Source organism: Magnolia sinica, chromosome 6, assembly GCF_029962835.1.
Source record: "Magnolia sinica isolate HGM2019 chromosome 6, MsV1, whole genome shotgun sequence".
Classification (NCBI taxonomy): domain Eukaryota; kingdom Viridiplantae; phylum Streptophyta; class Magnoliopsida; order Magnoliales; family Magnoliaceae; genus Magnolia; species Magnolia sinica.
This window is the reverse complement of record NC_080578.1, coordinates 104,285,776-104,349,169: the sequence shown is the minus strand read 5'-3', so window position 1 is coordinate 104,349,169 and position 63,394 is coordinate 104,285,776. Positions and strand designations below refer to the sequence as shown.

At 41.8% G+C, this 63,394-nt stretch overlaps 4 protein-coding genes and 1 non-coding gene across 7 annotated transcripts; 1 reads left to right on the top strand and 4 right to left on the bottom strand.

The window, feature by feature from the left end:
* Positions 1-4,448: 4,448 nt before the first annotated feature.
* LOC131249394 (E3 ubiquitin-protein ligase SGR9, amyloplastic-like) lies at positions 4,449-7,632 on the bottom strand. The gene is made up of 2 exons (XM_058250148.1): positions 7,189-7,632; positions 4,449-4,902 (listed from the first exon to the last, which is right to left on the bottom strand). Exons 1-2 carry the CDS (start codon positions 7,374-7,376, stop codon positions 4,638-4,640), a joined length of 453 nt encoding a protein of 150 aa, XP_058106131.1. The 5' UTR covers positions 7,377-7,632; the 3' UTR covers positions 4,449-4,637.
* A 10,505-nt stretch (positions 7,633-18,137) lies between these two features.
* Positions 18,138-21,474, bottom strand: LOC131249393 (E3 ubiquitin-protein ligase SGR9, amyloplastic-like). Its single transcript, XM_058250147.1, has 2 exons — positions 21,078-21,474; positions 18,138-18,524 (listed from the first exon to the last, which is right to left on the bottom strand). Exons 1-2 carry the CDS (start codon positions 21,263-21,265, stop codon positions 18,251-18,253), a joined length of 462 nt encoding a protein of 153 aa, XP_058106130.1. The 5' UTR covers positions 21,266-21,474; the 3' UTR covers positions 18,138-18,250.
* A 10,773-nt stretch (positions 21,475-32,247) lies between these two features.
* Positions 32,248-46,577, bottom strand: LOC131249389 (E3 ubiquitin-protein ligase SIRP1-like). 3 transcript variants are annotated; one of them, XM_058250141.1, is made up of 2 exons: positions 46,054-46,508; positions 32,248-32,593 (listed from the first exon to the last, which is right to left on the bottom strand). In XM_058250141.1, exons 1-2 carry the CDS (start codon positions 46,242-46,244, stop codon positions 32,320-32,322), a joined length of 465 nt encoding a protein of 154 aa, XP_058106124.1. In that variant the 5' UTR covers positions 46,245-46,508; the 3' UTR covers positions 32,248-32,319. The 3 variants fall into 3 exon arrangements, with proteins under 3 accessions (XP_058106124.1, XP_058106125.1, XP_058106123.1); XM_058250142.1 differs by lacking the exon at positions 46,054-46,508 and adding an exon at positions 34,516-34,788; XM_058250140.1 differs by lacking the exon at positions 32,248-32,593 and adding an exon at positions 43,768-44,172 and having other exon boundaries at positions 46,054-46,577.
* On the top strand, positions 39,841-39,912 carry TRNAW-CCA (transfer RNA tryptophan (anticodon CCA)). The gene has a single exon. It is a non-coding gene; the product is annotated as a tRNA-Trp (tRNA).
* Positions 46,578-60,123: 13,546 nt separating the features above from the next.
* On the bottom strand, positions 60,124-62,217 carry LOC131249390 (E3 ubiquitin-protein ligase SIRP1-like). Its single transcript, XM_058250143.1, has 2 exons — positions 61,858-62,217; positions 60,124-60,408 (listed from the first exon to the last, which is right to left on the bottom strand). Exons 1-2 carry the CDS (start codon positions 62,043-62,045, stop codon positions 60,135-60,137), a joined length of 462 nt encoding a protein of 153 aa, XP_058106126.1. The 5' UTR covers positions 62,046-62,217; the 3' UTR covers positions 60,124-60,134.
* Between the last annotated feature and the right edge of the window lie 1,177 nt (positions 62,218-63,394).

The following is a 63,394-nucleotide window of genomic DNA, read 5'->3' as shown; positions in this document are numbered from 1 at the left end:
TTCAAATTGTATTTGGAGCCTACTGTGTTTTGCATATTCCATCTAATCCATTGGGAGAATGCATCCATTCATGATAAATGAATAATTTAAAAAATTCAGGCCATTCCAGAAATCAGGTGGGCCACGTACAAAATGTGATTTTAGAGTTTTTAGGCATTATTTTACAAGATTAGGCCCAGTAGAGTTTTGGACCAACCTGAATTTCAGAAGCACGAGATTAGGTTGGGGCATGAATGAAGAATGGATTAGATGTCGCTAAAACATCAAGATATGGGACACACTGTCTTAGGATAGGCCAAGGCCACACCTAATCTGCTCCCTTCCGTGTCGGAAGTGGAATGGATGGCGTGCCACACGCCACCGAACTTGGTAGTGCGTTGCCGTCACCAAGTTATGTGGCCCCACCATGATCTAACTATTATATCCACATCATCCAGCCATTTGCCAAAATCATTGTTGGGCATCACCACAAAAATTAATCAGATCCAAAGCTCAACTGGACCATAACACATACAGTAGTAGGGATTGAACACCTACCACTGAAAACTTCTTAGGGTCACAAAAGTTTTGGATCAAGATGATATTTGTTTGGTCCCTTCATCCAGTTCTATGTGACATTATCGACAGTTTGGATGGAAAATAAACATCATGATGGGTCATAGAAAGGTTTCAACGGTGAGCATTATTATCTCCACAACTTTTGTGTTGTGGTCCACTTAATTAAGCTTTAGATCTACCTCAGTTTTGCACTCTTGCCCTAAAATGATCTCTTAAAACAGATAGACGGTGTGGGTATAATACATATATCATGGAGGCCCCCACAAAATTTGTGATGGCAACACCGCGAAGATTGTATAATGCCAATTTAACCGATTTTGCCCTATTTTTCCTTGCGATGGCATCTCCACACTATATTTTGGAAATTTATTATCCAATGGCTCATGCCAAGACATGACTTGACCTTATGTTTAGGTTTCATGCGCTTGACCTCATGGCTAGAGCTATACATGAGTCGAACCGAGTCGAACTTGGCACAACTCGACTCGACTCGGCCAGTAGCTTACCTTAGCTTGAACTCGGGCCAGGTCGGTCCTCGAGCCAAATTGGCTAGCTCAGCTCGGTTCGGTCAACAGCTCGGGCCATTCGAGCCGAGTTCGAGCATGTGCGACATTTTCCCAAACACTTAGAAACATCTTCAATTTATCATAAAATGAAAAATAGTTACAATATTTTACATGTACTTCATCAAACATTCAGAGAGCAGCTTCAAAATCAAACAGTACCCAACATATCCATTCCTTCCTCTCCAACACTTCATTGAGTCATTTCATTAAACACTAGGTGAGTGGCATCCATATTAAAATAACCAAGTCACCGAGCTGGTTCGATCCGAGTCGGTTTGAGTTGAGGCTCAATCTGAGTTGACTCGCCCGGGATCGACTCAAAAAAATTTTCAACTTTCAAAAACAAACTTATATATATATATATATATATATATATATATATTATGAGGTCGACCTCATGGGAACTTCCCATGAGGTCAAGCCGTGTAGGCCCCACCATGTTGTGTGTTGAACATTAATACCGTGCATTTGATGGGTCCCCTTTAGATTATGTGATATCCCAAAAATCAGGCATATACGGAACTTAGGTGGGCTATACCATCTAAAACCATGTGAAGACATCCCTAAAACATATCAAAGCACTTGGTGGGGCCCACCTGAATTTGGATGCAGCTGAAACTTGGTCTGACCCCTCATCCAAGTGGGACACGGATGGTCTAGATTTGTGAACCACATCTTGGTGGGCCCAATAAATGATTATGAATGTTTTAATGGGAGGATAACCCTTTCAATTGTTATATGTGGTGTGGCCCACCCAAGTCATGGATTTACTTGATTTTTAAGCCTATGGCCCACCATATAATGGTGCATTTGACTGATGGGATAGATGTGTGTTGTGTATTGCAATTTGGGTATCAAAATCTTATTGACTCTATAACCAGTTGCACTAAGCCTGAGAGACATTAGCATTTAGGACCCAACTATCATTTATAATAGCTAGCTTCTTCCTGAATGGGCCTCATCAATTCTTTTGATCTGCCGGGTCTGACTAATCAAACCCAATCCCAATCTATTTAATTTTATATTGGCGAAACACTACCAAACCCCATCCATTTTGGAAATGGGTCAACCTAATCCTTGACATCCCACATTGAGTTCAATCAGTTTGGCAGGTCAGGTCAAGTTTTTGCTGACCCTACCTCTATGGTGTTGAGGACTCTAACCATCCTTAGTACTCCAACATCTCATTTTAATAAATATGTGAAAGCCAACAAGTCCTATGCTTTAAGACCTGTTTCCACAAAAGCACTTTCAATCAACTCAACAAAAACGAATCCAATTAGCTTTCTTAAATCAGCTTTTTAGCACCTATTGAGAGGATAAGATAGGGTTGAAGAACCTACATCCAAAACAAAACACAAAGTGGGTTTTGGCCCTTTTGATTTGAGGGTGCATCCAAATCGGCCATAATGTCGAAAGTCACGTTTTAAGATGGGTTTAACATCTAAAGAAACTCTTTTAGGCCTAGCTGTAAAAGGACCTTAACTTCAAAAGTTACGTAGACTGGTTGTATGGGATTGAAGTTGGGCTCAAATGACTGAAGCCCAAACCTAGCCCGAAATCTATCGGGCAACACATTCCAGCCCTACCCCAACCCAAGCCTGACACAGGTTTTATTGGGTTGGTATTTGTATAGCTCAAGCCCGAGACCGAACCTAATACATCCTGCCCAAGCCCAACCCAATGTTGGGTCAGTCACGGGTCATTCGGGTTGAAGTGGCCCGACTTTCATCCCTAATGCCACCAAGCTTTAGAACTATGATTGGACTGGCCTTATTTTTACACCAGATCATCTTTAAGGCGCGACCCATCTAATGTACGGCTCATGGGTGCAACGTGTAATGGTGCAGTTGAAGAGGGTGCTATGAAACCAAGTTCGAAATCTATTAGGCAACACATTCCAGGCCCAAGCCCAACCCATGGAAAGGTGGCTCGGGTGGGGTAGGGTTCAACTCAAGCCCAACCCATTTACTTAAAGAGGTCAAATTTCCATATTGAGCCTGACCCCACTACCCATTAAGCTTGCCTCAACCCCACCTCAAAAATGGGTCAGATTAATTGACCCACAGGCCGACTTGACCGTTGGCCATCCCTAATAAAGTCACACTCACCATCGAGTTTTGAGTTTCAAGTAGACTCAACTTACAATCCTGTCGGGTCAAGTTGACTCAGCCAAGTTTCAAGGCATGCCACTTAGGGCTGAAAGTCAGGTGGGTTGGGTTGAGTTGGTGCTCAACCCTAACCCAACCCTCAGGTTGGGGATTCTCAACCCAAGTGGATTTACATTAGACAAGTCACGCCGTAAAAATGATCTGGTGTAAAAATAAGGGCAGTCCAATCAGAGTTCTAAAACTTGGTGGCACAAGGGCTGAAAGTCGGTGATGTAGAGTGGGTCACGAACACTTTCATGTCTAAGATGGATTAGAAAAGGCTCGAACAAAGGCAGAAGTCATCAAGACCATCAGAACCTTAAAACAGGCATATCTCGCAAACTAGCATGAGTTACTCGATGTACCATATATGATTTTGGGTGTAGGACGGGCTACTTTAACCAACCAACCCAGATATGCCGGGTTGCCCATGCCACCGAATTTCATGTTTAACTCCATTTTTACTATAAATAATAAGTTTTAGTTTGAGTATAACTCTTCATCTATGCGGCTTTAGGAGTTGCGCCAATATGAAAACTGTTTAGAAAATTTAGTAGAATAACGTGGTTAAGCCACATAGGACACTATAAGTTATAGTTTAATTACTAAACTTCTTCCTAGTATTGGTATCCTTATTTAAAGGGTTGTAAACTCATTTATTTCAGCTATCAATCAATGAACAAGTTTTTTCATATATTCTAAAATTATTTCTATTAATTTTTTTTCTCGTGGATTCGAGAAGTCACTGTGAGGAGTTTAGAGAAGCTCAGTAAATTTGGAGTAGTTATCCTTGATGAAGACCATGATCGACGTCATCATGTTCATCCCTTCGTCAGTCGGACAGGTGGGTTTGGGCAGGATGTATTGGGTTTGATGTCAAGCTTGGGCTATACAAATTCCAACCGAATAAAACTTGGGTTGGGGTCCCGGGTTGCCTAACCCACCCCAACCCAAACTTGATTGATATATAAGTTTCTTATAAACTATAGTTGAGTGTGGATTGTCTATGTTGAAGTAACAATAAATTTCAATGCCATCGGGTTTCATTGGTCCACATCATATCTTGTGGCTCAAGCTAATAAGATATGTAGAATTTCTCCCTCCCAAATAGATTATGTCCTATACAACATGACTTTTAAAGGAGCAGTTGTGCTGTATTTTAGCTAGCTTGTTTAGAAAAAATGAACTTCTTTATAGTAAATAATCACATATATAATTAATAAAATCAAAGGTACACAAAATAAGATATGTATTGAAAATATAATAAACTAAGGGTGCAATAAAAGAGGGTGCCATGAAACCTCGACGGTCGACTAATAAAATCAACCCATCAAAAGAAATGGACCAACACATTAAGGAAATATCAAGATTGAACATTGGTCCTACAGTAAGGGCAATGTGAATGAACATTGAGCCATGGTAGAAGGCAATGACAGTGGTAGGTGTGGGAACATGGTAGGTTTATCACCATCTGTCCGGCTCGGATCTCATCCAGGCAAACAGCACACACCACTTTCTCTGAATTCCTTCTGTCCACATGAAACGCCATTTCCATTCTCACACCAGCTTTGCTTGTACCGGCTGCATGGTCCGACTCTCCATCTCTGCTAGGCTGGTTTTTACTCCATCTGCCATTCAGATAGCAATGCAAGGTCAGTATGCTAGTAGAGCTGGCATATATGTTAAGAGTAAAGCGAAATGCAAGTTGTAAGCCAAGGGCATGTTTGGGTGTCATTGATAATGGGTTAAAAACACATTTTCTTCTGATCAGAAGCATACCAACGGCTGGATTTGAACTTATGATCATTGCCAGCTTGGTACGATTGTGGCCCACTCAAGTGTCCAATTCGCTTGAAATTTCAGCAGAATGGGATTTCTGTGATGATGAATTTGATAAGCAGTTTGGATTTTCAAAAACATGGAACATATGAACATGCGTGTGATCGATGGTCAATTCCAACCTCCCTGTAAACTCAATTTTCGAGAAGAAGGACACAATAGCTCTTTTCTGAGGAATGAGAAGTGATTGCAACAAACACACTTGATCTGTTCACGTCGTCTACCCAACCTCTTCGCCTATATGCAATCCTAAATGGTCTGGAAAAATGGATAGACGGCGTGTATGTTTCATCCATGCTGTCCATCCGTTTTACAAGCTCATTTTATGATCTAGGCCCAAAATTCAAATATATTCAAAGCTCAAATGGACTACATCACAGGAAACAGTGTGAATTGAACTCCTACTGTTAAAAACTTCGTGGGGGCACAAAAGTTGTAGATGAAACTGATATTTGTTTTTTCCCATAATCCACGCGTTTATGACCTAGTGAGCAGGTTGGATGACATATAAATATCACTGTGGGCCCTAGGAAGATTTCAACGGTGGAGACGTCATTATCCTCACTCTCTTTCTGGTGATGTGTTTCAATCCAGGTGTTAGGCTTCAATTTGGGGCTCATATCATATAATGATCTGAAAAAAACGGATGGACGGCATGGATAAGACAAGCATCCACGGTGGGCCCCACATAGTTTACTCAGTACGCTGCAACGTACTGAGTTTAGTACAGATTCCGCTTCCGTCCAAACTGATCCCACCACCCGTCGCTCGTTTACGTGCGCTGCGCTAAACGTGGGCGCGAGTTACGTGTTAGCCCGGCTACGAGGAGAGCATGTAATCCAAAGCTCTGTGGGCCCCACCTAGTTGTCTGTGTAAAATCTATACCGTCCATCAGTTTCGCCATGGCCGAAAAAAAATGAGGCAGATCCAAAAATAATGTCAGCCCCACCACAGGAAACAGTGGGGATTGAAAGCTCACCATCAAAACCTTACTTCTACCCATATAGGTTTCGGATCAGTATGATATTTCTCTATTCCGTACATCCTCGTGGGAATCCCCTTATCAATGGATTGGATGGCATATATAGATCAAGGTGGGCCTTATGAAGGTTTCAACGGTCAGTATTTCCATCCCCACTGTTTATATGGCGTGGCTGGTTTAACTTTTGGATCCACCTCATTTTTGAGATCACATCCTGATATCACCCCACAAAACTGGTGAACGGACTAGATGTAATACGGATATCACGGTAGGCCCCACATATCTAAAGTAACAAGGGTTACAAGCAACTCGCGCGAGAGTTACAGAGTTCGAACGGATCACTAAATCACCGTGCCACGTTTCGTGTCCTGTGGAGAAATCTTCCTTATCGTCTACACGTGGCACGCGGATTGTCTAGTGACCCCACCACCAGCCAATGGCTAGTTTTTGGTGTCTGTTGGCCCCACCATGATGTATGTGTTTCATCCACGCCGTCCATCCATTTTTCCAGATCATTTCATAGAATGAGGCCAAAATGGATAGACGGTGTAGATAAAACATAAACATCATGGTGGGGCCCGCATAGCACCGACCACTAGCCAAACAACTGGTGTATGCACTCACCATCTTCCGAGGGCCTTACAAGCTGCCCAGCGCATGCACGAATCCTTCAGGGCCGGTTTGGCCGGGCAGATTGGATGGGATTGGAAAGGATTAGAAGATAGATCCGGGATTGGCCAGGCCAAACAGACACGGGATCCGGGATATAGCAATCCCATGGATATTAAGACAATCCACTAACATCACCATCATTACCTTTAAATCCCATCCAATCCACCCTAATCTCTTTAAAATTATTGGAAGGTTTAATCCCGGGATTGGCCGGGCGTGCCAAACAGACCCGATATGGCAATCCCGGGATATAGCAATCCTTGCACCAATCCACTTATCATTACCTTGAAATCCGTGCAATCCACTCTAATACCATCCAATCCCATCCAATATGCCCGGCCAAACAGGCCCAAATAATCGGAACCGTCGGATCGTAATCAAAATAAAAGGCTACAATTAAGAGATGAGAGAGACGATGGACCTGTAACCAATGCCTCGAAGCTTTTCTTCGAGCCTTGTACGGGCTTTGAGGGCAGTTTCGTCCATGGCCGTCGTTGTCGACGGTGCGATACGTGAACGCAGAAAAGAAAGCTCGCGCGTGTTATCGAGATGGTGATGGTGGATCCTTCTCTTTCGGGCCACCTCCACTCTAGGTAGCATTCCCGCCATCGTTTTGCTAACTTGCGCACCTGATTCTCTTCTTGCGGGAATCAATTAAAGATAGAAAAGAAGATCTGAGAACTGGTTTTTCTTCGGTGTACAGTAGAGTTCTCTTCTAACGTACGCAGGTGGCGCGGCTGATCATCAACAACGCGCTTTTTCACTATTTTCTTCATGAAATGAGCTTCTCTCTCTCACCTAATAAGGTGCGCTAGTAGCGGATTTAACCCTAGACGTTGAAAATATTAAGAAAATGCCATTTTCTTACTAGAAACAAAAAGGTTAAGGCCCGCAGTCCTTGTCTACCCCTGGAAGTATCGCGGAAATTCGTAAAACGATATTTATAGCGATAATATCTTGATATTTTTAATGTTTGGTGTTTTTATTTTCTCACGATTTTTTCAAGATAAATGTCTAAAATTTTAATTAAATTCACTTTTTACCCAAATTTTAAATTTCAAAATCATTTATTATTTTATAATAAATATTTTGATATTTTGTTTTAAGAAGGAATTTCCTGATATTATCGCAAGTAAAAAGTAAAAATCTGAAAATATCCCGAGAAATTGCCATGAACGAGAATTCTACCATGAGAGCCCGCTTGTACGGGAAATGATTCAGTGAAACGGTCTGCATCTAAACCCCGTACAACCTACCTTCGTCAGTGGCTGTGACAGGGGAGATGATCGATGCAGTGCCGTCCATCTAGTGTCCCCCACTGTGTATGGCCCACAATTTAAAGACTACACTGTTGTAGCATCTTACCTGTCACTACCTGGAGTGCCGAAAACGTTCACCATTTTTTCAGCGTCAATTTCATGTCCTTAAAATGGATGTATATCCGATTGGTATGATTTTCTTTCAAAATTGGACCGCCCACAAAAAGATCACCAGACAAGCTTCCTGATTTTTATCTTCTCAATTAGTTGTATGGTGGAAGGTGCGTTGCATGGAAGCTCAGTGGAGTTGGCTGCATTGGATCGTTTATGTGGTTCAGAATATTTAGTGGCCAAAAACTTGTTCACACCTCAAGTATAGGGTTGTGATGTAGTAATAATATCAGTAAGACTGAGGTCGAATCGACAGAGATTAAACCTTGTATGTAATCTGAAAATAACCAGAACCAGAATTAGAACTAGACGAAGATGTAATCTAAATCAGAGGAATTTAAAAGAAGAATTGTGATGTATTTAAACTATAAGTTGTAAAATTCAAAGGTGAAAATCTAAGGATTCCAAGGATCCACTTGTAGAGATCAGGGAGATCTTTGCTTGATTCACGAACACAACTAAAATCAGAGTCATATCTTTATCTAGTTGGAAGATATTTAATTAAAAATCAATTTGAATTTCCTTTAATCCAGTTTTCAAGAGATGAGAGGTATGAGAATTAGAATTGATTTTATCACAAAACCATGCCCATGAGATAAAGTAAACAACAGAATTTAACCAATCCACATCCAATCTAAGGAAGTTATGAACATTAGGAAGGGTTCCATCATCCAACCATGCCCATGAGACGATGGCGAACAACATGGCTCCCACGTTCACAATCCTTATAAGGCAAAGAACATGCTCATAGCTATCACAGATTCATTGTAATTTAAGTCACAACAAACCATTAAAAACTGAAAGCATTCCTTAATATCAAACTATAATAAAAGAAAATCCATAAAACATTAATCAAAGCCATAGAAATCTACCCATCACGCTACAAGCTTCACCTCTTAGCCCTAGCTGAGAGGTTTAGCCTGACATGGTCATGCTAAAGTCTCAGAAAAACATAAGGGAAAAGGAAAAATAACTGAAGAGAAAGAATAGGAAGAACGATGGATGGCTGGCCGTGCACATCTCTTTCCCTTTCTCCATGCTTTCACGTCCCTAAGAGGCCTCCACGACTGATCTGATTCCCCCTTCACGTCCTTCTCTCCCTCTCTTTTATAGGTGTTGAAAGGTTAGGTCAGCTAGAGTGGAGAACTGACTCCACTTTCGCAACTCTCTTGCACAGCGAAACACAAGGAACAACCTACGTTTGGATGGGATTTTGGGATGGTACACGGCCAAGAAATCTGTTTTGACTCTATGGTTAGGGTAAAGAACCCCCTCTGAAGGTTCCGAACGGTTTGGATCACCCATCCGACTACAAATGGTGAGCCACAACTCCCCGCAACGTCCGAAAAAATTGAACATGCATTGAATGCGAAAAATCCTGCGCTGTGATGCTCGGTGGGCCCCACAGTGATGTTTTCGGCGAAATTCATGCCGTTCATTGGATTCCTGATAAAATTTCAGTTGAAAAGGAGTCGTATTGGTCAAGTTTTGGTGCGGTCCACTATATCAAATTAACTCGCCGTCCGCGACCTTCTAACCACCTTCCTTTTTTCTACCCGAACAAAACCTACTTTATCAATATAGACTTCTACCTGTATGGACGAACCAATAAAGATGAAAATACCTCTACTTTTTCAGTTACTTTTACCTGAGAATCAGGGGTATTTTTGTCCAAAACCCTATTTCCGTACTTGAAAAATCTACTTTCTATCGTGCTAATTTTTTCATATTCAGCTGGCGCGAAGCGTAAGCTGCATATCGCATACTAACCCAACTAGAACCTAGCTAGAGACGGAAGGTGCTGTAAGGGGCTCTGTGGGCCCACCATTTTATCCAAGCCGTCCATCCATTTTGAAAGATCATTTTAGGGCATGAATTTAAAAAAGAGGGAGATCCAAGGTTTGTGTTGGCTACACCGTAGGAAGCAGCAGTGACAATGACGTCCACCGTTAAAACCTTCCTAGGACCACTATTGTTTTTATTTTCCATCCAATCTGTTCATAATATCACATAGACATGGATGAATGGACGACATAAATATCAGCTTGATTGGAAACTTCGGTGGTCCCTAAGAGGCTTTCAGCGGTAGGCATTGAATCCCCATTGTTTCCTTTTTTGTGGATCAATCAATACTTCGATCTGCCTATTTTTTGGCCTCACGCCATAAAATAATCTTTCAAAATGGAAGGATTGATTAGATATAACACATATATCACAGTGGCCCCACAAATCCCCTAACAGGACCATCCATCTCTAGCGAGGTCCCAGTGGGTAGTACCCAAACCGGCAGCCTAAGGCGTGACACATGCCACACTTGTCGTATGTTGGATTCGACTTACTTCCGTAGATTTCGCTATGCCCACACGCACATGGAGTCTTGTTCACCGACCCTCACACGTGCAACATCATGGTATTCGATTAGGTTGGCCACAATGTGTAGATCTTCCAGCTTAATAATCAAGCAAAACTCCCCAGGTGGACCATAATTGTCCAAACAAATAGATGGCCAGAAGAAATTCCTTTGGCCTTCTATATGTTTTGTGGCCCATATTGTGTAAAACGGTCAAAGTTTTAGGACAATATCCAAATAACGAACGGTCGGATTCTGGAGATGTGAGCTATATTGGCATGTGTGCCTGCATGAGGATGGTAGGACTCCAATACACCCGCCTTTTCTGTCCTTTTTTTTTACACACGCACAAACAACCCCACACACTCACGCCGTGGTGGCATTCCACCACCTATGGATACTCCGAAACACCCCCTTTGAATCTTGATCATCTTTCCAATGATCCAAGCCGTTGATAAGATGAATTTTACTGTGTACGGTGGATAGTCAACTAATGAAATCTAACCATTTATATTATTACAATGCATGGGTAATTTTGATAGTTATTCGAACATGAATGGAGACATAATCCCACAGAGTCATAAAACCACGATATTAAATGAGTAAAAAAGCACATTTAAAAACAAACAAAGCATAGTGTCAGGTTGTTTTTTATTTTAATGAGCACGCTTGGCACTAAATACATACCAAGACATAATCATAAGGTCTCATTGGGAAAAGAAAGAAAGAACAAAATAAGTATGTGCTTGGATTGACTCAGTTTAAGTTCTGCAGTAATATGAACGCTGGGGAGCTGAGAAGATGTTACCCAGGAGGGTGCGTGTTACAATCACCATGGGGCCCACCTTGGTAGACGTTCAATCCACCGCTGCTTGTTTCAGTGTGGTCCACTTGATCTAAAGCTTCCGTGAGCCCCCATAAGAAATTCTTTCGGCCTTCTTTATGTTTTTTGAAACATTGTGGCTCACCTTGAGTAAAACGGTCAAAATTTTTAGGCCAGAAGATAGAAAAATAGTATAGCCTACCTGTGGAACGGTCAGATTCTGCATATGTGAGCTATATTGGCATGTGTGTCTGCGTGAGTATGGTAGGGCTACAATACACCCGCCTTTGAATTTTGATCATCTTTCCAATTATCCAAAGCCGTTTATAAGATGAATCTCAGTGTGTACGGTGGATATAGTCAACTAATAAAATCTATCCATTTAGGGCCTGTTTGGCTGATCCCACAGTATTAGGAGGGATGGAATCCTGATATCCCAGGATATGCATGACGAGCCAAACAGACCCGGTGATCTTGTCCCGGGGTATAAGCAATCCCATGGATCTTAAAACAATCCTCTGACATCACCATCATTATGTTAAAATTGATCCCATCCCTTGGATGGACGGATTGGAAGCTAAAATCCTGGGATATGCTGGGTGTACCAAACAGACCCAGTGAACTTGTCCCGGGATATAACAATCTCATGGATTTTATACCGATCCACTGACACCACCATCATTACCTTAAAATCCATCCCATCCCTTCGAATCTCATGGGATTCGCCCGGCCAAACAGGCCCTTATATTATTACAATGCATGGGTAATTTTGATCATTATTTGGCCATGAATGGAAGTATATCTATGTAATGAAAGGGTTTGAAATATTTAATCCGTTGTTTTATAAGGCATTACATCTAAGAATATTTAACGGGTGAGAGAAGACTAAAATCCAATGATTAGAGTTTCGACGTATCTTGCCACAACACGTAGTAATACAGCCCAATTTTTTATGGATTTGGAAAACCATCGAGGTCGTTATATCTACAGCAGTGGGACCCACGTGGGAAATGGTACGATGAGGTCGACTTGACTGGAACTTTCCATGAGGTTGAGCTGTGTGGGCCCCACCGTGTTGTGTATCAAACATCTACTCCATCAATCAGATGCAACATTCCATAGTGGACCACAAGCTTAAAAATTAATTCAATTCATGACTTGGGTGGGCCACACCACATACAAAAGTTGAGAGGGGTTATCCTCCATTAAAATATTCATAATCATTTATTGGGACTATTGAGATGTGATTCACAAATCCAGCCCATCCATTGTGTGTGTCCCACACTGAATGAGGTGTCATATCAAGTTTCATCGGCATCCAAAATTCATGTGCGCCCAACCAAGTACTTTTATAGGTATCAAATGTAATACATTGATGTTTGACACACATCACAGTAAGGCCCACACAGCTCAACCTCATGAGAAGTTCCCATGAGGATAGTAACATTTCCATTCTTTATTTCGTAGTTAATTGAGAAAGCAGAGGTTATTTCGTAACTGAAAAACTTCATGGTGCTTGCCCCGCGAATGCGGGGGAACTAGGTAACTCCAAACGTTGAAGCGATTGGCGCGAGTGTAGATAAATGTCACCTTTCGCAGCCAGTTTAATGTTCCATTCAGAGCGTTTGAAGCGGGACCACCTGAAGAATGGTCCGGATCTCTGTCTAATCTGCCACGTAGACAGTGCTTCCAGTGGTCTCTTTGAAATCTTACTCGCGCAAATCCCATACTATTTTTTCAGAATCACCGCTTTATTTAATTTTGGGACGCGAATGGTGTTTATTTGATATATTGACCGAGTATAACGCTTGATACGCATGCACTTAAAAGTAATACACGTGGCATGTATCAACCTAAATTAAACCGACTAAATTGTGGTAGAGATATTTCTAAATAAAATTCCAAAACAAAAATTGGTGAGAAATTACTATCATCTGATTCGTGGACACTTGTTTTTTGAAATAAATACCATTGGATATTTTTCATTTTAACTATCCAATAAATGATCAAAACTTACCAATAGAAGTAATTTTCAGTTCATGATATATCTAAAATTTTATCTATAATTTGGATAGTTTAGATTATATTAATTATTAGTCAAATATGCACTTGCTTGGTAATTTCTAAGTGCCTGCGTATCATATATTACACTATGCCGGAGTATCAGACAATTTCTCTTTAAATTTGACCGCCGAGTGGAATTTTGTGAACGCGGTTCGAACGCGGCGTACTGCTTTGCTGACGCAGATTAGCGAGTGAGGGGTTGAATATCGAGGCCGGCTAACGAAGTGACGTCACCAAGTTGTGCGGGACGTATCACTGTGTGTGTGTTGTATCCACACTGTTCATTTGGATATATCACTTTAGGACATGAACGAAATAATGAGTTAAATCCAAAGCTGGAGTGGACCCCACCAAAAACAGTGGGGAGAATGACGCCCCACCGTTGAAACATTCGTGAGAGTGAGTCCATGCGATGTTTATTTGAGATCTAACTTATGAGTTCACATTGATATGAAATAAAGGAAACACAAATTTCTGCGTTGGATTTGACTATTTCTATCCACTATTTTATGTGGTGGGTTCACTGGAACTTTAGATCTGGCTCATTTTTTGACTTATGCGATAGAATGATCGCTCCCAATAAATGAACAGTGTAGATACAAAACATAGATCATGATTGAACCCACGGAACTTAGTGACATCACTTCCGTAGCGAGTGTGGCCACTCAAGTCCTTTTCTATGTAGGAGCGGATTCAGTCAAGCCTGGGTAAGGCTAAGTTCGGTCAGGCAGCCAACGTGGGGCTCACCTTGATGAATTTTTTGTATATCCACACCATTCATCCATTATTCTAGATCATTTTGCAGCATGATTCCGAGAAATAGGCAGATTCAAATATTAATGGGCTACACTACTGAAAATAGTGGTGACTGAATGTCCACCATTAAAAACTTTGTAGGGCCATTATAAGGCTTATGTTTCAATCCAATCTATTGGCACGGTCACACAAACCTAGATGAATGAAACGAAATATAATCTTGGTTTAAAAACTTTTGTGGCTCACAAGAAGTTTTTAATGGTTAATTAACGCTGTTTCATGTGGTGTGATCCACTTGAGATTTGGATCCACTTATGATATGGAAAAATGGATCCACGACTTTGATATGCAACAAATATATTAATGTGGGCTCCGTGTTCTTTGACTGACTGAATCCGCTGCCATTTGGGATGGTGTAAAAGTAAGGCCCGTTTGATAATCATAGTTCTAAAGCTTGGTGGCACTAGGGCTGAACCTAACTAGGGCTTGGGCAGGATGTATTGGGTTCGGTGTCGGGCTTGGGCTATACAAATATCAACCCAATAAAACTTGGGTCAGGCACCGGTCGAGGTCTTAGGTTGCTCGAACCAACCCGAACCTAATTGATATATAAGTTCTTTATAAATTATAATTGAGTGTGGATCATTTGTGTTGAAGGCATAGAAAATTCCAATGCCGTCGGTAGGGGTGTACACAAACAGAGCTAGCTTGGATAGCTCGCTTGACTGGACTCGAAAAAGCTTGATTCGACTGGGTTCGAAGTTGAGCTCGAGCTGAGTTGAGCTAATTTTTTGAGCTCGAAAATGAGTTCGAACCGAGTTCGAGCAAGCCCTAGCTCGACTATTTTGGCTTCGTAACCTTCTACAGGAGCATGGTTATTTTCTATTAGGTCCTATTCCATTGTATTGTAACAATCAAGTTGTCATTCACATCACTAGCAATCCAATATTTCAGGAGCGTATGAAGCATATTGAGATTGATTGCCATTTTATTTGTGAAAAAGTCGCTAACAAGCAAATTATAACCCCTTTTGTTTGCTTTAGCGAGTAGTTAACAGATGTTCTCACTAAATCTCTCAGTTGAGATGCTCTTCATTGTAATGCCAGCAAGTTCAGCATGATTAACATCTATGCTCCAACTTGAGGGGCGAGAGTAGAGAGTTGGTAGGGTATTTTATATGTATGGGTTTTTGAGTGTGTGCATGTGCACAATGCTTTGTTCTCCTGAGGAATATGTATTTGTGCTATAACATGATAATAAAATAGTGTTAGGGTTTTGAGACCCAAGACATATAAGACACTTTCTCTTTAAAACTCTCTCTCTCTCTCTCTCTCTCTCTCTCCCCTCATCTCTTCTCTCTTTTCCTATTGACTCATAAGATCATCCAACATCAACTAAATATTATAATCATGGGCCCTACAATCTTAATTTAAAAGAAAATGACTAAAATACCCCTATTTAAGTGAGGTATAAGCAAAGAAAAAATAAAACAAAATTCGTCCAAAAATAAGATAAAATTCATAACTTTAAGTAAATACCACCAAAAGACCTAGATCCAAAAGTGAAACACGGCCATGGGTGCCGCAATGCATGGTCCATTGATGGATTTATAGATTTAGCCCATTATGAAAGGTTTTTAGGTCCCTTTCCATGCTCCAATCCCTCCAGAAACTCCTTAACAAGTATATCGGCCCAATTTATCAACATTTGGTTGTCCACATCCTCGTCAATACTGTAGCCTTTGATGGAATACCTTTTTGGGTCAAGGTTTGATGATTCAAGTCACCTTGGTATCAATTACCTTTTCAGCAAGGTGTTAATAATACATTTACTTGCTCTTGATTATGTTGGTTCAGTAATCGCTAGCTGACTAATAGAGTCGAATCCAGCTCGTGTCGAACTCAGATCGAACCAGTTCGGTGACTCGGTTACCTTGCCATTGATGTTGCTCACCAAGCATTTGATAAAATGACTCAACGAAGTGTGGCTGGTGGCAAGGTTTTACTTGGTTTTTATGTTGTTCGCAATCTTTGGGGGAATCCACCTAGTGAGTACTGGTGCATGACGTGCACCAAGTATATTTGAGTGTTGGATTGAATACTTAATCAGGCTTAATGCGTTTGCAAGCTTATGCAAGGTTTTTAAGGGCCCGAAAAGTGAATGACTGTCAATACAGCATGCAGTTCCTCTAGTTTGCATGTGATGCATGCCCTTACAGATCTTATATGTTTCATATTTCTGATTGGATTTCTTTTGCTCTTTTGTTCAAGTTGAAGGTTGGATTGGAATAGGGTCTCGAGATGCTTAACATCTTCAAGAACTACGAACCTGACATGTCAATCCTTAATGACTTCAACTTCCACGAGGATTGGCAAAAAGCGATGCAAGAGAGGAAGGCAGACAACAAGCAAACCTGGTGGCTGCCCCAGCAACCGCTAGCATCGAGCACAGGAATCCAGTACCTTTCTCTGGAGATTTAATGAAGCAGATGTCAAAGAGCTTTGCACAGGTGGTCCGACTGGACAGGGGCAGCTGTAAGGGGTAAGCAGGTGAGGCAATCGCCTAAGGCCCCCTAATTATGAAGGCCCTATATTATAGCAAAATTAAAATTTCTTAATTATGAAGGTCCTATATTATAGCAAAATTAAAATTAAGAAGAAGAAAAAAAAAGCTTAAATTTTTTGAAATAAAACTTATTAAAAGGCCTACAAAATAAGAACATCTAAAAATTAGTTTAAAAAATTGAAATTGAAAATAAAAAATAAATCCTAGAAACTAGCACTATCAATAATAACAGTCTAACTCTATTGTATCTTTTCAAAATAATAGCATCATTCCCAATAAATTCTTCTCCTAAAACCTAGGACCACAATTACCTACTTTATTGCTAATTAAGTTCTCAAAAAATTAAATTCCAACGTCATTTTTCTAAATTAAATTCTAACTTTATTTTTCTAATGGTACAGTGGCACACTAATGTCTAATTAGATTATTAGTAGTGGAATGTTCTTTTTGCTAAACAACAAAACAATCGCACAACACAACCAACCTTTTTTCTAAGCAAAGCAGCTTCTCAATCTCAAATTATTTCTTAGTGTTTTGCTAAACAATATCTGCAAAACAACTTCTCAAATAATCGGCAAACCAGCTTCTCAAAGTCTTAATCCGTTGGTTGTTGCTGCTTCAACAAATCTAGGATTCGTTAGTTCTATTGTTCAAGAATTTATATTTCAAATTATTATTTATATCAATTAGCTTTTATTTATCTATTATTATTATTATTCCTTATTTGTGTCAACTTGTTAATATTTAAAATGACTAGTAGAAAATATGCATCTGAAAAGGTAAGAAGCAAATTTATGGTTTAATTTTAAATTTATTAATTTTTTTTATTTTTTAAACTAAAAAGCCTCATTTTTACGACTTGCCTAAGGCCCCCAAAAATGTTGAGCCGCCCCTGCAATTGGAAGACAGCTACAAAGAAGACACATTGGAAAAACATTGCTTTTGTTTCACATACATGGGGATTTTGAAGGTGTAGTCTAGGTGTTTGTGGAAATGCCTCAATGGCAAACTTGGCTCAATCTTGGATCGAACTCGGCCCGAGCTGGCCCGAGCTCCTGACTGAACCAAGCCAAGCTGGCGAGTCAAGCTCGGCGAGTTCGAGCTAAGGTCAGTCGATGGCTGAGTCGAGTCGAGCTGAGGCTAGCTCGACTTTGTTCGGCTCGATGTACACCCCTAGCCTCCGGGTTTCATTAGTTCATGTCATTTCCAGTGGCTCAAGCTAATAAAATATACCAGATTTCTCTCCCAAATAGATTGAGTGTTACACAACATGACTTATAAGGTAGTAGTTGTCCTATATTTTAGCTTGTTTGTTTAGAAAAAATAAATTTCTTTATAATTAATAAAATCATAGGTACAAAAAAAGGAAGAAAAAAGACATGTATTGAAAATATAATAGAATAAGGGTACAGTCAAAGAGGGTGCCATGAAACCTCGATGGTCGACTAATAAAATCAACCCATCAAAAGAAATGGACCAGCACATTAACGAAATATCAAGATTGAACATTGGTCCTACAGTAAGGGCAATGTGAATGAACATTGAGCCATGGTAGAAGGCAATGAGAGTGGTAGGTGTGGGAACATGGGAGGTTTATCACCATCTGTCTGGCCCGGATCTCATCCAGGCAAACAGCACACACCACTTTCACTGAATTCCTTCTGTCCACATGAAACGCCATTTCCATTCTCCCCACGCCCACTCCGGCTTTGCTTGCACCGGCTTCATGGTCCGACTCTCCATCTTTGCTAGGCTGGTTTTTACTCCATCTGCCATTCAGATAGCAATGCAAGGTCAGTATGCTCGTAGTAGAGCTGGCATAAATGATAAGTGTAATACGAAATGCAATTTGTAAGCTAAGGGCGTGTTTGGGTGTCATTGATAATGGGTTACAAACACATTTTCTCCTGATCAGAAGCATACCATGGCTGGATTTATGCTTAAGATCATTGCCAGCTTGATAAGATTGTGGCCCACTCAAGTATCCAATTCACTTGAAATTTCAGTAGAATGGGATTTCTGTGATGATGAATTTGACAAGCGGTTTGGATTTTCAAATACATGGAACACATGAACATATGTGTGATAGATGGTCAATTCCAACCTCCCAGGGAGACAACAGCTTTTCTGAAGAATGAGAAAGCGGCTGGAATAAACACACTTGATCTGATCACCTCTTCTACCCAGCCTCCTTGACTATCCGTAATCCTCTCGCAAAATGGCTAGACGGCGTGTATGTTTTATCCATGCCGTCCATCCGTTTTACAAGCTTATTTTATGGGATGGGCCCAAAAGTGAAGCATGTTCAATGATCAAGTGGACCACACCACACGAAACAGTGTGAATTGAACACCTACACTTGAAAAGTTCGCGGGGGCCGCAGAAGTTTTGGACGAAGCTTATATTTGTTTTTTCCCATCATCAACGCGTTTGTGACCTATATAGAAGGTTGGATGACATATAAATATCACTGTGAGGCCTAGGAAGATTTCAACGGTGGAGACGTCATTATCCTCACTCTCTTTCTTGTGATATGTTTCAATCGAGGTGTCATACTTCAATTTTGGGCTCATACCCAAAAATGATCTGAAAAAAAAAAAAAAACGGATGGACGGCAGGATAAGACATGCATCCACGGTGGGCCTCACAGAGTTTACTCGGTACGCTGCAACGTATTGGAGTTAGTACCGATTCCCCTTGATCCCACCCCCCGTCGATCGTTTACGTACGCTGCGCTAAACCTGGGCGCGAGTTGCGTGTAAGCCCGGCTACGAGAGGATAGCATTAGGGCTGAAAGTTGGGCGGGTTCAACCGGACCGCCCCTTGACCGACCCGACATTGGGTTGGGCTTGGGCAGGATATACCGTGTTCGATCACGGGCTTGGATTATACAAACACCAACCCTATAAAACTTGGGTTAGGCTCAGGTTGAGGTCTGTGCCGAAGGCATAGAAAATTTCAGTGCTATCGAGTCCCATTGGTCCACATCATTTCCAATGACTCAAGCTAATAAGATATGCCGGATTTCTCTCTCCCAAATAGATTGTGTTCTACACAACACGACTTTTAAAGGAATAGTTTTCTTATATTTTAGCTTGTTTGTTTAAGAGAAATGAAGTTTTTTTTTTATAATAAGTAACTACGTATATAATTAATAAAATTATAGATACAAAAAATGAGATGTGTATTGAAATATGATTGACTGATGTAATAATGAAAATATTAGCATGTATCTACATCAACAACTCGACTAACCCGACCGAGCTCGCCTGGGTTGGGCTTGGGTTGAGAATTCCCAACCCGATGTTGGGTTAACGTTGAGGTATAGTAACCTTGGGTTGGGCTAGGGTTGAGCACCAACCCAACCCAACCGACTTTCAGCCTGAGATAGCATGTAATCCAAAGCGCTGTGGGTCCCACCTAGATGTTTGTGTGAAATCCATACCGTCCATCAGTTTCGCCATGGCCGAAAAAAAATGAGGCAGATCCAAAAATAACGTGAGCCCCTCTACAGGAAACAGTGGGGATTGAACACTCACCATCAAAACCTTACTTCTACCCACAGAGGTTTCCGATCGGGATGATATTTGTCTATTCCGTCCTGGTGGGAATCCACTTATGAATGGTTTGGATGGTATATATAGATCAAGGTGGGGCTTATGAAGGTTTCAACGGTAGGTATTTTCATCCCCACTGTTTCCGCGGCGGCTGATTTAAGTCTTGGATCCACCTCATTTTTGAGATCACATACGGATATCACCCCCACAAAATTGATGAACGGACTAGATGTCATACGGATATCACGGTGGGCCCTGCATATCTAAAGCAACAGGGGTTACAAGCAACTCGCGCGAGAGTTACAGACTTCGAACGGATCAATCCATCACCCTACCATGTATCTTGTCCCGTGGAGAAATCTTCCTTATCATCTCCACCTGGCACACGGATTGGCTACTGACCCTACCACCAGCCAATGGCTAGTGGTCAGTGCTTTGTTTGCCCCACCATGATGTATGTCTTTCATCCACGCCGTCCATCTATTTTTTCCATATCATTTCATAGAATTAGGCCAAAATGGATAGACGGTGTAGATAAAACATAAACATCATGGTGGGGCCCATATAGCACCGACTACTAGCCAAACAACTGGTGTATGCACTCACCATCTTCCGAGGGCCTTACAAGCTGCATAGTACATGCACCGATCCTTCGGTGTATACATATTCACCCGCATGGAATCTCGGTCAGCCCCGAATAATCGGAACTGTCGGATCGTAATCAAAATAGAAGGCTACAATTAAGAGATGAGAGAGAGGATGGACCTGTAACCAATGCCTCGAAGCTTTTCTTCGAGCCTTGTACGGGCTTTGAGGGCAGTTTCGTCCATGGCCGTCGTTGTCGACGGTGCGATACGAGAACGCAGAAAACAAGGCTCGCGCGTGTTGGCGAGATGTTGATGGTGGATCCTTCTCTTTCGGGCCACCTCCACTCCGGGTATCATTCCCGCCATCGTTTTTCTAACGTGCGCACCCTGATTCTATTCTCGCAGGAATCAATTAAAGATAGAAAAGAAGATCTCAGAACTGGTTTTTCTTCGGTTTACAGTAGGGTTCTCTTCTAACGTACGCAGGTGGCGCGGCTCATCAGCAACAACGCGTTTTTTCACTATCAATGTTTCTTCGTGGAATGAGCTTCTCTCTCTCACCTAATAAGGTGCGCTAGTAGCGGACTTAACCCTAGGCGTTGAAAATATTAAGAAAATGCCATTTTCTCACTAGAAACAAAAAGGTTACGGCCCGCAGCCCTTGTCTACCCCTGGAAGTATCGCGGAAATTCGTTAAACGATATTTATAGTGATAATATCTTGATATTTTTAATGTTTGGTGTTTTTGTTTTCTCGCGATTTTTTCAAGATTTTGTTTTAAGAAGGAATTTCCTGATATTATCGCGAGTAAAAAGTAAAAATCTGAAAATATCCCGAGAAATTGCGATGAGCGAGTATTCTACCATGAGAGCCCGCTTGTGCGGGAAATGATTCAGTGAAACGGTCTGCATCTAAACCCCGTACAACCTACCTTCGTCAGTGGCTGTTGTAGGGAATATGATCAATCCGTGCCGTCCATCTACTGTCCCCCACCGTGTATGGCCCACAATTTGAAGACTACACTGTTGTAGCAACTTACCTGTCACTACCTGGAGTGCAGAAAACGTTCACCATTTTTCAACGTCAATTTCATGTCCTTAAAATGGATGTATATCCGATTGGTATGATTTTCTTTCAAAATTGGACCACCCACAGAAAGATCACTAGACAAGCGTTCTGATTTGTTATCTTCTCAATCAGTTGTACGGTGGAAGGTGCGTTGCATGGAAGCTCAGCGGAGTTGGCTGAGTGGCCAAAAACTTGTTCACACCCCAAATATAAGGTTACGATGTAGTAATAATCTCGGTAAGACTGAGGTCAAATCTACAGGGACTAAACCTTGGACGTAATCTGAAAATAACCAGTATTAGAACTCGACAAAGATGTAATCTAAACCAAAGGAATTTAAGAGAAGAATTGTGATGTATTTAAATTAAAAGTTGTAAAATTCAAAGGTAAAAATCTAGGGATTCTAAGGATCCACTTGTAGAGATCAGAGAGATCTATGCTTGATTCACGAACACAACTAGAATCAGAGTCATACTTCATCTAGTTGGAAGATATTTCATTAAAAACCAATTTGAACTTCCTTTGATCCAGTTTTCAAGAGATAAGAGGTGTGACAATTAGAATTCATTCTGTCACAAAACTATACCCATGAGACAAAGTGAATAACAGAATTTAACCAATCCACATCCAATCTAAGGAAGTTATGAATATTAGGAAGGGTTTCATCATCCAACCATGCCTATGAGACGATGACAAATAAATGAGCTCACACGTTCACAATCCCTATAAGGCATAGAACATGCTCATAGCTATCGCAGATCCATTGTAATTTAAGTTACAACAAACCATTAAAAACTGAAAGCATTTCTTAATATCAAACTATAATAAAAGACAATCCATAAAACATGAATCAAAGCCATAGAAATCTACCCATCACGCTACAAGCTTCACCTCTTAGCCCTAGCTAAGAGGTTTAGCCTGACATTGTCATGCTACAGTCTTAGAAAAACATAAGGGAAAAGGAAAAATAACTGAAGAGAAAGAATAGGAAGAACGATGGATAACTGGTCGTGCACTTCTCTTTCCCTTTCTCCATACTTTCATGTCCCCAAGAGGCCTCCACGGCTGATCTGATTCCCCCCTCACGTCCTTCTCTCCCTCTTTTTTTATAGGTGTTGCAAGGTTAGGTCGGCTGGAGTGGAGAACCGACTCCACTTTCGCAGCTCTCTCTTGCACAGTGAAACACAAGGAACAACCTGCATTTGGATGGAATTTTGGGACGGTACATGACCAAGAAATCTGTTTTAGCGCCAAGGTTGGGGTAAAGAACCCCCTCTGAAGGTTCCAAACGGTTTGGATCACCCATCTGACCACAAACAGTGAGCCATAACTCCCTGCAACGTCTGAAAAAATTGGACGTGCATTGAATGTGAAAAATCCTGCGTTGTGATGCTCGATGGGCCCCGCAGTGATGTTTTCGATGAAATTCACGCCGTTCATTGGATTCCTGACGAAATTTCAGTCGAAAAGGAGTCATTTTAGTGCAGTCCACCATATCAAATCAACTCGCTGTCTGTGACCTTCCATCCACCTTCCTTTTTTCGACCCGGACAAAACCTACCTTATCAATGTAGATTTCTACTTGTACGGACGAACTAACCTACTTTTTTAGCTGCTTTTACCTGAAAACCAAGGTTATTTTTGTCTAAAACTCTCTTTCCGAACCTGAAAAATCTACTTTCTACCATACTAATTTTTTCATACTTAGCTGGCATGAAGCGTGAGCCGCGGATCTTGTACTAATCCCACTAGGACCTAGCTAGAGACGGAAAGTCTTGTAAGGGGCTCTGTGGGCCCACCATTTTATCCAAGCCGTCCATCCATTTTGAAAGATCATTTTAGGGCACGAAATAGAAAAAGAGGGAGATCCAAGGTTTGAGTTGGCTACACTGTAGGAAGCAGCAGTGACAATGACATCCATCGTTAAAACCTTCCAAGGACCACTATTGTTTTTATTTTCCATCCAATCTGCTCATAATGTCACATAGACATGGATGAATGGACGACATAAATATCAGCTTGACTGGAAACTTCGGTGGTCCCTAAGAGGCTTTCAGTGGTAGGCATTGAATCCCCATTGTTTCCTTTTTTAGTGGTTCAATCAATACTATGATATGCCTATTTTTAGGCTCATGCCATAAAATAATCTTTCAAAATGGAAGGACGGATTAGATATAACACATATATCACAGTGGCCCCACAAATCCCCTAACAGGACCATCCATCTCTAGCGAGGTCTCGGTGGGTAGTACCCAAACCGGCAGCCTAAGGCGTGACACATGCCACACTTGTCGTACGTTCGATTCGACTTACTTCAGTAGATTTTGCTATGCCCACACGCACATGGAGTCTTGTTCACCGACCCTCACACGTGCAACATCAGGGTATTCCATTAGGTGGGCCAAAATGTGTAGATCTTCTAGCTTAATAATTAAGCAGCACTCCTCAGGTGGACCATACTTGTCCAGACAAATAGATGGCCTGAAGAAATTCTTTTGGTATTTTTTATGTTTTGTGGCCCACCTTGAGTAAAACGGTCAAATTTTTAGGCCAGAAGATCCAAACAACGTGGCCCACCTGTGGAACTGTCGGATTCTGCATATGTGAGCTATATTGGCATGTGTGCCTGCATGAGTATGGTATATAGGACTCCAATACACCGCCTTTTTTTTTTACACACGCACACACACCCCCACACACTCACGACGGAGTGGGATTCCACCACCTATGGATACTCGAAAACACCCGCCTTTGAATCTTGATCATCTTTCCAATGATCCGAGCCTTTTATAAGATGAATTTCACCGTGTATGGTGGATAGTCGACTAATGAAATCTAACCATTTATATTTTTACAATGTATGGGTAATTTTGATAGTTATTTAAACATGAATGGAAACATACCCCTTTCTATTGAAAGGGTTGAAATATTTAATCAAGTGTTTTATGAGCCATTCCATCTAAGGAGAGCCCAGTGAGTAACGGTTGAGAAAAGACTAAAATCCAACGGGTAGAATGCCCACACATCTTATTACAAGTCATAATCCCATGAGTCATAAAACCATGATATTAAATGAGTAAAAAAGCACAGTTAAAAACATACAAAGCATAGTGTCAGGTTGTTTTTGGTTTTAATGGGCAGGCCACCAAATACGTACCAAGATATAATCATAAGGTCTCATTAGGAAAAGATAAAAAGAACAAAATAAGATGTGCTTGGATTGACTCAATTTAAGTTTTGCGAAAGCAGGAGAGTTGAGAAGATGTTTCCCAAGAGGGTGCGTGTTACAATCGCCATGGGCCCACCTTGATGAATGTGTTATATATCCAAGCAGTCCATCAATTTTTACATCCCAAAAATTGCACAGATCCAAATCTCGGGTGGAGTACACCATAGGTATAATGTCTTTAATTTTTAAAAAATGCATCGATTATCCGAACAAGCAATATTGATCGCTCATTAGTAGGCCACTAAACCCGAGGCTATAGAAAGACATTCGTCTCAGTGAGCTTGACATCCATCGTAAGTGGCGAACTAAGAAAGTACTCAAAACTGCTCAACTTAGGCCAAAGGCTGAGTGCTTGAAAAGCGCGATTCTCTCATAGATGTGAATTTGAAACATAAGTGAAATAGGCCCCACTCTTTCACGAAGTTGTGACTTTTCAACCATTGGATTTGATTAAACTTGAGGAACGAGTCAAGGATATTTCCCTACTCATATCCATATAGTCGTGGCCCCGATCGATCATCAATGACTGTTAATCGAAAGTGGGGCCTCCATGTCCAGTCGAAGCATCCAGTTGCCACCCGGTTGTGATGAAACATAGATCCCATAGTGAGGCACCTGCCCTTATTGTAAATGAATCAGCAGGCCCCCAAAAGGACCCTGTGGGCCAAAACCAGCCCACTATGGGAAAGTATAATGGAAAAAAGGCCCCCAATGCCATTTGCACACAAAATCTGAGACTATAAAAGCTTAAAAATTTATCTCTCTCTCTCTCTCTCCCATTTAAATTTTCACTTGTAAAAAGAGGGGAGAAAGTGTAGGAATGGGTAGATTGGAGCATTTTCCCCATCCCCGGTAGCCCATGGCATAGCCGTGACCACGCCGCATCACTGAAATTGCTCTAGCGACAATCAAAGGTAACTAACAAGCCATTTTTTGAGATTTGGGCCTTGATGGACGATTGCATGTGCCCTTACGAGCTAACCACGATAGTGCAAGGCATCGACAAGTTGATTTACGAACTCAAATCCTAGAAGTGGCGTTAGGAATTCGACGAACCCCATATCATGATTAATGATTTATGTTATGAATGGATGAATGCATGCTAACCTGTGCATACTCGTATATCCCGTTTAGTTTCCATGAATTTCTATCAATGTATAATAAAGTCTATATGTTTGATTAGATAATAAAGTAAATTGAAATTACTAGATTTGTTGCTCATGTTTCTTATTATTCACCTGCATGTCGATAAATGCCCAAACAAAGTAGAATTTTTTCGATTTGTTGTTTGTACAATTTCATGTAGTCGTGATAATTAATTTATTAGTATTTTGATTAATTACGATTATTTTGTTAATTGGGTTTGCCGACAAACCATAAATTTACGAAGGCAGCCATAATTGAGTCGGCCGTCCCAGACTAGTCCGATTGACCCAGACTGAATGCGGGCAACCAACGGTAGTCGGACTACATGGGATGCTTGCATCCAATATCGATTTTGCCGAGGTTCTCCCGAGTCAACCGAACTAGACTAATAGCCAACCAACCGTGTGTGTCCACCATGCATGATCATGTCTGCTTGAATCTGGAGCACCTACATACACTGGAGAGGCCTATTGATAACCATTAATGATACAATCCAAAAGTTTCAAGAATTGGACATAGTGGTTTGGGACGTTGTATCTATACTGTCAACCTACGCTAGGGTGATGAGCCTCCTAAGATACAAAACTTTTATCTCCCACGATAAATTTTTAATGGTCAATCACCACAACTATCGGTGGTATGATCCACTTGAGAATTGGATATACTTGAAAAATGGATGGACGACATAGATGCACAACTCATTCATCAAGGTGGGCCCCCATACAGTCAGGGTAGGAAGCGGATTGGCTGGTGTACTACACACCACCAATAGCTGGTGTGGGTACGTGTCGTGCGAAGACGAGCGTTGAAACTCCTCAAGATCCGAGTTGTACGAATGGTTTAAAGAAGATCAAAGTTGCATGGACCAAACAATGATGTATTTATTATATCAACCATTTGGCATGATCATTTCAGATAATGAGCTCAATAATGGGTCATATCCAAAGCTCAAGTGGACCACACTACAAATAGCAATGGGGATAATGATTCTCCCTGTTAAAACATTTGTAGGGCCCACCATAATGCTTATTTTCCATCTAATCTATTCATAAAGTCACACATACCTCGATGAAGAGGAAAAACAAATATCATATTGATTCAAAACTTCCGTGACTCTCAAAATGATTTCAATGGTATACGTTCAATCACCCACTACGTTCTGCCGTGTGGTCCACTTGATATTTGAATATGCTTTATTTCTCGCCCATGCCTTACAAGAAGCTCTTTAAATGGATGGAAGGTTTGGATATGACACGTACTCATTATGGGACCTACATAACTTGGTGACGTCAACACACCAGCCATATTGGTGGTTTGTGGTACACCACCCAATCCGCTTCCGTTGGGGTCACACACTTTGTTCGGACGCCGATTCCTGCACTGGGATGCATGGTAGGGTCCATCGTGATGTTCATAAAAAATCCAAGCCGTTTATCCATTTTTCAAGCTCATATTAGGACATGAAACAAAAAATGTAGAGTATCGAAAGCTAACCTACCCCATATAAGATGAAACAGCTGGGAAAGGAATTCTTAACGTTAAAACCTTCCTGGGCTCCACCTTGATGTTTATATGCCATCCAAACTGTTTATAAGGCCATTTTCACTGGGATGAAGTGAAAACACCGTAACCTTAGACTAATACAAAACTTCTGTGGTTATATAAATATTTCAACGGTGGTCATTGAATTCCTCCTGTTTCCTCTCCTGTGGTCCATTTGAGTTTTTGACGCACCTTATTTTTTATCACAAGTATTAAAATGAGCTTTAAAAAAAAAAAAACAAATGAACTAATTGTATTTCTCACAAACATCTTAGTGGGCCCCACACAGTATCGTTGCGCAGCGCAGGAACTCACTGCAAAAGGCTTGGCAGGATATCCGCGCCCTATGTTGTTCCCGAAAAGCCGTTGAAGAGAAAAGCGAGTCAGTGGCAATTTCGTAGTTAATTCAGAAAGTAGAGGTTGTTTCGTAACTGAAAAAACGCGAACACCATTGGAAGCTTCCTTTACCCGACCTACCATCATGTGAGTAAACTTCCCGGTGCTTGCGAGGGCACGAGGTAACGATAAACTTTGAAGCGATTCGGGCGAGTATAGATAAATGTCACCCTTCGCAGCACACGGTATTAAGTTCAGTAAATATGAGAGATCCGGTCCACTCATTCGCATGGCTCCAGTGTAAATATTACTCCCGTATCTTTAAGTTCCACTCATCATCGGATATGACCATGATACGTCCACCAGTTTAATGTTCCATTCAGAGCGTTTGAAGTGAACCACCTGCAGAATGGTCTGGATCTCTGTCTGATCTAGCACGTAGATAGTGCCGCCGATGGTCTCTTCGAAATCTTACTCGCGCAAATCCCATACCATATTCTGCGAATCACCACTTTGTTTAATTTTGGGACGCAAATGGTAGTTATTTTATATTCTGACCGAGTATAACGCTTGATACGCAGGGACTTAAAAGTAGTACACGTGGCATATATCACCTCAAATTAAACCGACTAAATTGTGGGACAGATTTTTATAAATAAAATTTCGGTACAAAAATTGGTGAGAAATCACTATCATCTGATCCGTGGACACTTGTTTTTTGAAATAAATACCATTGGATATTTTTCATTTTAACCGTCCAATAAATGATCAGAATTTAATGATAAAAGTAACTTTCAGTTCACCATTTATCTAAAATTTTACCTATAATTTGTACGGTTTAGATTAAATTAATTGTGCACAAAGTATGCATTTCCTCGGTAATTTCTAAGTGCCTGTGTATCATATATAACACTACGCTGGAGTATCAGACTATTTCTCTTTGAATTTGACGGATGAGTGGAATTTTCGAACGCGGTTCGAACGCGTACGGAATCCGCGTTCAGTTTTGCTGACGTGGATTAGCTAGTTAGGGGTTGAATATAGGGACGCAGACTCTGTGGGCCCAACATGATTTAAATGTTTTATCCACGCCGTTCAACGCTTTTATCATATCATTTTAAGATAAGAATAAAAAAAATGAAGTAGGTACAAGACTTAGGTGGACTACGAAGTGGGGATTTAACGTTCACCATTAAAAACTCCTTGAAAGCCGGAGAATTTTATATCCAGCTGATATTTGTATTTTCACTTAATCCGCGTCAACACGATCTTATTAATAGGTTGTCTACACGACCTTATTAGAAGGTTGGATGGTTAAAAAACATCACGTTGGCCATTAGAAAAGTTTTAACGGTGGGTGTCATTATCAGTGTAACTTCCTTTGATGTGGTCTACTGGAGATATGAACCTGACTCATCTTAATATGATCTGAGACAAGCGGTGAACGGTGTGGATAGAATACTTATATCACGGTGGGCCCCACAGAGACTTGCCCGGACAGTTGTAGGATTCCTCGTCCTGAATATCGAGGCAGGCTATTGAAGCGACGTCACCAAGTTGTGTGGGACTTATCCCTATGCGTGTGTTGCATCGACACAGTACATCCATCTTGGGCGTGTTAGGAGGGACGGGATGGTAAAATCCTGGATATGCCGAACGAGCCAAACAGACCTGATGAACTTGTCCCAGATATAGCAAACTCCTGGATCTTAAACCAACCATCATTACCTTAAAATTGATCATATCCCTCTTAATCCCGTTCAATCGTGCCTAGGGTGTGTTTTGTTGGACAGATTGAAAGAGATTGGAAGGTAAAATCCCAAAATATGTTAGGCGTGCCAAACAGACTTGGTGAACTTGTCCCAGGATATAGCAATCCATGGATCTTAAACCAATCCACTGACACGACACCACCATTATTACATTAAAATCCATCCTAATCCCTCTTAATCCGCCCGGCCAAACATGCCCTTGGAGATATCATTTTAGGACATGAACCAAAGAATGAGCTAGATCCAAAGCTGGAGTGGACCCCACCAAAAACGGTAGAGAGATTGACGCCCACCTTGAAACATTCGTAAGAGTCCGGTATGATGTTTACTTGAGAAATAACCTATTCATAAGTTCACATGGTTATGACATAAGGGGCGGCTTGATTTTTCGTGGACCATGGAAATATCAGGAAAAAGATCATTATTACCTTTTTACTTTGTTTGAAATTTCAAGTGTATTTTCGTATCGAAAATTAGTCCAAAAAAGTTGACTGAAATTTGTGGACCCCACTGTGATGTGCATGACATATCCACATCGTCCATCTGTTTTTATCTATAGATTTTAAGGCATAAGTTCAAAATTGAGATGGATGCAATGCACAAGTGGCCCATACCACAGGAAACAATGGCTTTTAACGTCCACCATTGAAAGTTATTTTGTTCATCGAGCCCACATTAATGTTTATTTGTCATCTAATTTGTTCATGAAGTCATAAAAACATTGATTTGGGGTAAACACAAATACAAGCTTCATCAAAAACTTTTGAGGGCCACACAAATTTTTATACGGTAGGCATCCAAATTCCACTATTTCCTGTGGTGTGGTCCACAGGAGCTTTGGATCTGCCTCATTTTTGGGTTCATGCCCTTAATGAGTTTGACATATATGAAGAACGGTGTGGATACGCCATATACATCACAGTGGGCCCTACATTCATTTGGCACTCATCCTCTATTCTAGTGCTGAAAAGTTTGGCTGTCCATGCCTTACCTAGGTAAGTAATTATTACCCATTTACTAGGTAATTACCTCTTATATGAAAAATAAAACAGGCCCTAAGGAAAAACACAAATTTCTGTGCTGGATTTGACTCATTCTATCCATTGTTTTATGTGGTCGGTTCATTCGGGCTTTAGATTTGACTCATTTTTTGCCTCGTGCCTCCAAATAAATAGACCCTGTGGATACAAGACATACAACATGGTTCAACCCACAAAACTTGGTGATGATGTCACTTCGGTAACAAGTGTGGCCACTCAACCTGTCAGTAGCTAATCCGCGTCCTTTTCTACGTGGGAGCGGATTTGGTCAGGTCTGGTTAAGGCTATGTTTGGTCAGGCAGCCATTGTGGGGCCCACCTTGATGTAATTTTTTGTATATCCACACCGTCCATCCATTATTCTAGATCATTTTGTGGCATGATTTCGAGAAATAGGCAGATTCATATCTCAATCAGCCACACTACTAAAAACAGTGGTGACTGAACGTCCACCATTAAAAACTTTGTAGGGCCATCATAAGGCATATGTTTCAATCCAATCTGTTGGTACGGTCATACAAACCTAGATGAATGAAAAAAAACTTTTGTGGCTCACAAGAAGTTTTTAATGGTCAATCAACACTGTTTCCTGTGGTGTGATTCACTTGAGATTTGGATCTACCTACAATATGGAAAAATGGATCCATGGCTTTGATATGCAACAAATACATTAACGGGGGCTCCGTGTTCTCTGACTGACTGAATCCGCTACCATTTGGGATTGCGTAAAAATAAGGCAGTCCAATCATAGTTCTAAAGCTTGGTGGCACTAGAGCTGAACCTGACTTGGGCGGCAGGATGTATTGGGTTCGGTGTCAGGCTTGGGCTATACAAATACCAACTCAATAAAACTTGGGTCGGGCTCTAGTTGAGGTCTAAGGTTGCCGACCCAACCCGAACCTAATTGATATATAAGTTCCTTATAAATTATAATTGAGTATAAGTCATTTGTATTGAAGGCACAGGAAATTCCAATGCCGTTGGGTTTCATTAGTACATGTCATTTCCAATTGCTCAAGCTAATAAGATACACCAGATTTCTCTCTCCCAAACAGATTGGGTACTACACAACATGACTAATAAAGTAGTAGTTGCCCTATATTTTGGTGTGTTTGTTTAGAAAAAATAAACTTCTTTATAATTAATAAAATTATAGGTACAAAAAATAAGATATGTATTGAAAGTATAATAGAATAAGGGTACAGTCAAAGAGGGAGCCATGAAACCTCGATGGTCGACTAATAAAATCAACCCATCAAAAGAAATGGACCAGCACATTAACGAAATATCAAGATTGAACATTGGTCCTACAGTAAGGGCAATGTGAATGAACATTGAGCCATGGTAGAAGGCAATGAGAGTGGTAGGTGTGGGAACATGGTAGGTTTATCACCATCTGTCTGGCCCGGATCTCATCCAGGCAAACAGCACACACCACTTTCTCTGAATTCCTTCTGTCCACATGAATCGCCATTTCCATTCTCACCACGCCCACACCTGCTTTGCTTGCACCGGCTGCATGGTCCGACTCTCCATCTCTGCTAGGCTGGTTTTTACCGAATCTGCCATTAAGATAGCAATGCAAGGTCAGTATGCTAGTAGTAGAGCTGGCATACATGATAAGTGTAATACGAAATGCAAGTTGTAAGCTAAGGACGTGTTTGGGTGTCATTGATAATGGATTTTTTCCTGGTCAGAAGCATACCAACGGCTGGATTTAAGCTTATGGTTATTGCCCTCTTGGTAAGAATGTGGCCAACTGAGGTATCCAATTCGCTTGACATTTCAGCGGAATGGGATATCTGTGATAATGAATTTGATAAGCGGTTTGGATTTTAAAAAACATGGAACATCTGAACATGTGTGATAGATAGTCAATTCCAACCTCCATATAATTTTTTGAGAGAAGGGAGATTACGGCTTTTCTGAAGAATGAGAAGTGATTGCAACAAACACACTTGATTTGATCACCTCTTCTGCGCAACCTCTTCGACTATCTGTAATCCTAAACAAGCTTGTAAAATGAATTATCCATGCCGTCCATCTGTTTAACCACCTCATTTTAGGAATTGGGCCCAAAATTGAGACATATTCAAGCTCAAGTAGCCCACACGATAGGAAACAGTGAGAATTGAATACCTACGGTTGAAAACTTCTTAAGGCCCATGAGTTTTATATGAAACTGATATTTGTTTTTTCCCATCATCCACGCGTTTGTGACCTAGTGAGCAGGTTGGATGACATATAAATATCAGTGTGGGCCCTGGGAAGATTTCAACGGTGGAGACGTCATTATCCTCACTCTCTTTCTGGTGATGTGTTTCAATCCAGGTGTTAGGGTTCAATTTCGGGCTCATATCCAATAATTATCTAAAAAAACGGATGGACGGCATGGATAAAACTTGCTTCAACGGTGGGCTCCACAGAGTTTACTCAGTACGCTGCAACGAACTGAGTTTAGTACCGATTCCGCTTCCGTCCAAACTGATCCCACCACCCGTCGCTCGTTTAGGTACGCTACGTTAAACGTACTCTCTTTGCACGGACAAACCGAAAATAACGAAAATATTTTTACTTTTTCCGGTTGCTTTATCTACTTTTGTCCGACAACCTTTTTCCGTACGAGGGCATGTACCCAAAACGTGGGTGCGAGTTGCGTGTAAGCCCGGCTACGAGGAGAGCATGTACCCCAAAGCTCTGTAGGCCCCACTGAGATGTTTGTGTGAAATCCATACTGTCCATCAGTTTCTCCATGGAAGAAGAAAAACGAAACAGATCCAAAACTAATATGAGCCCCACCACAGGAAACGGTGGGGATTGAACGATCACCGTCAAATCCTTACTGGACGTATAGAGGTTTCGGATCGGAATGATATTCGTTTATTCCGTACATCTTGGTGGAAATCCCCTTATGAATGGATTGGATGGCATATATAGATCAAGGTGGGGCTTAGGAAGATTTCAACGGTCGGTATTTCAATCCCCACTGTTTCCCATGGCGTGGCTGATTTAAGTTTTGGATTCACCTCATTTTTGAGACCACGTCCTGATATCACCCCCACAAAACTGATGAACGAACTAGATGTCATACGGATATCACGGTGGGCCTCACAGATCTAAAGTAACAGGGTTACAAGCAACTCGCCCGAGAGTTACAGAATTGGAACGGATCAATACATCACCGTGCCACGTGTCGTGTTCTGTGGAGAAATCTTCCTTATCGTCTCCACGTGGCACGCGGATTGGCTAGTGACCCCACCACCAGCCAATGGCTAGTGTTCGGTGCTCTATGGGCCCCACCATGATGTATGTGTTTCACTGGCCAAAGAACTGGTGTGTGCACCCGCCATCTTTCGAGTGCCTTACCGGCTGCATAGCGCATGCACCGTTCCTTCGGATATCGGTCAGCCTCGAATGATCGGAACCGTCGGATCATAATCAAAATAAAAGGCTACGATTAAGAGATGGGACAGAGAGGATGGACCTGTAACCAACGCCTCGGAGCTTTTCTTCGAGCCTTGTACGGGCTTTGAGGGCAGTTTCGTCCATGGCTGTCGTTGTCGACGGTGCGATACGTGAACGCAGAAAACAAGGCTCGCGCGTGTTGTCGAGATGGTGATGGTGGATCCTTCTCTTTCGGGCCACCTCCACTCCGGGTAACATTCCTGCCATCGTTTTGCTAACCTGCGCACTCTAATTCTCTGATAGAAAAGCAAATCCGAGAGCTGATTTTTCTTTCGTTTACAGTAGGGCTCTCTTCTGACGTACGCAGGTGGCGCGGCTGACCAGCAACAACGCGTTTTTTCACTATCAACGTTTCTGTGTAATGAGCTTCTCTCTCTCACCTAATAAGGTGCCGTAATAGCGGATTTAACCCTGAATGTTGAGAATATAACGAAAATGCCATTTTCTTACTACCAACAAACGTTAATGGCTAGAAATTTAACTAAATTCACTTCTTAACCAATATTTTAAATTTCAAAATCATTTATCAATTTAAAATAAATATTTTGATATTTTATTTTAAGCAGGAATTTCGCGATATTATTACGAGTAAAAAGTAAAAATCTGAAAATATCTCTAGAAATTGTGATGAACGACATTTGTACCTATGAGACCGAGCTTGTACGGAAAATGATTCAGTGAAACGGTCTGCATCTAAACCGCTTACAACCTACCTCCGTCAGTGGCTATGGTAGCGGAGATGATCGATCGGTGCCGTCCATCTAGTGGTCCCCACTTTCGATAACGCACAATTTGAAGACTACACTGTCTGAACATCTTATCTGTCACTTCCTGGAGTGCTGAAAACGTTCACCATTTTTTCACCGTCAATTTCATGGCATTAAAATCGATGTATATATTATCCAATTGGAATGATTTTCTTTCAAAATTGGACCATCCACGAAAAGACAGCGTCTACTTTGGTAATTATTTCTCCAGAATATTCAGCGGGCGCAAAGCGTGAGGTGCGGGTTGTGTACTAACCACTAACCCCACCAGTTGTACGGTGGAATGCCCTGTCAGGGGCTCTATGGGCCAACCGTCATATATGCGTTTTATCCAAGCCGTCCATCCATTTTGAAAGATCATTTTAGTTAATATTTTCGAAAATTAGGGAAATCGTATGTTTGAGTTGGCTGCACCGTAGGAAGCAGCGGTGACAACGACGTCCACCGTTGAAACCTTCCTAGGGACCACCGTTGTTTTTAGTTTCCTTCCAATTTGTTCATAATGGCACGTAGACTTGGATGAAGGGAAAATATAAATATAAGCTTGATCTGAAACTTTGGTGGTCCCTAAGAGATTTTCAACGGTAGGCATTGAATTCCCACTGTTTCCTTTGTTGTGGTTCAATTAATCATTCGATCTAATTATTATTTGGACTAATGCTATAAAATAATCTTTCAAAATGGATGTACAGATTAGATATAACACATATATCACGGTGGCCCCACAGATCTCTTAACAGGACCTTCCATGTCCAGCGATGTCCTAGTGGGGTAGTACCCAAACCGGCAGCCCAAAGCGTGACACATGCCAAACTTGTCGTACACTCGATTCTCCTTACCTCCGTAGATTTCACTAGGCCCACACGCATATGGAGTCTTGTTCACCGACCCTCACACGTGCAACATCGGGGTATTCTATTAGGTGGGCCACAATGTGTAGATCTTGTAGCTTAATAATCAAGCAGCACTCCTCAGGTGGACCATAATTGTCCAAAGAAATAGATGGCCAGAGAAATTCTTTCGGCCTTTTTTATGTTTTGTGGTCCACCTTAAGTAAAACGGTCAAAGTTTTAGGTCAGAAGATCCAAATAACGTGGCCCCACCTATGGAACGGTCGGATTTTGTAGATGTGAGCTATATTAGCATATGTGCCTGCATGAGTATGGTAGGGCTATAATACACCCGCCTTTGAATCTTGATCATCTTTCCAATGATCCGAGCCGTTTATAAGATGAACCTCATAGTGTGTACGGTCCATAGTTAACTAATAAAAGCTATCCATTTATATTATTACAATGCATGTGTAATTTTGATAGTTCTTTGAACATGAAAGGAAACATATCCATTGTATAATGAAAGGGTTGAAATATTTAATCCAGTGTTTTCTTAGGCATTCCATCTAAGGAGAGCCCAGTAAGTAACGGTTGAGAAAAGACTAAAATCCAACCGGTAGAATGCCGACTCATCTTATTACAAGTCATAATCCCATGAGTCATAAAACCATGATCTTAAATGAGTAAAAAAGCACCCTTAGAAAACAAACAAAGCATAGTGTCAGGTTGTTTTTTATTTTAATGGGTAGGCTTGGCACTAAATACATACCAAGACATGCTCATAAGGTCTCATTGGCAGAAGAAAAGAAAAAACAAAATAAGTATGTGCTAGGATAGACTCAATTTAAGTTTTGCACTCATGTGAGAGCAGGGAAGCTGAGCAAATGCTACCCAGGAGGGTGCGTGTTACAATCACCGTGGGCCCACCTTGAAGAATGTGTTATATATCCACACCGTCCATCCATTTTTACATAACATTTAATACGTAGTCCCAAAAAGTGCACATATCCAAATCTAAGGTGGACCACAACATAGGTGTAACGTTTTTAATTTTCACAATTTTGGATTGCCAAAAGTCTTTAAATTATATATATAGATAAATTAGCCTAAGCCGTTATGTATTGACCTTTGATGCTTGAAGTGAGCCTATACACTGGTGATACCGATAAAGAACCATACAAATAGGATGAATCAACTGTATAAAGCCAACGAATTCGACCGATTACTTAAATATCGAGTTTAGCCCTGTGATTTATTCACATATGGCCCAAGTCTAGCCAATCTATCACTGAATAATTAAGGCAACCACAATTAAATAAAGATTTACTTAAAGTTGAGACAACTAGAGGTCAGATCTTAATTAACGAACCAAAGTGACCCAATTATTCTTTTAGCTTAAGAACCAATGGTTTATAATGATTATAACCAAATTGTCATTTTCACTACTTGCGAATAGGGCACACTATGGACTAATAGCCGACCAACCGTATGTGTCCACTATTTACGATCATGTCTGCTTGAATCTGAAGCACCCACATACCTTGGAGAGGCCTACTAATAACCATTAATGATACGATCCTTAAGTCTCAGGAGCTAGGCATGGTGGTATGAGACACTATGTCCATGTTGTCGGCCTATGCTGAAGTGACGAGCCTCCTCGTAATAACCAATGAGCAACCGATAAAGCTATGAGCATAATATATCAAACTGTGATGATGTCGCAACCATTCCATAATTGCATTTGGGTGACGACCTTTACATCATTTGTGGGTGCCCTCCACCCATCAATGGGCGGCCTAATCCTGTGTGTCTGGGCTGTATCATCCAGATTCTGAGGGATCGGTCAGACCAGTGTTAGCCTCACATTAATGGTAGAGTTATTGTCTGGGTGGTAAACCCTAATATGTATCATGGATCATAGGCACGGGCCCGCTATGGTCGCCCTAGGCTTAGTGATTGGGTTAGGGCCATTGATCTAGTGGAGGTGTTTCAGCTTCCCCAATCTGGCTGGATGACTAGAATTAACTAAATACTCAGCTAACATGACCACTTATCGCATTGCATTAGTATAGGTTGTGGCGACTCGAGAGTTAAGTTTGCATAATGAGGGAGTATTGGCCATTTGTGAATGAGGAGTTGGAGTCCCTATGAGGGAGTATTGAATTACAAGGGCATGCATCGTATTATAATAGCATGCACGTTCATTAACAAGAGTATATATGGACTATATGGTTATGTTGTTTTTCATTAATTGTGCCTGTGAAATTGATAATATGTGTAACTTGATGTTAATGGAACCACTGAAATGATCACTCACTCCCACTTAAAGACGGTGTTTTGAAATACCAACTATACCCTATTATAAATGCAGGCACTCCGGAGTCTGACGCATTGGACGAGGCATCCATGGACTCAGAGGAGTCCTCGTATATCCAATTGCTCAGTAGGCCGATGTAGGGCGCCTATGGGTAGTCGATGAGATCTTAAAGTTGACACATTTGTAAATTTTGAAATGTATATTTTGCTCAGCTGTAGTCCTGCACTTTGAATGAACATGTTTTACTAATAGCTGATTTACTTGTATTAAAATTTACGTTTATTCCAAGGTACATTGTATAGTCAATTTTAATTATATAAACTACTCAAATGACAGGTGAAATGAACTATAAAATCCTGCTTCTGCAAAGCATAAGTGACACATGGGATATCAAGAGTCGAGTATTTACTCAACTCCCAAAATCTGGAGCGTTATAATAGGAAAACCTGGTGATTGAATGCCCACCATTAAAAATTACCTAGGGCCACTTAGTGCTTGATGTAATGTTTATTTGCTATCCAACATGTTGATAATGTAAAATAGACCTGGATGAAGGGAAAATACAAAAGATCGGCTAGATCCAAAACTTTTATCTCCCACGATAAGTTTTTGACAGTTAATCACCAGAACTTCCGGTGGTATGGTCCACTTGAGAATTAGATCTGCTTGAAAAATGGATGGACGGGTTAGATTTCTTATGAACATCATAGTGGACCCCACCTTGGAATCCGTGTCCAAACAACACGTTAGCATGTGTTACACTGATAGAAGCAGATTGGCTAGTGTACCACACCACCAATATGGCTGGTGCGTTGACGTCACCAAGTTATGTAGGTCCCATCATGAAGTATTTGTTATATCCAAACCGTCCGTCCATTTGGCGAGCTCGTTGTAAGGGTTGAGCCAAAAAATAAGGCAGATCTAAATATCAAGTGGACCACACTGCAATACGTAGTGGGGGATTGAACGTCTACCATTGAAATCATTTTGAGGGTCACATAAGCTTTGGATCAATATGATATTTGTTTTTCTTATGAACAGATTGGATGGAAAATAAATATTATGGTGGGCCCTACAAAATTTTTAACGATGAGAATTATTCTCTACTGTTATTTGTAGTATTGTTCCACATAGAAGGCTGTCAACGGCTTGGCCTAAGGTAGGTCTCAGCTTGGATTTTGAACTGTTTCAAGTTGGGTCGTCACGCCGGCCTGATTCAAAATTCTAATTTTTTGGCTCAAACTCAGCCCATTGACACCCATATCCACATGCCCTTCTTACCGAGTGAAATCTTGAAAACTCCGCCAACTCAATGTGACCAAGTCACTCATGAGGCTGATGATAATCTTAATAAAAAGCATGGCAAGACTCATCACTCAATACATGGGTTTTTATTAATCCAAATGTATGATGTAGTAACATGTGAAGGATCCGTGGCGCAATGGTAGCGCGTCTGACTCCAGATCAGAAGGTTGCGTGTTCGATTCACGTCGGGTTCACTAAGGGAGCTGTTTATTATATTCCATATATGATAAACCATTCCCTTCTTTTAAAAAATAGATTATTAATTTATAAATGATAAACCATTCATTTTTATTAAAAAAATAGATTATTAATTTATGATTTTTTTCCATATTAATGCCTTTTTTCACACAGATCGTTCATCATGTGGGGCCCATTTTTGACGGACCAACTTAAAACTAGGTTTAGATGAAGGAATTGATCTTTATACAACTGGTGATGAGTCCAATTATCGATCTGGACAAACCCATCAAGTTAGCCTAATGACAATGGTCGTGGACTGGCGACGCAACCAAGTCGTATCCGAGTCAACTCAGTCTTGGTCATGACGTCCAGCATGGGTTGGAAGTATTGTTCCACGTAGAAGGCTGTCAACGGCTCGGCCTAAGTTAGGTCTCAGCTGGTATTTTGAACTGTTTCAGGTTGGAGCCTGATTCAAAATTCTAATTTTCAAGCTCGAACTCAGCCTTACTGAGTGAAATCCGAGTCAACTCGACGTGTCTTAAGTCACTCATGAAGCTGATGATAATCTTAATAAAAAGCATCCCAAGACTCATCACCCAATATATGGGTTTTTATTAGTCCAAATAACCTCGAGGTACGATACAAAACTTTTGTGGCCATATAAATATCTCAACGGTAGTCACTGAATTCCCACTGTTTCCTCTTGTGTTGTCCATTTAAGTTTTCGATCCACCTTATTTTTTATCACATGTCTTAAAATGACTTCAAAAAACGGATGGACAGATTGGATTTCTCACATACATCTCAGTGGGCCCACCCAGAGTCCTTGTGCAGGAACTTCCTGGGAAAGGCTTCGCAGGATAACCTCGTCCGGTGTCGTTCCCGAAAAGCTGAAAAGCCATGGTAAATTCTTATTTACCACCAATGAAAAACCGCTGTAGTGAAAAGCTGATTCAGTGGTAGTTTCGTAGTTAATTTGAAAGTAAAGGTTATTTTGTAACTGAAAAAACGTGAACGCCACCGGAAGTTTCCTTTGGCTGACCTACCGTATGTAAGTAAACTTCCCGGTGATTGCCTTGCAAATGCGAAGCCACTAAGTAATAATAAGCTATGAAGCGATTCGCGCGAAGGTAGATAAATGTCACCCTTCGCAGCACAGGGTATTAAGTTCAGTATATATGAGAGATCCTGGCCACTCATCACATGGCCCCGGTGTAAATATTTCTCCCCTATCTTTAAGGTCCACTCATCACAGGATTTGACCATGAGACTTCCACCAGTTTGATTGTCTATTCAGAGCATATATAAGTGGGACCATCTGCAGAATGGTCAGGATCTCTGTCAAATCTGCCACGTAGACAGTGCTGCCGATGGTCTCTTCCAAATCTTACTCGCGCAAATCCCATACTATATTAAGGGAATCACCAATAATTTTGGAACACGAACGGTATTTATTTTAGAAAAAATTATCAACATAAACGCCACCTTTTATCCAGCGTCTTTTATGAACAGTACAAAACCTGCCTTCCCAACTAAGACCTTATACATACGGACTGGGCATTTGAGGACGAAACTTACCTTCCCAACTTAGACCTTTGTCCGTATGTGCAATGCTACGTGAATATCATGGGTATTTTCATCCTGAAATGCCCTGTTCAAACATGCAAGGTCTAAGTTGGAAAGGTAAGTTTTGGAGTCTTCATAAAAGACGCTGGACGAAAGGTAGCGTTCACTATGGTAATTTTCTCATTAATTTATATTCTAACCGAGTACAACGCTTGATACGCAAGGACTTAAAAGTAGTACACGTATCATATATCACCCCAAATTAAACCTACTGAATGGTGGGACAGATTTTTATAAATAAAATTCCAAAGCAAAAATTGGTGAGAAATCACTATCATCTGATTCTTGGACACTTGTTTTTTGAAATAAATACCATTGGATATTTTTCATTTTAACCGTCCAATAAATGATCAGAATTTACCTATAGAAGTAATTTTCAGTTCATCATATATCTAAAATTTTACCTATAATTTGTATGGTTTAGATTAAATTAATTGTGCGCCAAGTATGTACTTCCTCAGTAATTTTTAAGTGCCTGTGTATCATATGTTACACTACGCTGGAGTACTTATTTCTCTTTGAATTTGACCGCTGAGTAGATTTTTGCTAACGCGGTTCGAACGCGGACGGAATCCACGTTCTGATCTGCTGACGGGGATTAGCTAGTGGCGTTGAATATCGACTATTATCGAGGCAGGATTAGAAGTGACATTGCCAAGTTGCGTGTGTTGTATCCATACCGTCCGTTCATTTTGAGATATTATTTTAGGACATTAAGCAAAGAATGAGGTAGATCCAAAGCTGGAGTGGACACCAAAAATAGTGGGGAGAGTTATGCCTACCTACGGTTGAAACGTTATAAGGGCCTGTTTGGCCAAACGAATTCCGTGGGATTAGGAGGGATGGGATGGATTTTAAAGTAATAATAGTGGAGTCAGTTGATTGGTTTAAGATCCATGGGATTGCTATATCCCCAGACAAGTTCACTGGATCTATTTGGCACACCAGGCATATCTCGCGATTTTACCTTCCAATCCGTCCAACCAAGGGATGGGATCAATTTTAAGGTAATGATGGTGATGTCAGTGGATTGTTTTAAGATCCATGGGATTGCTTATATCCCGGGACAAGTTCACCAGGTTTGTTTGGCTCGTCATGCATATCTCAGGATATCGTGATCCCATCCCTCATAATACCGTGGGATTGATCTGGCCAAACGGGACCTAAGAGTCCAGTATAATGTTTATTTAAGATCTAACCTATTCACAAGTTCACACGGATATGAATTAAGGGAAACACAAATTTCTGCTTTGGATTTGACTCTTTCTATCCACCGTTTTGTGTGGTTCACTCAAGCTTTAGATCTGACTCGTTTTTTGACTTGTGCTATAAAATGATCTCTCCGAATGAACGGGCGGTGTGGAAACAAAACATATATCATGGTTGGACCCACAGAACTTGGTGGCATCACTTCAATAGCGAGTGTGGCTACTCAACCCATGAGTAGCTAATTCAAATCCTTTTCTATGTGGGAGCCGATTTGATTAGGGCTTGGTAAGGCTAAGTTCGGTCAGGCAGCCACCGCCGTGCACACCTTGATGTATTTTTTTATATATCTACATGGTCCATCCAATATTCTAAATCATTTTGTGGCATGATTCCGAGAAATAGGCAGATTCAAATCTCAATGGGCCATGCTACTGAAAACAGTGGTGACTAAACGTCCACCATTAAAAAATTTGTAGGGCCATTATAAGGCTTATGTTTCAATCCAATCGGTTGGTACGGTCACACAAACCTAGACGAATGAAAAAAATAAAATAAAAAATCTTGGTTAAAAACTTTTGTGGCTCACAAGAAGTTTTTAATGGCCAATCAACATTGTTTCCTGTGGTGTGATCTACTTGAGATTTGGATCTACTTACAATATGGAAAAACAGATCCATGGCTTTGATATGCAACAAATACATTAATGTGGGCTCCGTGTTCTCTGACTGACTGAATCCGCTACCATTTGGGAGGGTCGGGCTCTGGTTGAGGTCTCAGGTTGCCCAACTCAACCCAAACCTAATTGATATATAAGTTCCTTATAAATTATAATTGAGTGTGGGTTGTTTGTTTTGAAGGCTCAAAAAATTCTAATGCCATGAGGTTTCACTACTCCATATCATTTCTAGTGGCTCAAGCTAATAAGATATACTAGATTTCTCTCTCCCAAATAGATTGGGTGCTACACAACATAACTTATAAAGTAGTAGTTGTCCTATATTTCCGCTCTTTTTTATAATTAATAAAATCATAGGTAAAAAGAATAAGACATATATTGAAAGTATAATAGAATAAGGATACAGTCAAAGAGGGTGCCATGAAACCTCGATGGTCGACTAATAAAATCAACCCATCAAAAGAAATGGACCAGCACATTAACAAAATATCAAGATTGAACATTGGTCCTACAGTAAGGGCAATGTGAATGAACATTGAGCCATGGTAGAAGGCAATGAGAGTGGTAGGTGTGGGAACATGGGAGGTTTATCACCATCTGTCTGGCCCGGATCTCATCCAGGCAAACAGCACACACCACTTTCTCTGAATTCCTTCTGTCCACATGAATCGCCATTTCCATTCTCACCACGTCCACACCAGCTTTGCTTGCACCGGCTGCATGGCCTGACTCTCCATCTTTGCTAGGCTGGTTTTTACTCCATCTGCCATTAAGAAAGCAATGCAAGGTCAGGATGCTAGTAGAGCTGGCATATATGATAAGAGTAAAGCGAAATGCAAGTTGTAAGCTAAGAGCGTGTTTGGGTGTCATTGATAATGGGTTATAAAAACATTTTCTCCTGATCAGAAGCATACTAACGGCTGGATTTGAGCTTATGATCACTGCCAGCTTGGTAAGATTGTGGCCCACTCAAGTGTCCAATTCGCTTGAAATTTCAGCAGAATGGGCTTTCTGTGATGATGAATTTGATAAGCAGTTTGGATTTTAAAAAACATGGAACATATGAACATGTGTGATAGATAGTAAAATCCAACCTCAATATAATTTTTTTAGACAAGGGAGGCAACAGCTTTTCTGAAGAATGAGAAGTGGTTGCAACAAACACACTTGATTTGATCACCTCTTCTGCCCAACCTCTCCCACTCCGTAATCCTAAATGAGCTGGCAAAATGGATAGACGACGTGGATGTTTTATCCATGCCGTCCATCTGTTTTACCAGTTCATTTTAGGAAATTTGCTCAAAATTGAAGCATATTCAAAGCTCAATGGACAACACCACAAGAAACAGTGGGAATTGAATACCTACGGTTGAAAAATTCTTAGGGTCCACAAGTTTTATATGAAGCTACTATTTGTTTTTTCCCATCATTCACGCGTTTCTGATCTAGTGAGCAGGTTGGATGACATATAGATATCAGTGTGGGCCCTGGGAAGATTTCAACGGTGGAGACGTCATTATCCTCACCCACTTTCTAATGATGTGTTTCAATCGGGGTGTTATGCTTCAAATTGAGGCTCAAACGTAAAAATGATCTGAAAAAATGGATGGACGGCATGGATAAGACATGCATCCACGGTGGGCTCCACAAAATTTACTCAGTACGCTGCAACGTACTGAGTTAGTACCGATTCCACTTCCGTCCAAACTAGCACCCGTCGAACGCTACGCTAAACGTGGTGCGAGGTGCGTGTAAGCCGGCTACGAGGAGAGCATGTACTCCAAAGCTCTGTGGGCTCCACTGAGATGTCTGTGTGAAATCCATACCGTCCATCAGTTTCTCCATGGAAGAAGAAAAATGAAGAATATCCAAAACTAACGTGAGCCCCACCACAGGAAACAGTGGGGATTGAACGATCACCATCAAAACCTTACTGTGATATATAGAGGTTTCGGATCGGAATGATATTTGTTTATTCCGTACATCCTGTTGTAAATCCACTTATGAATGGATTGGATGGCATATATAGATCAAGGTGGGCCTTATGAAGGTTTCAACGGTCAGTATTTCCATCCCCACTGTTTCCGTGGCGTGGATGATTTAAGTATTAGATTCACCTCATTTTTTAAATGACATCATGATATCACCCCACAAAACTGATGAACGGACTAGATTTCATATGGATATCATGATCGGCTCCACGGATCTAAAGTAACAGGGGTTACAAGCAACTCGCGCGAGAGTTACAGAGTTAGAACCGAACAATACATCACCGTGCCACGTGTCATGTCCTGTGGAGAAATCTTCCCTATCGTCTCCACGTGGCACGCGGATTGGCTAGTGACCCCACCACCAGCCAATGGTTAGTGTTCGGTGCTCTGTGGGCCCCACCATGATGTATGTGTTTCATCCAAGCCGTCCATCCATTTTTCCAAGATCATTTCATGCAATGAGTCCAAAATAGATAGACGGTGTGGATAAAATATATACATCAAGGTAGGGCCCACCATCTTCCGAGTGCCTTACCGGCTGCATAGCGCATGCACCGTTCCTTCGGATCTCAGTCAGCCCCGAATAATCGGAACCGTCGGATCCTAATCAAAATAAAACGCTACGATCGAGAGATGGGAGAGAGAGGATGGACCTGTAACCAATGCCTCGGAGCTTTTCTTCGAGCCTCGTACGGGCTTTGAGGGCAGTTTCGTCCATGGCCGTCGTTGTCGACGGTGCGATACGTGAACGCAGAAAACAAGGCTCGCGCGTGTTGTCGTCGAGATGGTGATGGTGGATCCTTCTCTTTCGGGCCACCTCCACTCCAGGTAGCATTCCCGCCATCGTTTTGCTAACTTGCGCACCTGATTCTCTTCTCGCAGGAATCGATTAAAGATAGAAAAGAAAATCCGAGAACTGGTTTTTCTTCCGTTTACAGTGGGGTTCTCTTCTAACGTACGCAGGTAGCGCGGCCAATCAGCTACAACGTTTCTTCGGGAAATGAGCTTCTCTCTCTCACCTAATAAGGTGTTCTACTAGTGAATTTAACCCTAAATGTTGAGAATATAACGAAAATGCCATTTTCTTACTACCAAGAAACGTCAAGGCCAGCGGTCCTTGTCTACCCCTGGATGTTTAAGGAAATTACGAAATTTCACGGAAATATCACGGATTTCGATATTTTCAATGTCCGATTATTTTATTTTCTTGCGATTTTTACAAGATAAATGTCTAAAAATTTAACTAAATTCACTTTTTATCCAAAATTTTAAATTTCAAAATCATTTATGAATTTATAATAAATATTTTGATATTTTACAAGCAGGAATTTCCCGATATTATCACGAGTAAAAATTAAAAATATGATAAAACTATTACACATGGCATGTATCAACCCAAATTAAACCCACTAAATTGTGGTGCAGATATTTCTAAATAAAATTCCAAAACAAAAATTGGTGAGAAATTACTATCGTCTGATTCGTGGACACTTGTTTTTTGAAATAAATACCATTGGATATTTTTCATTTTAACCATCCAATAAATGATCAAAATTTATCAATACAAGTAATTTTCAGTTCATGATATATCTAAAATTTTATTTGTTGGGAAAAAATATGACTAGTCCGGAGACCCGGTTATGGAATAGACAACTCTACGGACACAGCCCGAAGACCCGAGGTAACGGGTCTGACCAAGGCAAGACAGTAAAGCCTAAAGGAGAGACTTAGCTCGGATTGCAGGAAATGAATCCCGACAAAGACTCAAAGAGTCAAGAGCCATAAACAAAATATATAAGACGCGTTAAGTTGACTCGGCTAACGAGCCAGCAACGTCTAAAGGACCAACTAAGGTCCCAAGGCTAGAAATCGTCCGATCGATCATAAAATTGACTCATGTTAAGACAGTTGTAGTATCGGTTATCGGAATAAGAAGGAGTATTGGTTACGAGCCGACTCTTTTTCATCCCATAGAAGATAAAAAGCCATGTCCTTGCAGCCATCTGAGACTCATCTATTGCTAGAGTCGGTCAAGGTCGAGCCGAGAAAGGAAGAAACGGTGTAAGCATGAATACCGTCCCGAAAATCTTGTGAAAGGATTTCCAACCCCGAAATCTCGGGATCGGGAAGCATCCGTAAGCAGATTGCCATCAAATCAAATCTCCTAAGATTGGGGAAAGAATCCCTGTACGTTGGGACCCCTCAATCCTATAAAAGAAGAACGTTTTCAAGATCAAAGGTATGCCAAAAACCCTTCCTACGTGGTCCAGTCACTGACTTTAACATCGGAGGGTCCCTGGCTCTAGCCAGGGTCTCCTTTGTCTCATCCTTGTGCAGGCGGTAGATCAAAGGGAAGGTTCACCAATTTTTTGCATCAACATTATCTATAATTTGGATGGTTTAAATTAAATTAATTATTCGTCAAGTATGCTCTTGCTCAGTAATTTCTAAGTGATTGTGTATCATATATTACACTATGCAGGAGTATCAGACTATTTCTCTTTTAATTTGACCGCCGAGTGGATTTTTGTGAACGCGGTTCAAGGGAACGGATTGGCTATTCCCCCTGACACCAGCCCCGGGCTGGTGGTCAGTGCTCTGTGGGCCCCGCCATGATGTATGTGTTTCATCCATTCCGTTCATCCATTTTTAAAGATCATTTTAGGGCTTTATCCTAAAAATAAGAAGGATATAAATCTTCGGTGGACCACACTACAGGAAAACAATAATGATTGGATATCCATCATTTAAATCCTCCTAAGGCCCACTGTACTGTTTATCTGACATCCAATCGGTTGATTAGGTCATAAAGACCCAGATGAAGGGAAAAAACAAAGATCAGCTTGATCCAATACTTTTATGTCCCCCAAAAAGTTTTTAATGGTTGAAGTTCATTCGACACTGTTTCCTGTAATGTGGTCAACTTGAGATTGTTATATACCTCATTTTTTGTGTGATATATAAAATGATCTATAAAAATATATGGACGGCATGGATGAAACACATACATCATGGTAGGGCCCACATAGCATCGAACACCAGCTATTGGCTGGTGGCAGGGGGAGTAGCCAATCTGTTTCCGCGATTCGAACGTGGCGTAATGTTTTGCTGACGCAGATTAGCGAGTGAGGGGTTGAGTATCGAGGCAGGATGATGAAGTGACGTCACCAAGTTGTGTGGGACTTATCATTATGTGTATGTTGTATCCACACCGTTCATCCATTCGGAGATATCATTTTAAGACATGAACTAAAGAATTAGTTAAATCCAAAGCCTGAGTGGACCCTAAGAGAATGACGCCCACTGTTGAAACATTCATAAGAGTCCAGTATGATGTTTATTTGAGATCTAACCTATTCATGAGTTCACACTGATATGAAATAAGGGCCTGTTTGATTTTCCATGATATAGGTAAATCCTGCTAAATAAGTAATTATCACTTTTTCACCTTGTTTGAAATTGTGAGAGTAATTCCACCTCAAAAATTAATACAAAAATATTAACTTAAATTTGTGGACCCCACTATAATGTATATGATATATCCACACAGTCCATCTATTTCATTAGAACATTTTAGGACATGAGATGAAAAAATGAGGCAGATCCAACACTCAAATGGCACATAAGAAAGGAAACAGTGGCCTTAATTCGTCCACAATTGAAAGTTATTTCCTTTATTGGGCCTACATTGAGGGTTTTTTTTTTCTTAATCATCTAACCCGTTCATACGGTCACACAGACATGGATAAGGGGAAAACACAAATATCAGCTTGATTCAAAACTTTTAAGGGTCTCGAGAAATTTTTTAATGGTAGGCATTTGATTCCCGCTCTTTCTTGTGGTGTGGTCCACTTGAGCATTGCATTTGACTCATTTTTTTTGCTCATGTCAAATGAGCGGTGTGGATAAGTCACATACATTACGATGGACCCCACATTAATTTTGTAAATTTCTCGAATTAAGTGTTAAAAAAGTAAGTGATCACATCCGCATTGGGAAAGATGTCACGCCCAAACTCGGAAACCGAACTTACAAAATTTTCGATCGCCTAATCCGGTACTGACAGCCTCCATACTACCCCATTCTCGGCTCCCAGCGCTCATACACCAGATTCCGATCCTCGGATCCTACAAGAAAGATTTTTCAACGTACATTTATCTCGTAAGAAGCATAACCATAACTTTACCCAAATCATAAAGGCAACATCATCATCACATATCTATTAAAATAAATAGTTGAATACAGTGCTAAAAGGAAAAATACATATATCAATAATTAAGCTTCATAAGACAGCTGCACGCTCCAAACTCAACGGTGCTGCGACCTAACACTACATGCATGCATCTATCGTGCATAAGCTTATAGAAAGCTTAGAGGGTGGTGTAAGTGTGTGCATAAGGTAAGTACCAAGTATGCAATATCAGAGTAATGCGGAAACATGTTGTTAAGTCCATAAATACCATCAGCCTTATCCAGGCTATGCAATACAAAAACACAATAAGCCAATATCATATACTGAGGAAGCAATGTAGAACAGCTATGTAATGTGGAGACATAGTAAGCCAAATATCATATGCTGAGGATGCAATGCAATATGCGGTGCGAATGAAATGACCAAGCTCGAGTGTGAAGTCAGGATGATAGTACGTAGTGTTGCAAGCTATAGGGTCCATCACAAGGGACTTCTATCCAAATCAGTCACATATCTAAATTTGGATAGATAGACTCAATGTGATAAACTCCTGATCTCAGGTTGGTCTCGTGCCCCAACCAAAATCTTAGCCATTGCGAAGGTACACATAACAATTAGTTGCGCACCACCAGCCCGAGTGGAGAGTGAGTGAATGAATGAATGAGTATAATGCTGAGTACGCAACTCCTTCTCAATAAGTCCACATATTAGTATTGTACATCTTTGGGATCATCACCAGGGTCTAGTATAGTCCACACTGGCTGCCGCATCCCTAGCCGCACAACCATGTAAGCGGAAAAGACTTCATTACTCGCCTGCTAGCAATATACCAATGCCTACCAGGCTCGTCGATAGCGGACCCATTTGGGAGCTGGTCAAACTCAGACTAGCTTACAGCCTTCTTACTCAGGTGGATAAGGCTACACCCCCTTACAACCGACCACGATAAAGTGGGAGACGCAGCCTACTGGTATTTGGCACTCGGACACTCATGTATATCCACTTGGTCTAGACGTTGGAGCGTCTCTTGGCCACGGAGGTTTAGGGACTTTCACCCACGAACATCCAACGTGCCCAGATACTCGAACCAAACATTTTTGATGTCCCATCTAGCTATCCATGACATGCCTGTGGAGGCCGCAGCCCTGATATCGCTAAGGCGTATAGTAGTCATATAACAAAATGCAAGATGCATGAGTCACACAGTCCAATCATGCATCAATCCTGCGCAAACCGTGCGCTCATGTGGGACGATTCCCCCCATCAGGGAGTCCCATAAACAACCTGCCCTATGGCATATGCAAAGGTCAATCACATCTCACAACAAACATGCAGATGATTCTTATGGGCATGTATCATGATGTTATGCTGTTACATACTCATATTGGTATCGATAACTGACACCAATAATCAACATCGATAATCGACCTTGATAATCAGAATCGATGATCAACATCGACCTTGATAATCGGCATCGATAATTAGCATTGATAATCAGGGCTGATACAGTATTGATAATTGGCACCGATAATCGGCGTCGATAATCGGCACCGATAATCAGTATCGATAATCGGCCTAATAAAGGGCCTAAGGGAAGGTCACAATGTGGACATTTAACCATCATCGCCCATCAATGTGGACATTTAACCAATATTACTCCCAAGGAGTTGCCCACATAGAACCAAACGGATAGTGGGGCCTCACTTATGGGTTACATATGCATCGTATTGAGCCTCGCTCATGGACCTCATCTACATCATAACGTGCTGCAATACATGGGCCTCATATACATCAAATGAGTCGCAATACATGAGACGCAATAATGGGCCTTATATACATCAAGTGGGCCGCATCACAAGGACGACATATACATCATATTGGGCCTCATCAATAGGCCATAAATACATCACATTGGGCCTCATATATGGGTTGTAAATACATCACAATGGGCCTCTCACACAGGCCTAATATACATCACAATGGGCCACATCTCATGGGCTTCAATCAATCAGCAAGTGGGCCTGATAAAACACATGCCTCTGGTGGGCCTGAAAACTGATGGACGGCAAGGATAAAACATATATCATGGTGGGCCTGAAAACTGATGGACGGCAGGGATAAAACATATATCATGGTGGGCCTCAGCCCGGCTGCTGTTGGACACAAGTCCAATAGTAGGTGGGCCTGACTGCTTTGGCGTAGGCCTTAAAATAATTTGGAACTAGGTGGACGGAGTGGATTCCACACACATTATCAAGGTGGGCTCCGACCGTCCAGAAATCTGGATGGTGAGGATGAGGGTCGTACATCATGGTGCGTCCCTCAGCAGGGACGAAACACATACATTCAAGGTGGGTCCTACCATCCAGATTGCTGGACAATGTGGATAGGACCCATACGTCACATCTGGCCCCACAACAGCAGATGGACGGTGTGGATAAAACATATACATTAGGAGATGGGGTCCATGTCCCTAAACGAACGGACGGTTTGGATATAACACCTGCTCATGATCAGACCCTCAGAACTACTGACGTCAAACAACAGCCATATAGGTGGGGTCCCAACCGTTCAAATGGACGATGGGATATAACACCTATCTCATGGTGGTCCTCATAGATGGACGGCGTGGATGAATCACGCATGCATCTGGGTGAGTCCCACCGTCCACGTCAGACGGTGGAGATGCAACAAATACATCACGGGGCCCACCGTCCATTGGGATGGTGCAGATACAACAAATACATCATGGGGCCTCACCGTCCAAATGCTGGATGGTGAGGATAATGCATTTATCAAGGTAGGCTCCATCGTCCTATGGATGGTAGATGGCATGGATGAAAAACATGCATCAGGTGGGTCCACATGTGTGCGACCCACCAGCTATAGGAAGAGATGATATTTGTATTTTTACTTCATCCAGGGAGCTGGACGCCCAATGAACGGACGACCCTGGATGGGGCACGTCACCAGGGTGGGCCCGAGATCTGCCCAAACTGGATGGACGGTGTGGACGTAGATCACATACATTCAAGTGGGGTCCACCAGGGCGAGTCACTCGACCCCGAGACCACGCCCATGTACATAATTCCCTACATCACAGTCTGTGGGACTGCTGGATGTCCAGCAACCTGGACAGCAAGGGCGCCCTTGTTGCTGGACGGTCTGGGTCCTCTCACATACATCAGGTGGGCCACAAGATAGGGGAGAGAGAGAGAGAGAGAGAGAGAGAGAGAGAGAGAGAGAGAGACGGGGTGTCACGCCCCAAACTCGGTAACCGGACTCACAAGGAACCCGATGGCTGGTTCTGGCCGCAACAGCCTCCGTAGTACCCCATTCTCGGCTCCTGAGGTAGGTTCCGATCCTGGGATCCTACAAGGAGGATTTTCATAACAGTATAATCATTTTCAATACGAGCATACCCAAGATCACAGCAAGTATATCTGAGAATAACAAAGGCACACATCGCAAAATCCACTAAAAATTTGAACTTTTATAATCATCCAAAAGGTTCAAAAGGACATACATGAGAATAAAAGGAAAAGAGAGAGAAATCAGTAACACTGGAGTCCTCACTACTCAACTCTACTCCACGCTCTGCTGCTACGGCGCCTACCTAGAGTCTCCTACACGCATCAATCGTGCATAAGCTTATAGAAGCTTAGAGGGTGGTGTAAGTGTGTGACAATGGTGCACAGAAAAATAGAAGGAGGTATAAGGAGAGAAGCATAATCAATGAACATATCACTAGTCTTACCAAGGCTTACCATGAACGCAATGCAATAAGTAATGGGTGCCATACCAAGGCAATGTATGAAAGGGGGGCTTGTACAGCCAATGCAATTGCGATGCAAGTAATGTCAGTGCTCATATCCAAACCATAAGTCAAGTGCATTTTCAATCATAAGAAAATCACCGGGGTCCATTACACTGTTGAATGACTGCCGCTCTGCAGACCCCGCACAGTCAAACGAGCATAAGAGACCTCACTACCCGCCTGTGGACAACCAATCACCAACAAGGCCTGAAGGTAGCGGACCCATTTACGAGCTAGTCAGACTCAGCCTAGCAATGCCTCCTCACACCAGGCAGGTAAGGCCACACCCCTATCCAACCGACTACACGACAGTGGGAGTCGCGGCCTAATGGTATAAGGCCCTCGTGCGCTCATGTATTCCACCTGGTCACGGCGTTGGAGCAGATCCTTGGTACTATGGAAGTTTTGAAAATATCACCCATGGGCATCCTATGCACCCGGTATGCTCAATTAATATTTTCGGTGTCCACACATACGGCCATCCACGAATATCCCTGTGGAGGCAAAGCCCTGATGAAGTAAGGACGGATATCCACAAGCTATGCAATGCCAGATGCATGAATCACACAATCACCCATGCATCAATTTCAGGCATCCATCTCTTGGGGAGATAGCAACATGTCCTATATAATGACACAGCCATGACCAATCATACCTCAACCAAGCATGCATATGATGCGTATGGGAGTGGCTCATGAAGATAAATAGGGGTGCCGATGAGGTGAAGATGAACTCTCTACCTAACTATGAAGGGTCTAAGTACTTAACCAATTCCTCATAAGGAATACAACCTCTAGTGGGGGCCCATACACCTGGGGTAGCCCACGAGACTAAGGACCACGAGACTAATGGCATAGGCCTACATACATGAAACGGGCCTAGCAAGAGTCTATGGTGGGCCTTTAACCACATATAGAAGCTCATGGGCCTACCTTAGGGCCACCAATGTGGACATCCAACCACAATTGGTCCCCAAGAGTTAGCCCATCTCTAATTGATCATGGATCAAGGCCCAAGGCCCACGCAACATCAGAAATAAGAAACGAGCAGCCATAATCATATCACAAATACTCATGTTGGGCTTCAGAAAGGCGGCCCAAGGCCTATCTACAACATGGGTCCAAGGGAAACACATATAGCCCAACCCATATATATCGTTATGGGCCCATAGGGGAAAGGTTAAGGCCCAACATAAAGGCCACTAATCCCATATATTGAGGTGGCCTAATAGGCAGCCCATTGCTCAAACCATATGGGCAAATGTCATGCTCTTAGTCAAGTAAGTTGGGCCTACAACCCGGCCCAAGTATTAAAGTTGATTTGGTGGGCAACCAAGGGCCTATCTACTTGTGTAATCCAGCCCACTAACCCAACACAATAGTATGGTAAAAATGGCCCAAGAGTTCAATGGGCCTATCTGGAAAGTTCTAGCCCAATTGGGCCTAAAGAATTCAACAACCAGCTACATCCATGGACTCGATTAAATTCAACTGTGGTGGACCTCAAAAGTGCATTTATCAAGCCCAACATTTAAGGAACCAAAGGTATAAATTATTCTCTCTAAGATCTTCACAATGTGGTGGGCCCCACTCCTCAAAATTTCATCCCAAAGGCCAATCATAATTATAACAAGTTGCTGGATTTTTAACCCAACAGGTTTATGGGCTTATTGGAGTCCAGTAATTGTTTCATTTTATTAGGACATCAGCCCAAGTGGTCCAGCTATCAAGTTAGAGGGCCCCACCACATAGGGTTACATCATACTACACAAGGGAGTAGGTGGGCCACACTGCTAGACCAAAGTCCAGCAGGTAGCCCACATGGGGCGTCCCATATGGGCCTGGGTATTTGGCCCAAACTGACCCGAATTTGCAGGCCGCACCATAGTCAGTTCGATTGTCTGTTGGGCCTAAAATTTTGTAGAGTGACACTTCTATAGGTGAGTCACATCCTCACAAAATTTCAGAATTTTTGAACACTTAAAAATATTTTAATTTATTTAAATGAAACAGACTGTCCAGAAAATCGGACTGATCTGGACACCATATTGTAATGGGCCGGTCCATCCACCACCATGGTGTGTACAGGTGTCCATTGGCCCCCAAATTTTGTAGGTGGGTCCTAACATGAGTGAAACACTCCTCTGAAAAATTTTATGATTTTTGGATACTCATAAATATTTTAATTAAATTAGGAATTTCAATCTGTCCAGGAAGAGATGTTGCTGTCCATGCATTGTTTACCCAATAAGGTGGGCCCAACCTTCATCCAAGAGGGGAAAAATGGAGGTTTAGTATTTTCTTCATAAAATAAAGTAAGGTGGGATCCATAAAAGTGGCCCATCCTTCAGAGAAACCAAGCTGAAGTGTATGTTTTCCCTCCATACATGTAGGTTGGACAGCCCAACAAGGTGGACCGCCCACCCCTATGGGCCTCCTTTTTGGGTACCATATCATGGACCATCTAAGGTATGACCCATCACACCTCATGGTGGGGTCCACACCTTCTCATTACACCCCATACTTATAAAGAAAATAATGACAATCATGATCCAAAAATCCATGCCAAAGATTGAACATGACAATCCATGCAACAGTCCAGGTTAATCTCAGCCATAAAAAGGGTGTGTGGCCTTCCTCAGTGGGCCCCACATAAGTCCAGATCACATACTAGGACTAGGACACTTGCATGCATTGATTAAGGTGTCCAATAATCATAGAGTTGGGTGGTAAGGGCATCCCACCTTGCTGGATTTTTATTTTTTATTTATTTTGGGACATCCAAGGCCCACTAAATGGGCCACACACACATTATCATCTATACATAAGAAAAAAGAGAAGAAGAAAAGGGAGTAATCCGGCCATGGGGGTAGGGCCCCGCCACTAGTGGGCTCTCCCAAGAGTGAATCATACCCATACAACTACATTGATTGTACATGCAACATAAAATCACTACATGCATGATCTATAATTGTTATGGATGGTTGGGATGGCATCCCAACATGATCCCTAGGGTCTAGATGACCTTAAGATGGAGTGGATCATTAAATACATCATGATGGGGTCCATAGAGAATGGCCCCATCATGGATCATGACATGCATGTAGGATGGGCCAAAGGGCCACATACATGGGATCAAATGGGATCCCCACCATGGATTGGTGGGTCCCACATGATCCATCTAGGAAGAAAAATAAGATCAAAGGGTAGAAAACAAGATTAGAAATTATAATCACCTACCTTAATGGATCCCACTCCAAAGTTACATCAATCTTCTCTTTATGCTCCAAGGGACATGTTTCAATGGGTGAGATGGATTATTAAAGGTTAGATGAGAGGGGATTTGAGGGAGAATGGGCTAGAGAAGAGGAAAAATGGGGTTGAATTTTTTTTCTAAGAGAGAAAGAAAGAGAGAAGAGAGTAGAGAGAAATGAGAGGGAGAGTATGGAAATTGCTAGAAAAGAGAGAGAAGAAAAGTAATCATCACTCTCTCTCCTAGATAAGAGAAAAATCATCATAGCCTATGGTGATATAAACTATATTGCTAGGCTAGAGTAGGGATGGATAGTGTGTGGGTGGTGGGTGGTGTAGGATTTAGGGGTTTAGGTAGTGTATGGGTAGTGTGTATTGGAATTTACACAAAAGAGGGTGGCCACCTTGAAAAATGTGCCCTCCACACTAGGTGGGCCACATGATCATGCTCAAAGGTTACAAATGAGATGCACATAACTTATGATCCACACATCGGATGGACACACAAGATGCATCGTTGGAACCGCGGCGACGATGCGGTCACAATGGCATAGGTCTCAACTCGATCCGAGTTGGGTCTTCACGACTGGGCTCACGGATGACCGCAAACACTATCCAAGGGTTACAGGTCACCGAAATTTGACCGGTAGGATCGCGGGATCAAGATGGACGGAATGCATACTCACACACACATATGCACACCTGCAAACTCGGATCGGGTCTCACACGGGGGTAGTGGAGGGACCCTACCACTATGGGCCCCTCTATGTTCACAACACATACATCAAAATGGGTCCCATCATAAGTGGACCCTCAAATGAAAATCAAGGGTAGATCACCCACCTATATCACTCCTTCTTGATCCCTAGGCTTCCTTAACTCCTTAGCTTTAACTTTGATATAAGATGATGGATATTGAATGACTAGGATGAGAGATGAGAGGGGTAGGAAGTGGGCCACTCCTAGGTTCTCCTTCTCCATTGAAATGCTTGGACAATTCCTCTCTTTGGTAGCATGGAATGGAGTGAGAAATTAGAGAGAGGAGTGGTGTGTATGACATAGGAAGCATGGGTCTCATTGACTTGTAGGTAAGAAAGGAATGGCTAAGTATGAGTGTTGTTGACCTTGGATAAGAGAGGGATGGATAAGGTATGGGTTGTACTTGACTTGATTGATTGATTGATTGATGTAATGTTTGGTAGGGATTCTCTCAGAATTCACAACGCGCGACATTTCTTCGAAATATACGCGGGCCCACAACTCCTAGCTTGGGTATCGCATCGGTGCGTAAGACGCAGCGTTATAACCGCGGCGACAGTGCGGTCACGATGGTACAAGTTTCGAGTCGAGCTGACTCAGATCTACGAGATGCGACTCAGGGTCGCATGCAAATGTCAATTACAGGTCGCGGTTTGCTGGAATTTGACCGGGAGGACCGCGAGAGTCTAAGGAATGGTACGGTCTAAGATACGGACCTTACAAAAGATGCGGTAATTACCTATATAAATAATCATTACTCATTTACATGGTAATTACAATTGATCCGAAAATGATATCTCCAAATGAATGGACGGTATGGATACAAAACATACATCATGGTTAGATGCACAGAACTTGGTGATGTCACTTCAGTAGCAAGTGTGGCTACTCAACCTGTCAGTAGCTAATGGCATCCTTTTCTATGTGGAGTGGATTTAGAAAGGTCTAAGTAAGGCTAAGTTTGGTCAGGCAGCCATCGTGGGGCCCACCTTGATGTATTTTTTTATATATCCACACCGTCCATCCATTATTCTAGATCATTGTGACATGATTCTGAGAAATAGGCAGATTCAAATCTCAGTGGGCCACACTACTAAAAACAGTGGTGGCTGAACGTCCACCATTAAAAACTTCGTAGGGCCATCACAAGGTTTATGTTTCAATCCAATCTGTTTGTAAGGTCACACAAACCTAGATTAATGAAAAAAATATATAATCTTGGTTAAAAACTTTTGTGACTCACAAGAAGTTTTTAATAGTCAATCAACACTGTTTCCTGTGGTGTAGTCCACTTGAGATTTAAATCTACGATCTGAAAATATGCAACAAATACATTAATGTGGGCTCCGTGTTCTTGGCCCGAGTGAATCTGCTGCCATTTGGGATTGTGTAAAAATGAGGTCAGTCCAATCATAGTTCTAAAGCTTGGTGGCACTAGGGCTAGGGGTGTACACGAACCGAGCTAGCTTGGTTAGCTCGCTCGACTCAACTTGAAAAAGCTTGATTCGATTCGGTGCGAAGCTGAGTTCGAGCCAAGTGGAGCTAATTTTTTGAGCTCGAAAATGAGTTCGAGCTAAGTTCGAGCAGGCCACAGCTCGACTCGTATCGATTCCAGCTCGAATCGAACTCGGATCGAACTAGTTTGGTGACTCGGTTACTTTGCCATTGATGTTGTTCACCAACTGTTTGATAAAATGACTCAACGAAATGTGGCTGGTGGGAAGGAAGGATTGGCTGTTGGCAAGGAAGGTTTGGCTGGTGACAAGGTGGCAAGGAAGGTTTGGTTGGTGGCAAGGAAGGTATGTACATGAAACAAATACCTTTTTTCTTTGTTTTATTATTATTATTATTACTAAGGTTTTTATGTTACTTAAAAGGTGTTTGAGAAAATACCTGTAAAACCATTGCCTTTGTTTGTAAAACAAGGGGGTTTTGAAGTTGCAGTTTAGGTGTTTGTGGAAATGCCTTAATGGCGTACTCAGCTTGATCTTGGCTCGAACTCCGCCCGAGCTAGCCTGAGCTGCTGACCGACCTAGCCGAGTTGGCCAGTCAGGCTCGAGGACCAAGCCGAGCCGAGTTCAAGCTAAGGCCAGCCACTGTTTGAGCCGAGTCGAGCTAAGACCAGCTCGACTCGGTTCGACTCGATGTACACCCCTAACTAGGGCTGAACCTGACTTGGGCTTGGGCAGGATGTATTGGGTTCGGTGTCAGACTTGGGCTTGGGTAGGATGTATTGGGTTCGGTGTCAAACTTGGGCTATACAAATACCAACATAATAAAACTTGGGTCGGGCTTTGGTTGAGGTATCAGGCTCCCCGACCCAACCCGAACCTAATTGATATATAAGTTCTTTATAAATTATAATTGAGTGTGGATCGTTTGTGTTGAAGGCACAAGAAATTTCAATGCCGTCGGGTTTCATTAGTCCACGTCATTTCCAATGGCTCAAGCTAATAAGGTACACCAGATTTCTCCCTCCCAAATAGATTGGGTGCTACACAACATGACTTATAAAGCAGTTGTCCTATATTTTAGCTTGTTTGTTTAGAAAAAATAAACTTCTTTATAATTAATAAAATTATAGGTACAAAAAATAAGACATGTATTGAAAATATAATAGAATAAGGGTACAGTCAAAGAGGGTGCCATGAACCTCGATGGTCAACTAATAAAATCAACCCATCAAAAGAAATGGACCAGCACATTAACGAAATATCAAGATTGAACATTGGTCCTACAATAAGGGCAATGTGAATGAACATTGAGCCATGGTAGAAGGCAATGAGAGTGGTAGGTGTGGGAACATGGGAGGTTTATCACCATCTGTCTGGCCCGGATCTCATCCAGGCAAACAGCACACACCACTTTCTCTGAATTCCTTCTGTCCACATGAATCGTCATTTCCATTCTCACCGCGCCCACACCAGCTTTGCTTGCACCGGCTTCATGGTCCGACTCTCCATCTTTGCTAGGCTGGTTTTTACTCCATCTGTCATTAAGAAAGCAATGCAAGGTCAGGATGCTAGTAGAGCTGGCATACATGATAAGAGTAAAGCGAAATGCAAGTTGTAAGCTAAGGGCGTGTTTGGGTGTCATTGATAATGGGTTATAAACACATTTTCTCCTGACCAGAAGCATACCAACAGCTGGATTTAAGCTTATGATCAATGCCATCTTGGTAAGATTGTAGCCCACTCAGGTGTCCAGCTCGATTGAAATTTCAGCAGAATGGGATTTCTATGATGATGAATTTGATAAGCGGTTTGGATTTTCAAAAACATGGAACATATGAACATGTGTGTGCTCGATGGTCAATTCCAACCTCCCTGTAAACTCATTTTTTGAGAAAAAGGATACAACAGCTTTTCTGAGGAATGAGAAGTGGTTGCAACAAACACACGTGACCTCTTCGACCATATGTAATCCTGAATGGGCTGGCAAAATGGATAGAAGGCGTGGATGTTTTATCCATACCGTCCATCCGTTTTAAAAGCTCATTTTAGCATGATACCCAAAAGTGAAGTATATTCAAATATCAAATGGACCACACCACAGGAAACAGTGTGAATTGAACACCTACTGTTGAAGACTTCGTGGGGCCACAGAAGTTTTAGATGAAGCTGATATTTGTTTTTTCCCATCATCCACGCGTTTGTGACCTAGTGAGCAGGTTGGATGACATATAAATTTTACTGTGGGCCCTAGGAAGATTTCAACGGTGGAGACGTCATTATCCTCTCTCTCTTTCTTGTGATGTGTTCCAATTGAGGTTTTATGCTTCAATTTGGGGCTCATATCCACATACTTTACTCAGTACGCTGCAACGAACCGAGTTTGTACCGATTCCGCTTCCGTCCAAACTGATCCCACCACCCGTCGCTCGTTTAAGTGCGCTACGCTAAACGTGGGTGCGAGTTGCGTGTAAGCCCAGCCACGAGGAGAGCATGTAACCCAAAGCTCTGTGGGCCCCACCTAGATGTCTGTGTGAAATCCATACCGTCCATCAGTTTCATCATGGCCGAAAAAAAAAATGAAACGGATCAAAAACTAACGTGAGCCCCACCAAAGGAAGCAGTGGGGATTGAACGCTCACCATCAAAACCTTACTTCTATCCATAGAGGTTTCGGATCGGGATGATATTCGTCTATTCCGTACATCCTTATGAATGGATTGGATGGCATATATAGATCAAGGTGGGCCTTATGAAGGTTTCAACGGTCGGTATTTCCATCTCCAGTACTGTTTTTCATGGCGTGGTGATTTAAGTTTTGGATCCACCTCATTTTTGAGATCACATTCCGACATCTCCCCCCGAAACTGATGAACGCCCTAGCTATTCACCCGCATCGAATCTCGGTCAGCCCCGAATAATCGGAACCGTCGGATCGTAATCAAAATAAAAGGCTACAATGGAGAGATGGGAGAGAGAGGATGGACCTGTGACCAATGCCTCGGAGCTTTTCTTCGAGCCTTGTACGGGCTTTGAGGGCAGTTTCGTCCATGGCCGTCGTTGTCGACGGTACGATACGTGAACGCAGAAAACAAGGCTCGCGCGTATTATCGAGATGGTGATGGTGGATCCTTCTCTTTCGGGCCACCTCCACTCCTGGTAGCATTCCCGCCATCGTTTTGCTAACTTGCGCGCCCTGATTCTCTTCTCACGGGAATCAATTCAAGATAGAAAAGAAATTCCGAGAACTGGTTTTTCTTCTGTTTAGAGTAGGGTTCTCTCTTAACCCACGCAGGGAGCGCGGCCGTTCAACTACAACGCGTTTTTTCACTATCAACGTTTCTTCGTGAGATGAGCTTCTCTCTCTCACCTAATAAGGTGCGCTAGGCGTGGATTTGACCCTGGATGTTGAGAATATTACGACAATGCCATTTACTTACTAGTAACTTACGTTTAAGGCCCGCTGTCCTTGTCTACCCCTGGATGTTGAAGAGAAGTACGAAATATCACGGAAATTCATTAAACGATATTTATAGTGATAATATCTCGATATTTTCAATGCATGATGTTTTTATTTTCTCGTATTCTTTCAAGATAAATGTCTAAAAATTTAATTAAATTCAATTCTTATCCAAAAGTTTAAATATCAAAATCATTTATCAATTTATAATAAATATTTTGATATTTTATTTTAAGCAGGAATTTCCTGATATTATCGCGAGTAAAAAGTAAAATTCTGAAAATATCTCGAGAAATTGCGATGAACGAGAATTATACCGATGAGAGCGAGGTTGTACGGGAAATGATTCAGTGGAACAGTCTCCATCTAAACCGCATACAACCTACCTTCGTCAGTGGCTCTGGTAGGGGAAATGATCGATCGGTACCGTCCAACTAGTGGTCCCCACTGTCGATGGCCCAAAATTTGAAGACTACACTGCCTGAACATCTTATCTGTCACTTCCTGGAGTGGTGAAAACGTCCACCATTTTTTTCACCGTTAATTTACTGACCTTAAAATGGATGTATATCCTATTGGTATGATTTTCTTTCAAAATTGGACCATCCACAAAAATATCATTAGACAGGCGTTCTGATTTGTTATCTTCTCAATCACTTGTACGGTGGAAGGTGCGTTGCATGGAAGCTCGGTGGAGTTGGCTGCACTGGATCGTTCAAGTGGTTCTGGATATTCAGCGGGCGCAAAGCGTGAGGCGCGGATCGTATACAAACCCCAACAGGACAGACGGAAGGTACTGTAAGGGGCTCTGTGGGCCCACCGTTTTATCTAAGCCGTCCATCCATTTTAAAAGATCATTTTAGGCATAAGCCCAAGGAGATCTGACGTTCGAGTTGGCTACACCGTAGGAAGCAGCTGTGACAATCGTCCACCGTCGAAACCTTCCTATGGATTACTACTTTTTTTAGTTTCCATCCAATCTGTTTATAGTGTCACATAGATCTGGATGAAGGGACAACATAAATATCAGCTTGATCTGAAACTTCGGTTGTCCCTAAAAGGTT

Excerpts from the sequence above, each read along its gene's own strand:
- LOC131249390 (XM_058250143.1), bottom strand. The coding sequence starts at position 62,045 with ATGGCGGGAATGCTACCAGGAGTGGAGGTGGCCCGAAAGAGAAGGATC. Across the intron at positions 60,409-61,857 it reads CTCCGAGGCATTGGTCACAG|ATGGAGTAAAAACCAGCCTA; the intron begins GTCCATCCTCTC and ends TCTTAATGACAG.
- LOC131249393 (XM_058250147.1), bottom strand. The coding sequence starts at position 21,265 with ATGGCGGGAATGATACCCGGAGTGGAGGTGGCCCGAAAGAGAAGGATC. Across the intron at positions 18,525-21,077 it reads CTTCGAGGCATTGGTTACAG|ATGGAGTAAAAACCAGCCTA; the intron begins GTCCATCCTCTC and ends TCTGAATGGCAG.
- LOC131249394 (XM_058250148.1), bottom strand. The coding sequence starts at position 7,376 with ATGGCGGGAATGCTACCTAGAGTGGAGGTGGCCCGAAAGAGAAGGATC. Across the intron at positions 4,903-7,188 it reads CTTCGAGGCATTGGTTACAG|ATGGAGTAAAAACCAGCCTA; the intron begins GTCCATCGTCTC and ends TCTGAATGGCAG.
- LOC131249389 (XM_058250140.1), bottom strand. The coding sequence starts at position 46,244 with ATGGCGGGAATGCTACCTGGAGTGGAGGTGGCCCGAAAGAGAAGGATC. Across the intron at positions 44,173-46,053 it reads CTCCGAGGCATTGGTTACAG|ATGGAGTAAAAACCAGCCTA; the intron begins GTCCATCCTCTC and ends TCTTAATGGCAG.